Source organism: Manihot esculenta, chromosome 11 (genome assembly GCF_001659605.2).
Source record: "Manihot esculenta cultivar AM560-2 chromosome 11, M.esculenta_v8, whole genome shotgun sequence".
Classification (NCBI taxonomy): domain Eukaryota; kingdom Viridiplantae; phylum Streptophyta; class Magnoliopsida; order Malpighiales; family Euphorbiaceae; genus Manihot; species Manihot esculenta.
In genome coordinates, this window is record NC_035171.2 from 8271671 (window position 1) to 8343582 (window position 71912).

The window sequence follows — 71912 nt, forward strand, 5'->3', positions numbered from 1 at the left end:
GAGCACTTGGAGACTTTGATTGAGTTTTACACCCATCTCCAAGCTTGGATCATCAATCCTCTAGTTCTTCAAGAGGTAAGCATGGATCCTCACCTCCCCTTATGTTTAAAGCAAGTTTTAAGAGGTTTTAGAGAGTTTTATGGCATGGTTTGGGGTGTAACCATTAGTTTGAGCATATGATGATCATATGAGCTTCTATGAGTTTTGATGTTGTTTTTTTTGGGGTTTGAGCTAGTTTATAGGCCCCTATATGCATGAGATATGTTATGTGTTAGTTGAGAAGTGTTGGTATGCATGTTAAGGGTGTTTTATAGGTTTTTGGAGGCGGAGAGCATGAGTTGTGCTCGGGTTCTGCCTTTCTGGAGGACCCAGGTTCGGCCGCCGAAGCAAGGTTCGGCCGCCGAACCCCTTGAGGAGGCAGTTAAGCTTGCCGCCGAAAGCTAGGCTTTCGGTTGAGAAAGGGACTTTCGGTCGCCGAAAGAGGGAGTTCGGCAGCCGAAAGTGTGTGAGTTTCGTCTCTGGATGAGACCTTCGGCCGCCGAACATGCCGCCGAAAGTGCCTGAGTTTCGTCTCTGGAGCCGACTTTCGGCCACCGAAAGTGCCGCCGAAGGTGCCCTGTCCAGCCTTCTTTTGCCCATTTTTCCATGAATGCTTATGATGTTTTAAGGGGGGTTTAGGGGAGATATTAAGAGTTATGTTTAAGTAAGTTTGGTCCTCATTTGAGTCCACCTGTGTAGGTGCGGACCCGAGGAACCCAGAAGGCCCACAGAGTTAGAGTTTCAGAGACTGCCAGCAGTTGGCAGAGGTGAGTGGAACAGAACTTATTTTGAAAGATTAATGAATGTTTTAGCATGATTCATGCATCATTAATACCATGATATGTAGGATGCTTTGCATTGCACTAGTATACACGAAGTTGATGCATTGCATTATTACTTGTCTATGTGGATTGGACCGAGGCGACTTCAATAGCCCATAAGTCTGTCATTATTGTAAGTCCTGTGAGAGCTCCTTTGGGGCCGGGCATATAACTTGGATAAGTCCTGTGAGAGCCCATTTAGGTCGGGCACCATGAGTAGTTAGTGAAAGTCCTGTGTGAGCTCCTTTGGGGGCCGGGCACCGACAGAGGGAGTTTTGGGGTCATGTCCAATCCGAGATGTGAAATGTTTGTGCAGTGATGCATCATATGATAGCATGTTTTAAATGTTTTGTTTTATGGTTTCCGCTCACTGGGCTTTAGCAGCTCATCCCTCTCCCTAACCCCATTTTTCAGGGCCTCAGAGAAGAGAAAGAGAAAGAGAAAGCAAGGGTAAAAGCATATGTAATAGTATAGAGTAGTGGACATGATGTACAGTACAGAGTTTATGTAATGTATAGAAATGATGTAATAGCAAGTTATGTATTGAGTTATAGAATTGTGCTTGGCCCTAGTGTATGTTTATCCCTTTGCACATGATCATTTTATGTTTATGTTTTATGATTGAGATAATGTTGTTATGATGAGAGCTAGGCTTGGTGCATGGTAGTATACCCATCTAGAGCATTATTGAGGACTCTAGTGAGAGGTGTAATACCCGGCTAGACTCCGGTATCGGAATCCCTACCGTCCGGTGGGACCTCGGATGTCGGAAACCTCTAGAAGGGTAAAACTATGATTTTATGAAATGTTTTCATGTATTTTAATGATTCTAAGTATGAAATTTAACGAGTTTTTTTCATGAAAAGTCTTTGGAGGAAAACCCAGGTTCGGCCGCCGAAAGTCAAGTTCGGCCGCCGAACATGCATGCGTTTTGGAGGCACGTTAGGCCCCCGAAAGCATGAGTGAGGGAAGACCAGGTTCGGCCGCCGAACCTCATGTTCGGCCGCCGAACATGGATGCATGCGGAGGCACATTCGGCCCCCGAACGTGGCCTGGCCAGCCACTATAAAAGGGTCTCTTTGGTCCGCACGGGCGAGCTTTTCTTCCCCGTTGTCGGCCAAGGTGAACCTTCGCCGCCCCTCACCAATCTTGAGCATTTTCCTTCAATCTTTCACGTTTTTAACAAGTTTATAACTTTGTTTTGAAGATTTACAAGTTTTAAGCACGTTTGAGTACTTTGAGGTTCAAAGAGCTCAATCCTCCCATCTTTGAGTCAAGGTCGTTTTCCTCTCGATCTTCAAGAGGTAAGGGTCGATCTTGAGCTCTTATTATGTTTTAAATAAGTTTTATGCAAGATCTATGGGTTAGAAAGCATGTTTAGGTTATGTGTATGTTTATGGGTATAATGTATGTTTTTGAACAATGTATGTTGGAAATGTGTTGTTTGAAGTGTTGTAGTTGGGGTATATTATAGTTTGAGACCCCTAGGTGTGATGTATGATGTATATGCATGTGTAGAAACAAGTTTATGCATGTTTTGAGGCGTTTTGGAGGCTTTGGACACAAGGGAGCCAAGTTTCTGCCCTTCGGCAGAAACTCAGGTTCGGCCGCCGAAGTGACTTTCGGCCGCCGAACCCCCTTGTGGAGGCAGTTTCCGCTGCCGAAGCCTGCCCCCGAAACTCAAGTTTCGTCTCTGTCTGGGAGGTTCGGCCGCCGAAAGTGCCGCCGAACCTGCATGACTTTCGGCTGCAGAGGGACTTTCGGCCGCCGAACCTGCCGCCGAAAGTGCCCTGTTCAGCCATTTCTTGCATGTTTTCATGTGACGTTTTCAGGATGTTTTAGGGGGTCTATGGGGAGTATTTTGGAGTCATGTTCACGTATGTTTGGTGCCTCATTTGAGTCCACCTGTGTAGGTTCGGACCCGAGGAACCGAGACCCCCGGTTGTGAGATAGTCGTTCAGAGTTCGCTGTTAAAGCTTCAGTTACCAGGTGAGTGGAACAACCCCTTAAGCTTTAAAGTAAAGGAATAAATGAACGAATCATAAAGCATTGCCCATGCATCATTATGCTATGCAATATTAGGTTGTATGCATTAGAATTCACGAATATGTTGCATTGCATACTTTGTTGTTGATGTGGATGAATGTTGAATGATCCATTAGCCCTTGTATGTCATGATAGCCTATGTGAGTCCAGGTGTGCCTGCTATGGCTCTACGCCCCTGGCACTATGACTGATTATGAAAGTTCGGGTGTGCCTGCTACGGCTCTACGCCCCCGGCATGTATGAGCAAGAAAGATTGGGGCTATATGGTGACAAGTTCATCCTTGTTGTGAAATGTTTGTGTTATGGCGCATACATGAAAGCATGAATAAGAAGAAGAAAGAAAAAGTTAAATGATAATAATAATAATAAAATGAATAATAATATACCTAAAAATGGAGGAATTAAAACAAATGTTTTTTTTTAGTTTCTGCTCACTGGGCTCTAGTAGCTCACCCCACTCCCTTTATCCCCAGAGTTGCAGGTACAGGATAGGTCAAGAAGTCGGCTAGAGTGAAGTCAAGCCTTGTATGTTGTAATAGATAATAGTGGACATGAACATGATGTAATGAGTATTTATGACCATGTAATTTAATGAATGAGTAATGTATACTTATGATATGTAATGATGATGATGATTGAGGATTAGTATGTGCTTGACCCTATGTTTATGGTTATCCCCTTGGCACATGATCTATAGAAATGTTTTTATGATGTATTTGATAGTCCAAGCTTATCGAATGATGAAATACCCCATTGGAGCATTTGATGAGGACTCCAGTGGTGGTTATGTTATTAGATGTGCACATGTTCAGGTTAAGCTTGGAAAAAAAGAAAGAAAAAGTTTACAGTTTTATGTATGTTGATCATGTATGGGATATTACAGGTTACAGGAGGTATGCTTGGCTTGCTACGGGTCCCGGCGGCCTTAAGCCGATCTGGATCCTAGCGCCGGTAACGGGTCGGATTTCCGGGTCGTTACAGAGTGGTATCAGAGCCCTAGGTTCATATGGTCGGACCTAGAGTGTCGGGCTCATAGATGTTCTAGAAGGTCAAGCACACTAGGAAAATCATGTCCACTAGGATAGGATGTAGAGTCCTGTCTATATGATGATATGGTATGCCATGATGATATGCATATGCATAAATGCTATGATATGATGCTATGTATGTGATGAGGGTTCATGTGTTTCCACATGAACCATATGATGCTAATGATTGTTTATGCTATGTGCTGTTTTTCAGAAGATAGAATGAGAGGAACTCGTCGATCTGCACGATTGACTGGAGTGCCACCTCAGGACGAGGGCGCTGATGCCCGTCCTTCAGCTTTGCCTAGGGCAATGTCCAGTAGGTCCAACAGAGACAGAGTAGCTAGAGACCCTAGAAGGTCTTTGGATCTGGGTAGAAGCAGATCAGTAAGGGGAACAGTGCAGGGAGGAATGTCTGAGGATATGGAAGTAGATCAGAGGAGGGATGGCAGTCTCGGTGTGAGCATGCCGGAAGAGGGCATGGGAGAATCAGAAGGAGGCACTCAGGCCTCGAGTTATGTCCAGCCACATCACTACCCTCCCTATTCACACCACCCAGGGTATTCGATGGGAGGTACATCGGATAACCCCAGTTTTAGCCCTTATCCTCCACATATACCATACCCACCTCACTACCCACCATACTCTCAGTACCCCATGTACCCACCTCCCTATACCAATACAGCAAACCCTACTCCAGGGGATGTTGCACCTCCACCACCACCAGTACCTACTGTCCCGGAAACACAAGTACCCAAACCTACCTCATCTGGAGGGAGCAAGGTCAAGATGACCGATTACATGAAGTTGGGTGCTCCTCAGTACAGAGCAGGTGATGACCCATTTGAGTATCTGAACAGGGTCAAGACTATTACAGATGAGATAGGGGCTGATGACAGTAGAGCCATTCAGATGGCTGGGTTCACACTGGAGTGCAAGAAGGCACGTAATTGGTTTAAGAACTATGTGAACCCGAGAGCGGACAGTATGTCCTGGGAGGAATTCGCAAATGAGTTTGCAGGATGGGCTTTCCCTGAGAGCTCTAGAGAGCAGAAGATGATAGAATTCGAGCAGTTGAGGCAGACTGATCAGATGAGTGTGGAGGAGTACACAGACAGGTTCCTGGAGTTGCTGCCATATGCTGGGCTGAATTTGGACACAGATCAAAAGAAGTCAAGTAGATATATTATGAGGCTGCACTCCAGGTATTCCTCTTTGGTACAGTCAGCAGAGAGGGAGAGTTTCCATGCCATAGTGGATATGGCTAGGAGAATGGAGGCTAGTGCTATCGTTGAGGGGAAGGTAAAACAGTCAGTGGCACAGTCTTCTGGTTCCAAGACCCCAGGTGGGGAAAGGTTAGACCCTTCTTCTCTGAGTACAGCAGTTGCAGGAAATAAGAAGTGGGACAGAGGTCACAGAAAATCTAAGAAGAATAAGTTCTGGAACAAGATCAAGTCAGGTCTGGGTTTAGGCAGTGGCTCAAGCTCTGGCGCAGAGGTTACAGCATGTATGAGATGTGGGAGACCACACAAAGGAGTATGTTTGGCAGGGACAAACACATGTTTCAGATGCGGACAGGCGGGTCATTTGGCTCGAGACTGTCCTAGAGCAGCCTTTGCAGCACCGTCTCAGCAGACAGCCTCCGACAGTGTGGTGCAGCCAGTAGCTCCAGCCGCAACACAGGCCAGTGGCAGAGGCAGGGGGAGAGGGTCAGCCTCTTCATCAGCAGGATACAGAGGTGAAGGTCCATCAGCTCCGGCACGGATCTTCACTATGACTCAGCAGGAGGCCAGCACATCCAACACCGTGGTGGCAGGTAATCTCATCGTTGGTTGTTCTGATGTGTATGCCTTAATGGACCCGGGTGCATCTCATTCTTTTATTGCTCCGAGAGTCGTGGAGAGGGTAGGATTGATGGTCTCTGGGTTAGAGTGTCCCCTATGGGTCAGTGGACCCAAGTGTGACCCGTCAGTGGCAGAGGCAGTCTGCCAATGTAGTCCAGTTTTCATAGAGGGAAGATGCCTTTCCGCCGACCTCGTGGTTCTAGATTTGACAGATTTTGACGTCATTCTAGGGATGGATTGGTTATCGACCCATGGTGCTACCTTGGACTGTAGAGACAAGGTAGTCAGATTCAAAGATCAGGATGGGTCAGAGGTCGTCTTCAGAGGAGACAAGAGGGGTACACCTAGAGGTCTGATCTCAGCTCTTCAGGCTCGTAGGTTGCTCAGGAGGGGATGTCAGGGGTTTCTAGCTCATGTGAGGGAGTTAGATAGTCATGTCAGAGAGCCCACCTCAGTGCCTGTGGTGAGTGAGTTCTTAGATGTTTTCCCAGACGAGCTGCCAGGGTTACCACCTGCTAGGGAGATAGAGTTCGAGATTGAGTTAATGCCTGGTACCAGACCGATCTCTATCCCTCCCTACAGGATGGCACCAGCTGAATTGAAAGAACTGAAGGAACAGTTGCAAGAGCTGGTAGATAAGGGTTTCATCCGACCGAGTACTTCACCTTGGGGTGCTCCGGTTTTGTTTGTGAGGAAGAAGGATGGATCCCTCAGACTTTGTATCGACTACAGACAGTTGAACAAGGTCACTACCAAGAACAAGTACCCTTTGCCGAGGATCGACGATCTATTCGACCAGCTAGCAGGAGCAAGTTGTTTCTCCAAAATAGATCTGAGATCAGGGTACCATCAGTTGAGGATAAGGAATGAAGATATACCGAAGACAGCTTTCAGGACCAGGTATGGGCACTATGAGTTCCTTGTGATGCCGTTTGGGCTGACCAACGCCCCTGCAGCATTCATGGACCTCATGAACAGAGTATTCAGTCAGTATCTGGATCACTTCGTTATTGTCTTCATAGATGATATCTTAGTGTATTCCCGAAATGCAGAGGAGCATGCCCATCACCTGAGGACAGTTTTGCAGACCTTGAGAGAGCATGGCTTGTATGCCAAGTTCTCCAAGTGTGAGTTTTGGCTTAGGAGCATTTCATTCTTGGGGCACATTGTGTCAGAACAGGGTATTGAAGTAGACCCCAAGAAGGTAGAGGCTGTAGCTAACTGGCCTAGACCCACCACAGTGACCGAGATCAAGAGTTTTCTGGGTTTAGCAGGTTACTACAGGAGGTTCGTTCAGGACTTCTCAAAGATTGCTGCTCCTATGACCAAATTGACAAAGAAGAATCAGAAGTTCATATGGACCGATCAGTGTGAGGAAAGCTTTGAGGAGCTTAAGAGGAGGTTGACTTCAGCACCGGTGTTAGCTCTGCCAAAAAGTGATGATGACTTCTCCGTATATTGTGATGCATCCCGTGTGGGACTGGGTTGTGTGCTAATGCAAAATGAGAGGGTGATCGCTTATGCTTCTAGGCAGCTGAAGAAGCATGAGCTGAATTACCCCACACATGACCTAGAGATGGCAGCAGTGATCTTTGCACTCAAGATGTGGAGGCATTACCTTTATGGGGTAAAGTGTGAGATCTTCACAGATCATAAGAGCCTGCAGTACATCCTGAGTCAGAGAGAACTGAATATGAGGCAGAGGAGATGGGTAGAGCTGTTGAGTGACTATGATTGCAAGATTCAGTACCATCCGGGTAAGGCGAATGTTGTGGCAGACGCCCTAAGCCGGAAATCACTCGGCAGTCTATCCCACATTTCAGCAGAGAGGAGGCCGGTGGTGAAGGAGTTCCACAGACTTATGAGTGAGGGATTACAGTTGGAGTTGTCTGGCACAGGTGCCTTAGTGGCTCAGATGAGAGTGACACCCGTGTTTCTGGAGCAGGTAGCTCAGAAACAGCATGAGGACCCAGAGTTGGTCAAGATAGCCAGAACGGTTCAGTCAGGCCAGAGTAATGAGTTCAAGTTTGATGATAAGGGGATCCTCCGCTACGGGAGCAGATTATGTGTGCCAGATGACATTGGTCTGAAGGGAGATATTATGGGGGAAGCCCATAATACCAGGTATAGTGTTCACCCTGGAGCCACCAAGATGTATCAGGATCTGAAGAGAGTGTATTGGTGGCCAGCTATGAAGAAGGACGTGGCACTGTTCGTGTCAGCCTGCGATGTGTGTCAGAGGGTGAAACTGGAGCATCAGAAGCCGGCTGGAATGTTGAATCCACTACCGATTCCAGAGTGGAAATGGGAGAATATAGCTATGGACTTCGTAGTGGGGTTACCGGCGACGTCCAACAGATTGGACTCCATATGGGTGATTGTGGACAGACTCACCAAATCTGCTCACTTCATCCCTGTCAGGAGTGGTTACTCTGTGGACAAGTTGGCGCAGGTGTACGTAGATGAGATTGTCAGACTGCATGGGGTCCCGGTATCTATAGTGTCAGATAGAGGGCCCCAGTTCACCTCCAGGTTTTGGCGGAGTCTGCAGAACGCTATGGGTACCAGATTAGACTTCAGTACTGCCTTCCACCCACAGATAGAAGGACAGTCAGAGAGGACCATCCAGACAATAGAGGATATGCTCAGAATGTGTGTGCTAGATTTTGGCGGTTCTTGGAGGCAGCATCTACCTTTGGTGGAGTTTGCCTACAATAACAGCTATCATGCTAGCATAGGGATGGCTCCATATGAAGCTTTGTATGGGAGGAAGTGCAGATCACCTATCTGCTGGGAGGAAGTAGGAGAGAGGACTCTTGCGGGTCCGGAGTTAGTAGAGCTTACCAGCAGGGTAGTACCCATAATCAGAGAGAGGATCAAGACTGCTGCTAGTCGGCAGAAGAGTTATGCAGATATCCGCAGAAGACAGCTAGAGTTTCAGGAGGGGGATTTGGTTTTGCTTAAGGTGTCTCCTATGAAAGGAGTGGTTCGGTTCGGGAAGAAGGGTAAGTTAGCTCCACGGTACATCGGTCCTTTCGAGGTGCTTCAGAGGGTCGGTAATGTGTCGTACAAGCTAGACTTGCCTGCTTCGATGGAGAGAATCCATCCGGTTTTCCATGTTTCTCTGTTAAGGAAATACGTGTCAGATCCGAGCAAGGTTCTTAGTGAGCCTGATGTGGAGATCCATGAGGATCTCACCTATGTAGAACAGCCAGTGCGGATCCTAGACACTCAGATCAGAAAGCTGAGGAACAAGGAAATCCCGATGGTGAAAGTCCTTTGGAACCACCACAATATTGAAGAATGCACCTGGGAGACACGGGAGTCCATGCTCCAGCAATACCCCCATCTGTTTTGAGGTGAGTGTTAGTTGTTCTATGTGTTGCATGTATGATATATTGTATGCTATGTTGTATGTTATGATTGATGCCATGCTTTGTATGTTAGTTGAGGAACATTCGGGGACGAATGTTCTTAAGGGGGGGAGAATGTAATACCCGGCTAGACTCCGGTATCGGAATCCCTACCGTCCGGTGGGACCTCGGATGTCGGAAACCTCTAGAAGGGTAAAACTATGATTTTATGAAATGTTTTCATGTATTTTAATGATTCTAAGTATGAAATTTAACGAGTTTTTTTCATGAAAAGTCTTTGGAGGAAAACCCAGGTTCGGCCGCCGAAAGTCAAGTTCGGCCGCCGAACATGCATGCGTTTTGGAGGCACGTTAGGCCCCCGAAAGCATGAGTGAGGGAAGACCAGGTTCGGCCGCCGAACCTCATGTTCGGCCGCCGAACATGGATGCATGCGGAGGCACATTCGGCCCCCGAACGTGGCCTGGCCAGCCACTATAAAAGGGTCTCTTTGGTCCGCACGGGCGAGCTTTTCTTCCCCGTTGTCGGCCAAGGTGAACCTTCGCCGCCCCTCACCAATCTTGAGCATTTTCCTTCAATCTTTCACGTTTTTAACAAGTTTATAACTTTGTTTTGAAGATTTACAAGTTTTAAGCACGTTTGAGTACTTTGAGGTTCAAAGAGCTCAATCCTCCCATCTTTGAGTCAAGGTCGTTTTCCTCTCGATCTTCAAGAGGTAAGGGTCGATCTTGAGCTCTTATTATGTTTTAAATAAGTTTTATGCAAGATCTATGGGTTAGAAAGCATGTTTAGGTTATGTGTATGTTTATGGGTATAATGTATGTTTTTGAACAATGTATGTTGGAAATGTGTTGTTTGAAGTGTTGTAGTTGGGGTATATTATAGTTTGAGACCCCTAGGTGTGATGTATGATGTATATGCATGTGTAGAAACAAGTTTATGCATGTTTTGAGGCGTTTTGGAGGCTTTGGACACAAGGGAGCCAAGTTTCTGCCCTTCGGCAGAAACTCAGGTTCGGCCGCCGAAGTGACTTTCGGCCGCCGAACCCCCTTGTGGAGGCAGTTTCGGCTGCCGAAGCCTGCCCCCGAAACTCAAGTTTCGTCTCTGTCTGGGAGGTTCGGCCGCCGAAAGTGCCGCCGAACCTGCATGACTTTCGGCTGCAGAGGGACTTTCGGCCGCCGAACCTGCCGCCGAAAGTGCCCTGTTCAGCCATTTCTTGCATGTTTTCATGTGACGTTTTCAGGATGTTTTAGGGGGTCTATGGGGAGTATTTTGGAGTCATGTTCACGTATGTTTGGTGCCTCATTTGAGTCCACCTGTGTAGGTTCGGACCCGAGGAACCGAGACCCCCGGTTGTGAGATAGTCGTTCAGAGTTCGCTGTTAAAGCTTCAGTTACCAGGTGAGTGGAACAACCCCTTAAGCTTTAAAGTAAAGGAATAAATGAACGAATCATAAAGCATTGCCCATGCATCATTATGCTATGCAATATTAGGTTGTATGCATTAGAATTCACGAATATGTTGCATTGCATACTTTGTTGTTGATGTGGATGAATGTTGAATGATCCATTAGCCCTTGTATGTCATGATAGCCTATGTGAGTCCAGGTGTGCCTGCTATGGCTCTACGCCCCTGGCACTATGACTGATTATGAAAGTCCGGGTGTGCCTGCTACGGCTCTACGCCCCCGGCATGTATGAGTAAGAAAGATTGGGGCTATATGGTGACAAGTTCATCCTTGTTGTGAAATGTTTGTGTTATGGCGCATACATGAAAGCATGAATAAGAAGAAGAAAGAAAAAGTTAAATGATAATAATAATAATAAAATGAATAATAATATACCTAAAAATGGAGGAATTAAAACAAATGTTTTTTTTTAGTTTCTGCTCACTGGGCTCTAGTAGCTCACCCCACTCCCTTTATCCCCAGAGTTGCAGGTACAGGATAGGTCAAGAAGTCGGCTAGAGTGAAGTCAAGCCTTGTATGTTGTAATAGATAATAGTGGACATGAACATGATGTAATGAGTATTTATGACCATGTAATTTAATGAATGAGTAATGTATAGTTATGATATGTAATGATGATGATGATTGAGGATTAGTATGTGCTTGACCCTATGTTTATGGTTATCCCCTTGGCACATGATCTATAGAAATGTTTTTATGATGTATTTGATAGTCCAAGCTTATCGAATGATGAAATACCCCATTGGAGCATTTGATGAGGACTCCAGTGGTGGTTATGTTATTAGATGTGCACATGTTCAGGTTAAGCTTGGAAAAAAAGAAAGAAAAAGTTTACAGTTTTATGTATGTTGATCATGTATGGGATATTACAGGTTACAGGAGGTATGCTTGGCTTGCTACGGGTCCCGGCGGCCTTAAGCCGATCTGGATCCTAGCGCCGGTAACGGGTCGGATTTCCGGGTCGTTACAAGAGGTTTCTATCTCTGTAGTTTCTGTATGGTACCACAGCAGGTATCACTCTTCGAGTGCATACAGACAGAGCATGCATAGTCCAGGCTTAGTTGATGAGAAAAGTTTCAAAGTTTAAGAAAAAAAAATAATAATAAGTAACAGTTTTATGTTTAAGTATGATCATGTATGGGATTTATCAGGTACACAGAGTTTACAGTAGGCTTACTACGGGTCCCGGCGGCCTTAAGCCGATCAGGATCCTAGTGCCAGTGGCGGTCCAATTTCCGGGCTGTTACAAGGGTCATGACCTCGGTTTTTTGCTCTTTGGTGAGGCCGGCGTTGAGACTGAAGACTTTATCTGTTTCTTCTTCTGATAAGGGAAAAATCTCCAGTTCTCCTACCGGTTCTGTCCTGGCCTCTGTCTTCTCGTCCCTGACCTCTAAGACCTCCGCATCCAGCCCTTCTTCTGCTGGGTTCGGCTCTACTACCGTGGCTAAGTACACCGCCCTTGCTTCCTCCTGGCTCCCCCGAGCTATTTCCATTCCTGTTTCTGTTGGGAACTTCATCGCCAGATATCTGATACTGGTGACCGCCTCAAAGTCGAACAGCACAGGTCTTCCTAGGATCGCATTGTAGCTCAGGGGGAGTTTAACCACCAGGAACACCGCATAATGGGTGCGAGTCCTTGGGGCTTCTCCCAAAGTAAGGGCCAGCTTTACTTTTCCTTCCACCGTTACTGGTGTCCCTCCAATCCCTTTAATCGGGGCTTGATCTCTAACCAGTTGTTCTTCAGGAATTCCCATCTGCTGGAAGACTCGGTAGGGCAACAGATTCACCTTGCTCCCGTCATCCACCAAGATCTTCTTCACCCGGTAGTTGTGAATGACAGCTTCGATGACAAGAGCGTCATCATGAGGCATCTAAACACCCTGAGCGTCTTCCGAGGAGAAAGTGATAGTCATTGAAGAGTGTTCAACCACCTGCATGACTTCAGCATTGCTGTTTTCTCCCTCTCTACTCCTCTTTTTCCCTCTTCGGCTCATCCGACCCCCTGTGCCTCCTACAATCATATTGATGGTCCCACTGGTCCCATCATTTACAAGGTTAGCCCCCGTCCTTCTCGGCGTTTGGACTGCCGGACTAGGCTGAGGTCTCTGCTCTGCCTGTTTCTTTATGAAGTTCTTCAGGTGTCCTCTTTTTATCAGCCTTTCAATTTCTGCGATCAACTGGAAACAGTTATTAGTATCGTGGCCATGAGTACGATGGAACTGACAATACTTATCAGGATATCGTTGATCAGCTTCCGTTTTCAGGGGTTTGGGCCACTGTAAGAATTCCTTGTCTTGGATAGCCATGAGCACTTCGGCTCTTGAGGCGTTGAGTGGGGTCGGCTTCTCCGGAACCCACGAAGGGAGTAGTTTTTGCTTTGAGACTCGAGGGGGAAAAGGTCCTTGATCCCTTCGCTCCCAGGACTGTCTATAGGGCTCAGGCCTTTTGTTTGGTTTCCTCTCGTGTTTCTCCGGCCTCATTTCCTCCTAGGATTTCTCCTTGCCTGCCACTCCCTTGGCGAATCGGCTTGTTACCAGGGCGTCATCCTGCCTTATATATTTCTCAGCTCTCTTCATTAGCTCGGCCAGTGAGGTCGGAGGCTTCCTGCTTAATGAGCCAAAAAACTTGGCCGAGGTCGTCCCCTTTTGCATGGCCTCCACTGCCCTTCCTTCATCGAGCTCAAGAATCTGTAGGGCCTCCGTATTAAAACGAGCAACATACTCCCTAAGTGATTCCTCCCTTCTTTGCCTCACTGTTTCTAGATAGCTCGTCTTCCTATCCGCGGGCACCCCGGCAATGAACCGGCTGATGAAGCGAGTAGCCAGATCTCCAAAACTTCCAATGCTTCCGGTCTCCAGGCTGTTGAACCACGCCTGTGCCTGCCCCGAGAGCGTCGTTGGGAATACCTTGCACATCAGGGCGTCCGATAAGGTCTGCAGTTCCATGAAGGTCTTGTAGTTCATGACATGCTCCCTCGGGTTACCAGCTCCGTCATAAGCTGCCATTGATGGCATCATAAACTTCTTAGGGATAGTCTCCTGCTGCACCCACTTCGAGAAAGGCGAAGAAGTGGGCAGGAAGGTTTGGCTTTGATCCTTCTTTCCCAGCTCGGCCAAGAGCTGTTCTCTCAACTTCTGCAACTTTTGATCCACATTCTCATTTTCAAGCCTGGGTTTCTTCTCCAAGCGGTATTCCTCCTCCTCTGCTTCACTTTTCGTCCACCGGGTTGTCCCGGCGGAATAGCTGTCAGCCTCATCGTTCTCTATCATCTCCCTTATCCTCCTTCCGTGGACTCGGGCCTCCGGTTCTTCCTCTTCCCCGTCTCTTCTTCCCCTTTCTCCGGTATCGTGACTGCTGGTTAGGAGGCGGTCAGGGGCGGGTTGGGGCTCATTAGTTTGGGGTTCTTCTACCACAGGGAGTGTGTTCATCGGGGTGCTGAGGCCCCTTTGTTGCATTATCTGCCCCAACCAGTGGGCGGTGTTCTGCAGTTGAAGGGCCATGGTTTGTGTAATACCCGGCTAGAGTCCGACATCGGAATTCCTATAGTCTGGTGGAATCTCGGGTGTCGGAACCATCTAGAAGGGTAATATATACGTTTTCTAAAATGTTTCCAAGTGTTTTTAATGTTTTAAGTGTTAAAAGGATTAAGAATTTGATAGAAAAGCAACAAGGGAGAAATGCAAAGGTTCGGCCGCCGAAGGTCACTTTCGGCCGCCGAACATTGCATGGTTTCGAGTTCTCCTTCGGCTGCCGAAGGTGGTCTGGCCAGCCACCTATAAAAGGGCCAAAGGTCGGTGGAGGGAGGATATTTCTTCTCCACTTGCAGCCAGAGGTGAGTCCAAGCCTTCTCACGTTGACTTTGATGGTTTCCATGTTCTTCATCAAATCTTTCAAGGTTTTTAAGGATTTTGGTGTGTTTTGAAGGTTTTAAGCAAAAACAGCAAGTTTGGTAGCTTGGAGCTTTGGAAGAGGTTTTCTCCATATCTCCACGATAGGATCACTCATCCTCAAGTTCTTTAGGAGGTAAGGGTTGATCCTGAGTTTCTTTGATGATTTTTGGAGGTTTTATGGAAGTTTTATGGGTAGTATGCATGATTAGGTTTAGATAAGGTTTTGTGGTGATTTTTGTGTACAAGCATGTTTAAGTGTTGTTTGATGTGTTTGTTGAGGTTATAAGTTAGTTTTAGACCTCTTTATGCATGATATATGATACGTGCTAGTTGGGAGTAGTTGATATGCATGTTGGGTAAGTTTTGGGGGAATTTTGCATGAAGCAGAGCAGGTCTCTGCCCTTTGGGAAAAGTCAGGTTCGGCCGCTGAACCCCTTGTGGAGGCAGTTTCGGCTGCCAAAGCTTGCTTCCGAAAATTTGGACTTTCGTCTCTGGAGGCAAGGTTCGGCCGCCGAAAGTGCCGCCGAAGGTTGACTTTCGTCCCTGGACAAGACTTTCGGCTGCCAAAGGTGCCCCCGAAGGTTAGTAAGAGACTTTCGGCCGCCGAAAGAAGAGGTTCGGCCGCCGAAAGTGCATGAGTTTCGTCTCTGGACAGGACTTTCGGCCCCCGAACCTGCCGCCGAAGGTGCCCTGTCCAGCCTTCTTTTGCATGTTTTACGTGATCTTTTGAGGATGTCTTAGGGGGGTTCTTGGGGAGTTTTCAGAGTTACTTTGAGTAAGTTTGGTCCCTCATTTTGAGTCCACCTGTGTAGGTTCGGACCAGAGGAACCCAGGAGATCAGCAGAGATAGCTGTTCAGTGTTTGTTCAGAGTCTTTCTGAGGTGAGTAGAAATGGATTTAAACTTTTATTAATTCCTAAAGCACGTTCATGCATCATGATCATATATAGTAGGTTGATTGCACTAGTTCACGGATATGCTGCATTGCATTATTCTATGTTGATGAGATCAAGAGCAATCCGTGAGAGGAAGGACGCTTGCGTGAACTCTCTGGGGAAGGACGCTTGCGTGAACACAAAACGGATAGTATCCAGTAACGTGAAATGATTGTGCTATGATGCATTCCATGAGAGCATGTTTTATTATTCTACTCACTGGGCTAGTATAGCTCACCCCCTCCCCTCATCCCAGTTTTGCAGGTTTAGTTCTCAGAGTCCAGAGAGAGAAGTCAATAGGGTATAGAGAAGCAAAGACATATGTAATAGCTAGCGTGGACATGTAATTATAAAGAGATAGTTAATGTTATACAGTGTATAGAATTGTGCTTGACTATTATAAGAGTTGTAATCTTTTTGTATACATGATCAATTTATGCAAACGTTTTCCTTTATATGTTTGAAAACCAGGCTTGCCATATATGAGTTTGGCCCTCCTAGAGCAAAGATGAGAGCTCTAGCAAGGGTTTATAATACAGAGTTTAGTGCATGCACAGGGTGAGCCTTGGTATGGAGAAAAGTTTTAAATTTTTACAGAAAATGTATGATCATGTATGGATTTTCACAGGTACACAGAGTTCACAGCAGGCTTACTACGGGTCCCGGCGGCCTTAAGCCGATCTGGATCCTAGTGCCGGTAACAGTTCGATTTTCGGGCTGTTATAGAGTGGTATCAGAGCCCTAGGTTCATATGGTCGGACCTAAGTAGAGAGAGAGTCGGGCTCATAGAGGTTTTAGTTGGTCATGCACAATAGGAAAACATGTCCACTAGGATAGGATGTCAGTCTTGTCCATATGATGATGTGAAATGCCATGATTTATGCATGTGCGTTATTATATGTGATGTATGCTTATGTGTTTTGTATGCTGTTTTTCAGAGAGTTAAGATGCGAGGATCTCGTCGATCCGCGAGATTGACTGGAGTCCCACCTGAAAGTGAGGGTACAGCTGCTCGTCCTCCTGCATTGCCAAGGGCAAGGATTCACAGGTCAAGCAGGGAGGGAACGTCACAAGACCCTAGAAGGTCTTCTGACGAGAGCAGGAGAGGAGTGAACAGAGGAAGAAGAACAGAGGAAGTAAGAGAGGCTGTGGATGCTGATCAGAGTAGGGATGAAAGTATGGGTGCAGGAAGGTCTGAAGAAGGTATGGGGGAGTCCCAAGGAGGCGCACAGGCCTCGGGGTTTGGCTATCCACCCTTTCCACAGGGTCCCGGGTATCCGATGGGAGGTACGTCGGATTTCTCTAGCTTTGCCCCATATCCACCCTACATGCCTTACATGCCTTATCCACCCTTTTATCCACCATATCCTATGTATCCACCTCCACCCTCTCATCCCAGTCCAGCACACCCTGAACCCAGAGTAACAGTACCTCCACCACCACCAGAACCAGTAGCCCCTGTTGTTGAAGCACAGCAACCCAGTTCTTTAGGGGGAAGTAAGGTGAAGATGACGGAGTACTTGAAGTTGGATGCTCCTAAATTCAACACAAGAGATGATCCTTTTGAGTATCTCAGTGCAGTCAGAATGATAGCTAGTGAGTTGGGTGCAGATGATAACAGGGCCATTGAGATGGCAGGGTTCACATTAAAGTGCAAGAAAGCTAGAGAGTGGTTCAAGAACTATGTGGACCCTAGGATAGACAGTATGACATGGGAAGAGTTCGCCAATGAATTTGCTGGGTGGGCTTTTCCAGACAGTTCCAGAGAAATGAAGATGGTGGAATTTGAACAGTTGAGACAGACGGAGGGAATGAGTGTAGATGAGTATACTGACAAGTTTCTGGATTTGTTCCAATATGTGGGGCAAGCATATGACACTGACAAGAAGAAAGTGAGGAGATATGCCATGAGATTACACCCTAGGTATTCTTCTTTGATCCTGGCAGCTGATAAAGAGAGTTTTCACTCAATTGTAGATGCAGCGAGAATGATGGAGGCTAGTTCCAGTTTCCAAGAGACAGCTAAGCGGCAGGTGGCACAGTCCTCAGGTTCTAAAGTTCCTGGTGCAACTACTTCAGGGGATAGGAGAGGAGAGAAGGGTAAAGGAAAAAAGAGTAGATTCTGGGGCAGAATGAAATCCAGTTTAGGAATGGGTAGAGGCTCAGGTTTTGGCGCTGATAGACCAGTATGTCCAAACTGTGGAAGGCAGCATGGAGGAGTTTGTCTGAAGGGATCTACAGCCTGCTACAGATATGGGCAGGAAGGGCATATGGCAAAGCAGTGTCCTAACATGACCTCTATGGCATCATCTCAGCAGATGACTTCTGGAAGTGTGGCACAGCCAGCCACTCCAGCTATACCCCAGAGCAGTGGTAGAGGTAGAGGGAGAGGGTCAGCCTCTTCTTCAGCAGGTTCCCGAGGTACAGGTCCGTCAGCCCCAGCACGGATTTTTACCATGACACAGCAGGAGGCAGACACATCGAACACAGTAGTGTCAAGTAATCTCATCATTGGGTGTTCTGAGGTGTATGCTTTGATGGACCCCGGTGCTTCTCACTCTTTCATTACTTCTAGAGCCGCAGAGAGATTGGGTTTGATAGTCTCCGAGTTAGAGTGTCCTCTTTGGGTTAGTGGACCCAGATGTGACCCATCGTTGGCAGAGTCAGTCTGTCGGTTTAGTCCAGTATGCATATAGAGTAGATACCTTCCAGCTGACCTAGTGGTTCTAGAGTTGACAGATTTTGATGTCATTCTAGGGATGGATTGGTTATCTATATATAATGCTACCTTGAACTGCAGAGACAAGGTAGTCAGTTTCAGAGACCAGGATGGGTCAGAGTGTGTCTTCAGAGGTGATAAGAGGGGGGCACCGGGTTTGATATCAGCCCTTCAGGCTCGTAGGTTGTTGAGGAGGGGTTGTCAGGGGTTCATAGCTCATGTGAGGGAGCTAGACAGTCAGGCTAGGGAACCGTCCTCAGTACCAGTGGTTAGAGAATTCCCAGATGTGTTTCCTGAAGAGCTTCCAGGACTACCACCTGATAGGGAAATAGAGTTCGAGATAGAGTTAATGCCTGGTACCAGACCGATCTCTATTCCTCCCTACAGGATGGCACCAGCAGAGCTGAGAGAGTTAAAAGAATAGTTACAGGAATTGGTAGATAAGGGTTTCATCCGCCTGAGTACCTCACCTTGGGGTGTTCTAGTACTGTTCGTCAGGAAGAAGGATGGATCACTTAGACTTTGTATCGACTACAGGCAGTTAAACAAAATCACTACCAAGAACAAGTATCCTCTACCCAGGATTGATGATCTATTCGACCAGCTGGCAGGAGCAGGTTGTTTTTCGAAGATAGATCTGAGATCCGGATACCACCAGCTAAGAATCAGGGAAGAGGATGTACCTAAGACCGCTTTCAGGACCAGATATGGGCATTATGAGTTCCTGGTAATGCCGTTCGGGTTGACTAACGCCCCTGCAGCATTTATGGATCTCATGAACAGAGTTTTCAGAGAGTACCTGGATCGCTTTGTGATCGTCTTTATAGATGATATCTTGGTGTACTCTAGGAATGCAGAGGAGCATGCCCAGCATCTGAGGATAGTCTTGCAGACTTTGAGAGAGCATGGTTTGTATGCCAAGTTCTCCAAGTGTGAGTTCTGGCTGAGGAGCATTTCCTTTTTGGGGCATGTAGTATCAGATGAAGGTATAGCAGTAGACCCCAAAAAGGTAGAGCTAGTAGCCAACTGGCCTACACCCACTACAGTGACAGAGATTAAGAGTTTTCTGGGTTTGGCAGGCTACTATCGGAGGTTCGTTCAGGACTTCTCGAAGATTGCTGCTCCTATGACCAGACTGACTAGGAAGAATCAGAAGTTTGTATGGTCAGAGGAATATGAAGAGAGTTTTGAGGAGTTAAAGAGACGGTTGACTTCAGCACCGGTGCTAGCTCTGCCGACTAGTGATGAAGACTTCACAGTGTTCTGTGATGCATCCCGAGTGGGATTAGGTTGTGTGTTGATGCAGAAAGATAGAGTGATAGCTTATGCTTCTAGACAGCTGAAGAAGCACGAGCTGAACTACCCGACACACGATCTGGAGATGGCGGCGGTTATTTTTTGCACTTAAGATGTGGAGGCATTACCTCTATGGGGTAAAGTGTGAGATCTTCACGGATCATAAGAGCCTGCAGTACATCTTGAGCCAGAGAGAATTAAACTTGAGGCAGAGACGGTGGATGGAATTGCTCAGTGATTATGATTGCAAGATCCAGTATCATCCGGGTAAGGCTAATGTCGTAGCTGATGCTTTAAGCCGAAAGTCACTAGGCAGTTTATCCCACATTTCCGTAGAGAGGAGATCGGTGGTGAAGGACTTCTACAAGCTTATAGATGAAGGGCTACGGTTGGAGTTATCTGGTACAGGTGCTTTGATAGCACAGATGAGAGTTACACCCGTGTTTCTAGAGCAAGTGGCTCTGAAACAGCACGAGGACCCTGAGTTAGTGAAGATTGCCAGGACTGTTCAGTCTGGCAACAGTACAGAGTTCAGATTTGACAATGAGGGGATTCTTCGGCACGGGAAGAGGTTATGTGTACCAGATGACAGCAGTTTGAAAGAAGACATTATGAGGGAAGCTCATAATGCCAGGTATAGCATTCACCCTGGAGCCACCAAGATGTATCAAGATCTGAAGAGAGTGTATTGGTGGCCAGCTATGAAAAGAGAAGTGACACAATTTGTGTCCACCTGCGAGGTTTGTCAAAGGGTGAAGCTAGAGCACCAGAAGCCCGCTGGAATGCTTAACCCACTGCCGATTCCAGAATGGAAATGGGAGAACATAGCTATGGATTTTGTAGTGGGGTTACCAGCGACGTCCAGCAGACTAGACTCCATATGGGTGATTGTGGATAGACTGACTAAATCTGCTCACTTCATTCCAGTTAGGAGCAACTACTCTGTGGACAAGTTAGCGCAGGTGTATGTAGAAGAGATAGTCAAGTTGCACAGAGTTCCAGTGTCGATAGTATCAGACAGAGGACCACAGTTTACCTCCAAGTTTTGCCGGAGTCTGCAAGCCGCTATGGGCACAAGGTTGGACTTCAGCACTGCTTTCCATCCATAGACAGACGGTCAGTCAGAGAGGACCATCCAGACCATAGAAGATATGTTAAGAATGTGTGTGTTAGACTTTGGCGGTTCTTGGAGGCAACATCTACCTTTGGTAGAGTTTGCCTACAATAACAGCCATCATGCTAGCATAGGGATGGCTCCTTATGAAGCTCTGTATGGAAGGAAGTGCCGGACACCTGTTTGCTGGGAAGAGGTAGGAGAGAAGGCTCTTGCAGGGCCAGAGTTAGTGGAAGTTACCAGCAGGTTAGTGCCGCTCATCAGAGAAAGGATCAGGACAGCGGTAAGTAGACAGAAGAGCTATGCAGACATTCGTAGGAAGCAGATAGAGTTCCAGGAGGGAGATATGGTATTGCTGAAGGTGTCTCCGATGAAAGGAGTGGTTCGCTTTGGAAAGAAGGGTAAATTAGCTCCACGGTACATTGGTCCCTTTGAGATCTTATAGAAGATCGGGAATGTGTCGTATAAGCTGGATTTACTCGTATCCATGGAAAGAATTCACCCGGTGTTCCATGTTTCTATGTTGAGGAAATTTGTGTCAGATCCGAGTAAGGTTCTCAGTGAACCTGATGTAGAGATCCTAGAAGATCTCACGTATGTAGAGCAGCCAGTACGGATTCTGGACACACAGATCAGGAAGCTGAGGAACAAGGAGATACCGATGGTGAAAGTCCTTTCGAACCACCATAACCTAAAAGAGTGCACCTGGGAGACACGGGAGTCTATGCTCCAGCAATACCCATATCTGTTTTGAGGTTAGTTTTTCCCCTTTTCTATGTGTTTATGTGTTATATGTTTGAGGAACATTCGGGGACGAATGTTCTTAAGGGGGGGAGAATGTAATACCGGCTAGAGTCCGGCATCGGAATTCCTGTAGTCTGGTGGAATCTCGGGTGTCGGAACCATCTAGAAGGGTAATACATATGTTTTCTAAAATGTTTCCAAGTGTTTTTAATGTTTTAAGTGTTAAAAGGATTAAGAATTTGATAGAAAAGCAACAAGGGAGAAATACAAAGGTTCGGCCACCGAAGGTCACTTTCAGCCGCCGAACATTGCATGGTTTCGGGTTCTCCTTCGGCTGCCGAAGGTGGTCTGGCCAGCCACCTATAAAAGGGCCAAAGGTCAATGGAGGGAGGATATTTCTTCTCCACTTGCAGCCAGAGGTGAGTCCAAGCCTTCTCACGTTGACTTTGATGGTTTCCATGTTCTTCATCAAATCTTTCAAGGTTTTTAAGGATTTTGGTGTGTTTTGAAGGTTTTAAGCAAAAACAGCAAGTTTGGTAGCTTGGAGCTTTGGAAGAGGTTTTCTCCATATCTCCACGATAGGATCACTCATCCTCAAGTTCTTTAGGAGGTAAGGGTTGATCCTGAGTTTCTTTGATGATTTTTGGAGGTTTTATGGAAGTTTTATGGGTAGTATGCATGATTAGGTTTAGATAAGGTTTTGTGGTGATTTTTGTGTACAAGCATGTTTAAGTGTTGTTTGATGTGTTTGTTGAGGTTATAAGTTAGTTTTAGACCTCTTTATGCATGATATATGATACGTGCTAGTTGGGAGTAGTTGATATGCATGTTGGGTAAGTTTTGGGGGAATTTTGCATGAAGCAGAGCAGGTCTCTGCCCTTTGGGAAAAGTCAGGTTTGGCCGCCGAAGGAAGGTTCGGCCGCCGAACCCCTTGTGGAGGCAGTTTCGACTGCCAAAGCTTGCTTCCGAAAATTTGGACTTTCGTCTCTGGAGGCAAGGTTCGGCCGCCGAAAGTGCCGCCGAAGGTTGAGTTTCGTCCCTGGACAAGACTTTCGGCTGCCAAAGGTGCCCCCGAAGGTTAGTAAGAGACTTTCGGCCGCCGAAAGAAGAGGTTCGGCCGCCGAAAGAAGAGGTTCGGCCGCCGAAAGTGCATGAGTTTCGTCTCTGGACAGGACTTTCGGCCGCCAAACCTGCCGCCGAAGGTGCCCTGTCCAGCCTTCTTTTGCATGTTTTACGTGATCTTTTGAGGATGTCTTAGGGGGGTTCTTGGGGAGTTTTCAGAGTTACTTTGAGTAAGTTTGGTCCCTCATTTTGAGTCCACCTGTGTAGGTTCGGACCAGAGGAACCCAGGAGATCAGCAGAGATAGCTGTTCAGTGTTTGTTCAGAGTCTTTCTGAGGTGAGTAGAAATGGATTTAAACTTTTATTAATTCCTAAAGCACGTTCATGCATCATGATCATATATAGTAGGTTGATTGCACTAGTTCACGGATATGCTGCATTGCATTATTCTATGTTGATGAGATCAAGAGCAATCCGTGAGAGGAAGGACGCTTGCGTGAACTCTCTGGGGAAGGACGCTTGCGTGAACCCAAAACGGATAGTATCCAGTAACGTGAAATGATTGTGCTATGATGCATTCCATGAGAGCATGTTTTATTATTCTACTCACTGGGCTAGTATAGCTCACCCCCCTCCCCTCATCCCAGTTTTGCAGGTTTAGTTCTCAGAGTCCAGAGAGAGAAGTCAACAGGGTATAGAGAAGCAAAGACATATGTAATAGCTAGCGTGGACATGTAATTATAAAGAGATAGTTAATGTTATACAGTGTATAGAATTGTGCTTGACTATTATAAGAGTTGTAATCTTTTTGTATACATGATCAATTTATGCAAACGTTTTCCTTTATATGTTTGAAAACCAGGCTTGCCATAGATGAGTTTAGCCCTCCTAGAGCAAAGATGAGAGCTCTAGCAAGGGTTTACAGTACAGAGTTAGTGCATGCACAGGGTGAGCCTTGGTATGGAGAAAAGTTTTAAATTTTTACAGAAAATGTATGATCATGTATGGATTTTCACAAGTACACAGAGTTCACAGCAGGCTTACTACGGGTCCCGGCGGCCTTAAGCCGATCTGGATCCTAGTGCCGATAACAGTTCGGTTTCCGGGCTGTTATAGTTTGGAGGTCCTGGTTGGATAGGGTAGCAGTGGGGGCATTCCCTGCCAAGCTTGGCAAGGGATTTAGAGGAATGGGTGTTTGGTTATTTAGTGTTGTAGGACTAGAAAAGGAGAACTGTTGCCCCTCTTGGGCAGAGTTCAGGTCATTTGGGAGGTTAAGGTTGCTTTCATTGTGATTAGCCATTGTGGATCTCAGTGGGTTTTGTTAATAGTGAAACTCCGGTGATGGAAAGATCTCCTTCGTTTCCCCACAGACGGCGCCAATTGATGATCTGAGATCCAGAGAATAGAGTTTTACAAGGGTTCTGTAAAACTGGAAAAAGTTTAAACCTAGAGGAAGGTATTTCTCCTTTTATATGTTTCCTTTTGTCGGGTAGCGACGTGCCAACAGAACGAGTATTACTGGACCACCTGTCCCTGCTACTCTGATTTGGACGTACGAGGGGCTGAATATAACTTATATATGATTATTTAAATCACCCCACTGCAGTAATTAAAAATTTTTTATTGTTATTATAATTTTTTTTTACCATTTAACCAATAAAACAAAAACATGTTTTTTAAAAAAAAACTTTTGACTTTAAGCAATTTTTTTTAAGATTTATTAGTTTGATAGTGTATATTATTACTATCATAAAAATACGCGACCGAAATTATTATTTTATATATTTAAATTATAATTATAATTTAATAATAATAATATAAAATTTATTGTATTTATCTCTACTATTATAATATAAAATAAAAATTTATTTATTTTTTCACAATAAAAGAATTTGATGTATGCACATAACTGGGGATAAAATTTATTGAAGGAACTCTATACATATACATAAACGACTGAAATTTATAATTTTATTATTAAAAGACTCTTAGTTATTTTTCTTTTATGATTTGTTGTTTGAAGAGAAGTAGCGGAAATCTATTGAAATTATTATATTTTTTTCTTAATTTTATCACTCAGTTTAGATATTTAGTTTTAATTCTAAATATTTAATTTCAGTATTTAAGCATCTATTCTCTTTTTTTTAATTTTTAATGATGGTGAATATTTGGTTGTAACTATGAAGAAGATCCAGAATTAACAATAAAATTTTCAAAGAGTGTTGGCAACTGAGATATTTTATTGCAATAAATTTATTTAATTAGATGTATTTGGTGAAAATTTAGACAAAAAAATTTTTTGTGTGTAAGATACAAAATATAGTTATACCTAAGTATGGGTTGTTAAACTTTATAAGGTTTCTCCATTGTAAAAATGTAAGAGATAGAAGTATATTTTCTGTAAAAATATGCCGGAAAGATAAAAAAGAAAAATTTTTTTTTGTATTATTCTGTTTTTTTATTAAAATTTAATGTTTATTTTCTTAATATCTTTCTCTTTAGTTATGGTATTTTGAATATTTTATTATGCATTTGCTAAAATTGAAGTTGGGGCTTTTGATATTCAGTTTTATCGCTGAATATTTAGTATTTCTGAATTTATTTATTTAAAATATCTATTTTATAGTTTTAAATATTTAATTTTAATTTTAAATATCTATTTTCTATTTTGGTATTAGAGTTCCCTTTTTTATTTTCCAACAAAATTTAAAGAGTTTGGAAGTCTAGACCTTAGCAACAACAATTTAAGCAACTTAAATAACTATTATATTAAAATAGAATTCACGTTGTGAAACTTTGAAGATCTAAGTTTTCATTTCATTCGTAATCATTTCTTGATTTTGTATTGGGACTTTATGGATCGGATATTCTTGAATCCTTTATTTAAATTTAAATATTTCATACGAATTCAGTTCAATTTATTTCTTTTTTGTCAAATTTTTTATTTGAAATGGAAAATTTTATTTTACTTAACTTACAAAATTAAAAAATAAAATTATGAATAATTTTTTTAAAATTAATTTTTTTTTTATAAAATGAAACATGCCAAATGAAAGAATAGAAATTAATTTTAGAAATAATAGCTTTGAAGGTTCTTGTACTAAAAAATTGTAAACTGAATAAGCTTACTCATAGAATTTCCGAGTTTCTGATTCACCGATGGCAACTAAAATTGTTGATCTCTCTCAAAATAATTTGGAAGGAAGATTTCCTGCATGGCTATCTGCAAACAATAGCCTATTAGAATTTGTCAGTGAAGAAAAAGTCCTTGATGGGTTAGTTTTACTTGCTGCAAACAATAGCATAAAATAACAATGTTTTTTTTTTTTTTTTTTTTTTTTTGTTCTGATCCTTTCCTTTCCTAAATCTATTTTCGTTTGATCCAGCATTGTTTTTTGTTATGCTACCTATCCTCCTTCAATTCCTGTGGTTCATTTTTCCTATGATTTGAGAATGCATGTATAGTATTTTCACTACCTTTTTTTGTTGCTATTTTTAGTTTTTTTATAGTTTTTTACCGTTATCAAATTAGACTATAATTTGAATTTTGTGGATATATAATTATCATTTATATTATATTATGTTAAGATTATAAGTCATATTAATTACACTTTTAATTAATTTAAGTGTAGTTATAAAATATTCTCAAAATTTAAAGTTTTACAATATTTTTTAATTAAATTTAAAAATATAAATATTATTTAACTAAAAAATTAGGATATTACGCTCATAAAAACTTAAAAATCATTTCTCCGTAACCATAATTTTAAAAGAATCACGCTAAAAATAATAAAAAAAAACTTGTGAAGACTTAATAAAATTTCAAGTCCACTATTGTAATTTTTCTTTTTAATATTTTTGACTTATTTTTTGTACCTGCAATATAAATTACATTACATGACTACTATAATCAGTAAAATATAACTACAATAAGATAATTAGATCGTTTAATTAATACAACTGCTAATTTAACATAAATAAATCTCAAAAACAAAATTTAGTTATTTTATGTTTAAAAATATTAAACTGATATGAGATACAAAAATGTGAACACCGTTCAAGCCTTAAAAGTTAGAATTTAAGAGATAAAGACAATAAATAATCCGTCTAAAGACGAGTAAAAAGAAGTATTTAAATCAAGTTAAGTTTTTATGTATGAGTGATGTGAATAAGGTTAGCAATGTGAATAAATGGTTATTAATTTTATTAATATTTATTTTATAAGTTTTTCTTTTACTTTTAAATAAATATCTTTATAATTTCAATATTTTATTAAATTTTTTTTTCATTCACTCTTTAATAAGTGAAATATTAATTATATTCATACTATCTATATACTCATTTTAATTGAAAAGTAATATAATCTATTTTATTTATATTTTTATTAAAATTTAATATATTTATTATTATTCTTAATTTGTATGCAACAATTTTAAAATAATAAATTACGTAGAAATGATAACTAGACCAAGCATAAATTTGGGACTTTTCTCAACTTCTTGAAAAATGGTAGGCACCTTTCTACTGATCTTGACATGAAACGATTAAGCGTTACTACTCTTCCAGTGAGTCTTTGGACATCCCTCACACAGGTCGGCATTTTTAATATGGCTTCCACCTTCTCAGGGTTGGGCTCAATACTCTTTCCACTCACCATGTATCCTAGGAATTTTCTGCCCCTAATGAAAAAAGCGCATTTCGCTGGTTTCAGCCTCATTCTATACTGCTCCAGTACTTCAAATACTTCCTTCAGGTCTATTAAGTGTTGTTGAAAGGTCTGACTCTTCACCACCATATCGTCCACATATACTTTGACATTGCTACCAATATGGTCTTTGAAAGTTTTATTCATCAGTCTTTGGTATGTTGCCCCAGTATTCTTCAGCCCAAAAGGCATGGCCTTGTAACAGTAAGTCCCATCTTCTGTTATGAATGAAGTCTTCTCCTCATCCGACCTGTCTATCGAGATTTGGTGGTAACCAGACATTGCATCTAGAGATGTCATGTAATCAAAATCGGCCGTAGAGTCGACCATTTTATTAATATCAGGGAGGGGGTAACAATCTTTAGGGCATGCCTGGTTCAGGTCAGTAAAATCTATACACATCCTATACTTGCCATTAGCTTTTTTCACTAGTACAGGATTTGCTAGCCATTGCAGGTACATTACTTCCCTAATGAACCCTGCTTCTTTCAGCTTTCGTACCTCCTTCCTGGTGGCCTGTTGCTTCTCTCTTCCCACTACTCTCTTCTTCTGCTTTATCGGTCTAGCTTCGGAAGGACGTTCAGTTTGTTAGTCATCACCTCTGGGTCTATCCCAGGCATGTCTGATGGCTTCCAAGCGAAGCTTGAGGCGTGACCTCGGATCAGGGCCATCGCTTCAGTTTTCTGCTCTTTAGTCAGGCCAGCATTGAGACTGAAAACCTTGTCTGTTTCTATTTCTGACAAGGGGAAGGTTTCCAATTCTGCGACTGGTTCCATTCTGACTTCTTTCTTCTCATCTCGGACTTCCAGGACTTCTGAGTCAAAATTTTCTCCTGCCGAGCTCGGTTCGGACACTGTGGCCAGATATACTGCTCTCGCCTCTTCTTGACACCCCCTGACTACTCCCACTCCTGCTTCAGTTGGAAACTTCATAGCCAGGTACCTGATGCTGGTTACTACCTCAAAATCATACAGCACAGGCCTTCCCAGTATTGCGTTATAGTTTAGAGGAAGCTTCACCACCAAGAATACCGCATAGTGAGTCCGAGCTAAGGGTGTCTCTCCGAGGGTCAGGGCCAACTTCACTTTTCCTTCCACAGGAACCGGTGCTCCTCCGATCCCCTTTACTAGGGCCTGATCCCGAACTAGCTGCTCTTTGAGGATTCTCATCTGCTGGAAGACCCTGTACGGCAATAAGTTCACCTTGCTTCCGTCATCGACCAGGATCCTGACTCGGTAGTTGTGAATGACGGCTTCAATAACGAGGGCATCATCGCGAGGCATCTGAATGCTGCGGGCATCTTCTGGGGAGAAAGAGATGACCGTTGGAGAATGTTCTGCCACTTGCATGACTTCAATACCGCTGCCTTCCCCATCTCGGCCCCTTTTTCTTCCTCTCCTACTCATCCGACCTCCAGTTCCCCCGACGATCATATTGATGGTTCCATTGGAACTGTCATTCACTGGTCCTGTTCCCGACCTCCGAGGTCTTCTGTTGTAGGATTTTGCTGGGGCCTTTCTCCTTCTGCTTTTTTCACAAAGTTTCGGAGGTGCCCCCTTTTAATCAACCTTTCAATTTCGCTGATCAGCTGGTAACAGTTGTTGGTGTCATGGCCGTGCGTGTGATGGTATTGACAATATTTGTCAGGATCTCTCTGACTTGCTTCGGCCTTCATGGGCTTCGGCCATTGGAGAAACGCCTTGTTTTGGACTACCATGAGCACTTCGGCTCGGGAGGCATTAAGAGGAGTCAGGGTTTCAGGAACTCGGAGTGGAAATGGTCTTTGGTCGCTCCGTTCCTAGGGTTGTCTGTATGTCTCAGGCTTTTTGTTTTGCCTCTTGTCGTGTCTTTCCGGCCTTCTTTCTTCTGGGGCTTTTCCTCTGTCCGCTGCCTCTTTGGCGAATCTGCTCGTCATCAAGGCATCATCTTGCCTTATGTATTTTTTAGCCCTCTTCATCAGCTCTGCTAGCGAGGAGGGTGCTTTCTGCTCAGCGAGCCGAAGAACTCGGGAGAGGTTGTCCCTTTCTGCATGGCTTCCACCGCCCTGTCTTCATCTAGTTCAGGGATCTGCAGGGCCTTCATGTTGAAACGGGCTACATATTCCCTCAAGGGTTCATTCCTCCTCTACCTGACCATCTCTATATAACTGATTTTTCTGTCAGTTGGCAATCCTGCTATGAACCGGCTGATGAAAACATTGGCAAGGTCTCCGAAACTTCTAATACTTCCTGCTTTCAAGCTATTGAACCACGCCCGTGCTGGTCTCATGAGCATCGTAAGGAATACCTTGCACATCAAGGTATCTGATAAGGTCTGCAACTCCATGAAAGTTTTATAGTTAAGGACGTGCTCCCTCAGATTTCCCGCTCCGTCGTATGCTGACATAGGCGGCATCATGAATTTTTTGGGGATGGTCTCCTGCTGTACCCATCCCGAGAAAGGCAAGGATGCGGGTAAGAGGGTCTGACTGTGATCCTTCGCCCCCAACTCGACCAGGAGTTGTTCTCTCATCTTCCGCAGTTTTTGATCTATATCTTCTTCTTCTTGTCTGGGCCTCTTCTCCCTGCGATACTCCTCTTTCCATTCTTCGTTCTCTGTTCTTCTGGTTGTTCTAGCAGAGTAACTTTCTGCCTCATCATTCTCTATCAGCTCTCTTACTCTTCTTCCGTGGGCTCTAGCCTCCGGCTCTTCCTCTTCATTAGCCCTTCTGCCTCTTTCTCTGGTTTCTCTACTGTTTTGCTGGGGGGTTGGGTGATTGGAGGTAGGCTGGGGCTCGTTGGTTTGGATTCCTTCTACCATAGGCGACGCATTCGATGGGGTGTTGAGGCCCCTCTGTTGCATCATTTGCCCTAACCAGTGGGCGGTATTTTACAACTGGAGAGCCATGGTCTGAAGGTCTTGGTTAGATAAGATGGCTCCGCCCTGCCGAGCTCGGCGAGGGATTAAAAGGGATTGGTGGTTAATTATTGGGAGTTGTGGGCTGGAAAAAGAGAACTGTTGCCTCTCTTGGGCAGAGCTCAGATCATTGAGGATATTGGTAATGTTGTTTTCGTTATGGTTGGCCATTGTGGATCTTAGTGGGTTTTGTAAGAGCGAAACTCTGGTGATGGAAAGATCTCCTTCGTTTCCCACAGACAGCGCCAATTGATGTTCTAAGATCCAGAAAAATAAGGGTTTACAGTAGTTGAGTCAGTTTGGTCTGAGAGGAGGGTGCTCCTCTCCTTTTATTATTTTTCTTTTGTCTGCTAGTGACGTCTAACGGCCTTACTGCTATTGGGCCACCTATCTCTATCGTATGAATATGTATGTACAAAAGCGTTAGACGTCTGCTCCATGCTAAATGACCATTTAATTTCCCCCTGGCACGCATATAAACAGAACTGTTAGGTGGTCGGGCCGGTTGTCCCCTCTCCTGCTGAGTCTCATGACCGAGCTGGAGGTGAAGAGACTGAGGCTCAAGGGAGGCCCGATCTCAAGGCCGAATAGTCTGGGCCGGCCCATTTGAGAGGTTTCGTGAACCTTGGGCTAGCGCTGTCATCGTGGGCTCGGCCTCATATTAGGGTGGTGAAACCCAGCGGTCATAAAAAAATAATATATTCTATTTTATCATTAGTTTTATTAAAAATTTAATATATTTACTGCAAAAATTTTAAATAATAATAAATAATAATAAATTACGTAGAAATGATAACTAGACCAAGCATAAATTTTTGTCCTATGACCTATGCTAATTTTCATTGAGTAATCATGACTTAATTATTATTTATAATATTAATTAGAAAAAGGTCTTGAATTTTATTTAATATGTTTGGTGTGACTTTTAAAAAGTAAGGTAAATTAGGATTATTTTTTCTCATATTAATTAATTAAAAGTGAATTCCAAAGTGGATGTGTGATTATTAATAAATTTGAAAAATTGGCAACTGAAATTAATAAATTATTGAAATGGTTATCTGTAAAAGAAGACCACCATTCCAATGTATTAGTTGACTTCAAGTCAACATCAAGGCCCACATTGTAAAATTAATGTAGTAAAATAGAAAACGTGCTGCAGAGTTTATAGAAAAATTTTAAAATATTAGATTAGAAAATAATACGAAAAACTACAATCTTAATATAATTAACTGAGGTTTTTTAAAAACAAAAATTCTTAAATAATTTAAGAATAATAAAAATTTTCTCCAAATCGTATTATTTCAATATTTGTGTTAATATATATATATAAATTGTATGTTATGATTGAAATTTGAGGCTATATTATATTTTTAGTATATCCTTCACTTATATTACTTTATTAATAATTAAATAACTCATATTATTAAATTATTCTTATAACTAATGTATTTTAATTTTTTAAATGCTTATTAAATAAGATTATATTGGTAAATTGATAAATAAATAAATAATTATTGTCAAGAAAGAACAGATTTATTTGTTAAAAAGAATTCCAGAGTGGATGTGTGATTATGATCATTCCTTTTTGTTTCACACTCTTTTGTATTGTCCTTTTACAAGTCCATTATAAGGTTTGGCCATTGCCCATTAAATGGTTAGGAAATTTTGAATAAATTAATTAATAATATTTGAATGGTTAATTATCAGAAAAATTAAAGAAGACTTGACTATCCCAACATCAAGGCCCACATTGCCTTCTAAGGATTCACCAAATTGAGCGTCTTTTTTAAGTTTTCATAAACATAATATACACTGACTTGGATGACCTATTAATTATATATGGAGTTGTGAATAAAATTTTTAAAAGATAAAAGTTATTTTTTAAAAAATACTTTTTTTTTAATTTAAAAATATTTTTTTATTATTTTTTAATATTTTAAAAATTAAAAAATATGAAAAATATTTTCTATGAAACATATGTAATTTTAGTATCATTTTAATATGTTTAAGATAAAAAGATCAATTTGTTAATGATAATATTATTATTTGCCCTATAAAATTAATGTTGTAAAATAAAAAAATGTGTTGCATAGTTTATAGAAAATTTAAGAAATATTAGATAATCCCACTATAAAAGTAGAAAACGATGGAGAATCACGACTTGAATCTTTTTACATCTTTTATTGCAATTTCAAATAATTCAACAAAAACTTCTTAAAATCACATGATAAATTTTGCTTTAATCAACATAAAAACTATTTAAGCTTTATTGCTCCTTAAATATTTTAAGTTGAAAATTATATATCAAAAAATTTTTCATTTAGTAATTGATGAGTTGTGAAACTTACTAATTTTTTTTATATTAATTTTTATAATTTTATTATATTTTTATGGTAAAAATAATTTTTTATTTAAATTTCAATTTGAATAAATGTAGAGGTAAAAGTGTGAGAAAGAATAAGCAGAAACTATCTTAGAATTATTTTGGACTATTAGATTCTGTTTTATTCAAGGTTGTGCCCAAATTTAATAGACAGACAGTAGAATTTTAATTTTGATCATCGTTCAAAATTTAAATTATTCGAGATAATTGTAAATATGATCAGATTAGGGTTAAAATAACAGCAGTAAAAAGATTTATTGATTTATTTTTTAAAATTTAATATTTTCTTTATTTTTTTGTTAGGAAAAGTCTATATAAAAAATTGTTTTAAAAGTAGAAAAGCATCTCTTAATTCATCTCTTAATTAAGCACATATCTTTTCATTTTTCTTTTACCTTCATCTCTCAATCTCTTCACTGTTTTAAGTTGAACAAAATTTTCTCTTTTTTTTTTCTACATTTTTGTAATGGTTCTTAGTAGCTAACTTCTCTTTTTCCCTTGAACGTTAATCTAGTTGAATTTCTTTTTTTAAGTTGTGAGATCTAATGTTATTTTCCGTTCATCTTAGTTTATGTTTTTATTCTTTTTTGTTTTTGAGGAACACCAGTTTTATTGTTGTCTTTTTACATATTCAAGAGGTATATTGGATATTCTAATCAGACAACATATTGTTAATTAACTCAATTAAATACGTAATTATTTAATTGAGTTAATACAAATAGCAATTAGCATATTTATTTATGTTAAGAGATTAAATTATTTGGTTTAAATAATTTGCTTGTAATTATTAATCAGGTTCTTCTTTTCTTACTGCGATTAATTAATTAAATCTACATACTTATTGGGATTATTAATGAATTATGAATTAATTTAGCACTTTATAAATTAATCAAGCATGCAATTATTAATTAATTATAAATTAATTTAATACTTTATAAATTAATTTAATTTTAAGGAATGATTAGTGAAATCTGCTTGTTTGACACATATTGAAAAATTAAGTGAATTACCTTTTAAATCAATGATCAACCAATAAACCCTTTTAACTTGGATTATCTTCGACTAAGCTTTTACTTGTTTGTTTCATCATTCTATCACATATATTTCCTTTTTCTTAAGTTTCTTGAAATCAAATTTTCAATTGAAATTCCCTTTTTCTCTCTTTTTGTTTTAACTATTCGTTTTTTTTTTCTTACTTGACATTTAAATTAAATAAATTTAAGATTTCTGTGAGGACGATACTCATTTACCCTGTCTACAAGAATTAATGAATTAAAAAAGAAAATAAGTTATACTTGACAGAATTGACCCCGTCAAATTTTAGTGTCGTTATCTAGAATTTTACTAATTTATTTTTATTTTTTATGATTAAGTCTAAAAATAGCATAATTCAGTTTGATCCAGAAATAGAGAAGACTGCAAAACATTTGATGAAAGCAACAAAATTATAAAAAAAAAAAAATAAATTTAGGTATCTCTCAGCCAACTACCCAAGTATCTGCAAGTGAGAATATCGAAAATTCTATATCTGCAAAACTGCCCGAACGTACAAAAATTTCAACAGAGAAAAAGTAATGGCTGAAGAAGAGCAATCACTTTTGAACGCACCCTTGGAACACAAACATATATGAATTAGTTTTGGCAAGATTTACTTTTAATTTAAAATCAATTCTCACAAGAATTTAAGGAAATTGAATTTTTATACTATTGGGTTTGTCAAATACAAATATTTGGAAAAAAAAAATTATTTCTTTTGAATTTTTTCAAAATTTAGCATTCCAAATAAGAGCGATATATTAAAAAGTATCAAGGAAATGATGTAATTTATTTGGTTAATGGCATTAGAGTACCTTAAGTCTTAAGATCTTTTCCTAGTGATGGCAAACTAGTATATTTTTTTTTTAATTAGGAGAGAATGATTAGATTAGAAAATCAAATTTTAATTATGTGGATTAGAAAATCAAGTGTAGTTATAAGATGCTACCGTTGTAATATCCTCAAACTCATAATTAGAAGGGAGCCACCTTTGGGAGTATAACTAGTTAGGGAAGGTATGTAATACCCGGCTAGAGTCCGGCATCGGAATTCCTGTAGTCTGGTGGAATCTCGGGTGTCGGAACCCTCTAGAAGGGTAATACATAGGTTTTAAGATGTTTTTAAGATTGATTTTAATGTTTTAAGTGTTAAAAGAGAAGAGTTTTTGAATGAAAAGCAACAAGGGAGAAAATAGCAAGTTCGGCCGCCGAACCTTGCATGGTTTAGGGAGCACGTTCGGCTGCCCAAGGTGGTCTGGCCAGCCACCTATTAAAGGGCCAAAGGTCGGTGAGAGGAGGTTATTTCTCCTTCACCCGCAGCCAAAGGTGAGTCCCAACCCTCTCCAAGTTAACTTTCATGTTTTTGATGTTTTTCACCAAATCTTTCAAGGTTTTAAGAGTTTTGGGATGTTTTGAAGGTTTTTAGCAAAAAGAGCAAAGTTTGGAAGCTTGGAGCTTTGGGAGAGATTTTCCTCATAACTCCACGTTAGGATTCTTCAACCTTGAGTTCTTCAAGAGGTAAGTGAAGATCCTAAGCTTCTAGTATGATTTTTAAAGGTTTTATGAAGTTTGTATGGGTAGTATGCATGTTTAGGTTTATAGGAGGGTTTTGGTGATTTTGGTTTGAGAAGCATGTTTAAGTGTTATTTGTGGTGTTTGTTGAGGTTATAGGTTAGTTTTAGACCTTTTTATGCATGATATATGGTATGTGCTAGTTGGGAGTAGTTGTTATGCATGTTTTGTAGGTTTGGGGGAAAGTTTGCATGAAGCAGAGCAAGTCTCTGCCCTTCGGGTGAAAGCCAGGTTCGGCCGCCGAAGGAAGGTTCGGCCGCCGAACCCCTTGAGGAGGCAGTTTCGGCTGCCAAAGCTTGCTTCCGAAAGTTTGGACTTTCGTCTCTGGAGGCAAGGTTCGGCCGCCGAAGGTGCCGCCGAAGGTTGAGTTTCGTCTCTGGACGAGACTTTCGGCTGCCAAAGGGTGCCCCCGAAGGTTAGTAAGAGGACTTTCGGCCGCCGAAGGTAGAGGATTCGGCCGCCGAAAGTATGTGAGTTTCGTCTCTGGACAAGACTTTCGGCCGCCGAACCTGTCGCCGAAAGTGCCCTGTCCAGCCTTTTTATGCATGCTATATGTGATTGTTTTAGGAGTTTTTAGAGGGCTTTTGGGGGAGTTTATAGAGATGTTTTAGAGTTGGTTTGGTCCCTCATATGTGTCCATCTGTGTAGGAACAGACCAGAGGAACCAGAGTGATCAGCAGTGAGCACTGCTACAGAACCTGCAGAGTTTTTACAGAGTCAGCCAGAGGTGAGTGGAACTAAACTTAACTATTTTAATATGGAAAATTAAATGATTTCAGCATGTTGCACGCATCATGAGATATTTAGGTTGTATGCATTAGATTTCACGAAGGTGACGCATTGCATTATTCTATGTTGATGATCAATCCGTGAGAGGAAGGACGTTTACGTGAACTCTCTGGGGAAGGACGTTTACGTGAACCCATACGGATAAAAGTAACAGACGATGAATTAAATGTGTTATGATGCATTCCATGAGAACATATTTTATCACCCGTTTTATAGTTCTGCTCACTGGGCTAGTATAGCTCATCCCTCTCCCTTAACCCCAGTTTTGCAGGTTCAGAGTCCAGAGAAGGGAGTCAGCAGGGTACAGAGAAAAAGAAGAGTTATGTAATAGTTTAGTTGGACATGTAATTGTAAAGAGATAGATTATGATGTATAGTGTATAGAACTGTGCTTGACTAATATAAGAGTTGTTGCAGTCCTTTGAGTACATGATCTTTTTATGATGTAAATGATTTTATGTTCATATGTATGAAAAACCAGGCTTAACATAGAATGAGTTTGACCCGCCTTGAGTAATGATGAGAACTCTGGCTGGGGTTTTATGGCATAGAAATAGTGCATGCACAGGTTAAGCCTTGGAGAAGAAAAGTTTTAAATTTTTATAGAAAATGTATGATCATGTACAGGATTTCACAGGTACACAGAGGTCACCACAGGCTTACTACGGGTCTAGGCGGCCTTAAGCCGATCTGGATCCTAGTGCCGGTAGCAGTTCGGTTTCCGGGCTGTTACAGAGTGGTATCAGAGCAGTTGGGTTCACATGGTTGGACCTATATAGATAGAGATGGGCTCATAGAGTTTGAGTAGGTCAAGCACAATAGGGAAAACATGTCCACTAGGATAGGATGTCAGTCCTGTCTATATGATAATGTGAAATGCCATGATTCATGCATGAGCATTATATATTATGTGATGTATGCTTGAGGTTCATGTGTTTCACATGGACTATATGTGCTGATGTGATGTGTTATATGTTGTTTTCCAGATAGTTAAGATGAGAGGAACTCGTCGATCCACAAGATTGACTAGAGTCCCACCAGAAGGAGAAGGTACATCTGCTCGTCCTTCTACAATGCCAAGAGAAAGGGCACACAGGTCAAGCAGGGAAGGAACGTCAAGAGACCCTAGAAGGTCTTCTGACGAGAGCAGAATGGGAGTGAACAGAGGAGGAAGGTTAGAGGAAGTGAGAGAGGCTATGGAGGTGGATCCGAGAGGAGATGAAAGTAGGAGTGTGGAAGAGGCGGAAGAAGGTATGGGGGAATCCCAGGGAGGAGCTCAGGGCTACGAGTATCCGATGGAGGGTACGTCGGATTACTCCAACTATGCCCCATATCCACCATATATGCCCTACATGCCTTATCCTACCTTTTATCCACCCTATCACATGTATCCACCCCCACCTTTCCATACAAGTCCAGCACACCCTGAACCTCAAGAAACAGCACCTCCACCACCACCACCTGAACCAGCAGCCCCTGTTGTGGAAGCACAACCATCTAGTTCTTCAGGGGGGCGTAAGGTAAAGATGACAGAGTACTTGAAGCTGGATGCTCCTAAGTTTAACACAGGAGATGATCCATTTGAGTATCTCAGTGCGGTCAGAATGATCACAAGTGAGCTGGGAGCAGATGATTGTAGAGCCATTGAGATGGCAGGGTTTACCCTAAAGTGTAAGAAAGCGAGAGAATGGTTCAAAAGATATGTAGAGCCCAGGATAGACAGTATGTCTTGGGAAGTGTTTGCTAATGAGTTCGCCGGTTGGGCGTTTCCTGACAGTTCCAGGGAAATGAAAGTGGTTGAGTTTGAGCAGCTCCGGCAAACAGAGGAGATGACTGAGGATGAGTATACGGATAAATTCCTGGATCTGTTGCGGTATGTGGGTCAGGCATATGATACTGACCAGAAGAAGGCGAGGAGATATGCCACAAGGCTTCATCCCAGGTATTTCTCCTTGATCCTTCCAGCGGAGAAGGAGAGTTTCCACTCTATAGTGGATGCTGCTAGAAAGATGGAGGCGAGTGCCATTATTCAAGGAATAGTTAAACAGCCTAAGGCACAGTCTTCAGGTTCCAAGATGGAAACTTCTTCTCAGAGCACAGCAGCCACAGGCAAGAAGAGATGGGATAAAAGAGGAAAGAGGGGAAAGTTCTGGAGCAGGGTTAAATCAGGTCTGGGAATGGGGAGTAGTTCAAGTTCAGATGCAAGTAGTGCAGCATGCAAGAGATGTGGGAAGATGCATAGAGGAGCTTGTTTGTTGGGATCTATAGCTTGCTATAAGTGTGGGCAAGAAGGGCATTATGCACGAGAATGTCCTCATGCGACTTTGGTTGCACCATCCCAGCAGATGACATCTGGCAGTGTTGCACAGCCAGCAGCTCCAACTGTACCCCAGAGTAGTGGCAGAGGAAGAGGAAGAGGATCAGCCTCTTCATCAGGGATGGGTTCCCGAGGTGCAGGTCCGTCAGCCCCAGCACGGATTTTCACCATGACTCAACAGGAGGCAGACACTTCGAACACAGTGGTGTCAGGTAAACTCATCATTGGGTGTTCAGAGGTGTATGCTTTGATGGACCCCGGTGCTTCTCACTCTTTTATTTCTTTGAGAGCCGCAGAGAGATTGGGTCTGATAATCTCCGAGCTAGAGTGTCCTCTTTGGGTTAGTGGACCCAGATGTAACCCATCATTGGCAGTGTCAGTCTGTCAGTTCAGTCCAGTATGTATAGAGGGTAGATACCTTCCAGCTGACCTGGTGGTTCTAGAGTTGACAGATTTTGATGTCATTCTAGGGATGGATTGGTTATCTACGTGTGATGCTACCTTGAACTGCAGAGACAAGGTAGTTAGTTTCAGAGACCAGGATGGGTTCGAGTGTGTCTTCAGAGGAGATAGGAGGGGGACACCTAAAGGGATAATATCAGCCCTTCAGGCTCGTAGGTTGTTGAGGAGAGGATGTCAGGGGTTCCTAGCTCATGTGAGAGAGCTAGACAGTCAGGTTAGGGAACCGTCCTCAGTACCAGTGGTTAGAGAGTTCCCAGACGTGTTTCTAGAAGATCTTCCAGGTCTACCACCTGATAGGGAAATAGAGTTCGAGATAGAGTTGATGCCTGGTACCAGACCGATCTCTATTCCTCCCTACAGGATGGCACCAGCAGAGCTGAGAGAGCTGAAAGAGCAGTTACAGGAGTTGGTAGATAAGGGTTTCATCCGCCCGAGTACCTCACCTTAGGGTGCTCCAGTACTGTTTGTCAGGAAGAAGGATGGATCTCTTAGACTTTGTATCGACTACAGGCAGTTGAACAAAGTCACTACCAAGAATAAGTATCCTTTACCCAGGATCGATGATCTATTCGACCAGCTGTCAGGAGCAGGTTGTTTCTCTAAGATAGATCTGAGGTCCGGGTATCATCAGTTAAAGATCAGGGAAGAAGATGTACCTAAGACTGCTTTCAGGACTAGATATGGGCACTATGAGTTCCTAGTAATGCCGTTCGGGTTGACTAACGCCCCTGCAGCATTTATGGATCTCATGAACAGGGTTTTTAGAGAGTACCTGGATCACTTTGTGATTGTCTTCATAGATGATATTTTAGTGTACTCCAGGAATGCAGAGGAGCATGCCCAACATCTGAGAATAGTCCTGCAGACTTTGAGAGAGCATGGCTTGTATGCCAAGTTCTCTAAGTGCGAGTTCTGGCTGAGGAGCATTTCCTTTTTGGGGCATGTAGTATCAGATGAAGGTATAGCAGTGGACCCCAAGAAGGTAGAGGCAGTAGCCAACTGGCCTACACCCACTACAGTGACCGAGATCAAGAGTTTTCTGGGTTTGGCAGGCTACTATCGGAGGTTCGTCCAGGACTTCTCGAAGATAGCTGCTCCTATGACCAGACTGACCAGAAAGAATCAGAAGTTCTTATGGTCTGAAGAATGTGATGAGAGTTTTGAGGAGTTGAAGAGGCGTTTAACTTCAGCACCGGTGTTAACTCTGCCGATCAGTGATGAGGACTTCACAGTGTTCTGTGATGCGTCCCGAATAGGTTTAGGTTGTGTGTTGATGCAGAGAGACAGAGTGATAGCTTATGCTTCTAGACAGCTGAAGAAGCACGAGTTAAACTATCCGACACACGATCTGGAGATGGCAGCTGTTATCTTTGCACTCAAGATGTGGAGGCATTACCTCTATGGGGTGAAATGTGAGATCTTCACGGATCATAAGAGTCTCCAGCACATTTTGAGTCAGAGGGAGCTGAATTTAAGGCAGAGACGGTGGGTAGAGTTGCTTAGTGATTATGATTGTAAGATACAGTATCATCCGGGTAAGGCTAATGTTGTAGCTGATGCCTTAAGTCGGAAGTCACTTGGCAGTCTATCCCACATTACAGCAGAGAGAAGGCCGGTGGTGAAGGAATTCTACAGGCTCATGGATGAAGGGTTACAGCTAGAGTTATCTGGTACGGGTGCTTTGATTGCACAGATGAGAGTTACACCCATGTTTCTAGAGCAAGTGGCTCTGAAACAGCACGAGGACCCTGAGTTAGTGAAGATTGCCAGGACTGTTCAGTCTGGCAATAATGCGGAGTTCAGATTTGACAGTGAGGGGATTCTTCGGCACGGGAAGAGGTTATGTGTACCAGATGACAGCAGTTTGAAGGAAGACATTATGAGGGAAGCTCATAATGCGAGATATAGTATTCACCCTAGAGCCACCAAGATGTATCAAGATCTAAGAAGAGTGTATTGGTGGCCAGCGATGAAGAGAGAAGTGGCACAGTATGTGTCAGCCTGCGAGATATGTCAGAGGGTGAAGCTAGAGCACCAGAAGCCGGCTGGAATGCTTAACCCACTGCCGATTCCAGAATGGAAATGGGAGAACATAGCTATGGATTTTGTAGTGGGTTTACCGGCGACGTCTAACAGACTACACTCCATTTGGGTGATTGTGGATAGACTGACGAAATCTGCTCACTTCATTCTAGTCAGGAGTAACTACTCTGTGGACAAGTTAGCGCAGGTGTATGTGGAAGAGATAGTGAGGCTACATGGAGTCCCTGTGTCAATAGTATCAGATAGAGGACCCCTGTAATACCCGGCTAGATTCAGACATCGGAATTCCTACCGTCCGGGGGAGTTCGAGGATGTCAGAGGTCTCTGGAAGGGTAAGAGAAAGTTTTCTAAAATATTTTCAAGTGTTTTAAAGGTTTAGCGTAGAAAAGGATTGAGTTTTGAAGAGATATGGCCAAGAAGGCATTTTGCCATGTTCGGCCCCCTAAGGTTAAGTTCGGCCGCCTAAAGTTCCCTAGTTTCGGCCCCCGAAGGTTAAGTTCGGCCGCCGAAGGTTGCATAGTTTTGCATGCGATTCGGCAGCCGAACCTGAGGCGGTTGCTCATCTATAAGGGCACCGAGTGGCAGAAAAAGGAGGAGGTTTCTTCTCTCCTTCTGACCTAGGTGAGGTCTTGATCTCCTTAAAGTATTTTCATGGTTTTTCTTCAAATCTTTCACGGTTGTAATGAGTTTTACCCTTGTTTTGAAGAGTTGTGAGCTTTAAACAAGGTTTTGGAGTTTGAAGCTTTTGAAGCTTGGTTTCTCCATATCTTTGAGTTTGGATCATCTCAGCCTTTGTTCTTCAAGAGGTAAGTGTTGATCCATGGTTCTTATGATGTGTGTATGAGTTTTGTAAAGGGAAAAGGGAGCTAGGCATGAGTTTGCATGAGATGTGCATCATAGGGTTTATGAATCCTTTATGTTTGATGTGTGTCTTGTGAGCTTGTTTGTTGGAGTTTAAAGTTATTTGAAGCTCCCTTAGGCTTGTTGAAGTGTTTATGCATGTTTTAGAAGGGTTAAATGCATGTGTTGAGGTCTGAACAGGTGATGGAGGGACTGACAGGCGTCCTTGTGCACGAAACTGAGTTCTGGCTAAACTCAGGTTCGGCCCCCGAAAGTCCAAGTTAGGCCGCCGAACATGCCTGACTTTCGTCTCTGGAGGAGACATTCGGCCGCCGAAGGTGCTGCCGAAGGTGCCCTGTCCAGCCTTCCTTTGCTTGTTTTGCATGCATGTTTTGTGATGTTTTAGAGGGTGTTTGGAGAGATGTTCATAGTTATGTTAGAGTATGTTTGGTACCTCATTTACGTCCATCTGTGTAGGATTGGACCGAGGAACCGAGGAGGCTCCAGAGTTAGAGTTGGCCCAGAGTTAGCCAGCATTGGCTAGAGGTGAGTGGAACTAAACTACATATTTTCTCTTGAGAAATGACACGATTCTAGCATGATCCATGCATCATAAACTGCCATGTTATGTATTAGGTTGTATTGCATTAGACTTCACGACGATGATGCATTGCATATACATTGTTGTTTATGTGGATGAATGTTGGATGATCCTTAGCCCTTGACAGAGAGCAGATACAGATTTATGGCATGAGATAGCCATACCAGGTCGCCCCTGGATAGTCCAGGTCGCTCCTGGTACTATGAGTGAGACAGCTGGGCTGTCAAATCAGAGTTAAGTGTAGACCAGGTGAGACCTAGTCTCCTTGGCACAGTTGGTCATGTTATGATATCAGAGCGATAAGTGTAGACCAGGTGATGACATAGTCTCCTTGGCACAGTTGGCATTATTATAACATGTAGTTAAGGGTTATTGGTGACAAATTCATCCTTGAGATGATATGTTTGTGATGTGATGCATTTCATGAGAGCATGTAATGAATGAACTGTTTTTATTGTTCCTCCTCACTGGGCTGTAGTAGCTCATCCCACTCCCTTAACCCCAGTTTTGCAGGGTCTGAGATAACTATGGGAAGTCAAAGTCAGCAAGAGTACAGAGGAAAGTTATGCATGAATGTATGTTTGTAATAGCATAGTGGACATGATGTAATTAAAAGATTAGTTGTAATGTAATGTATAGATATGTACTATCGTATACTGGATAGACTTGTGCTTTTCCTAGTATTATTGCTATAGTGTGATGTATGATTAATCCCTTGTACATGAATCCTGTTTTACGTTTCTTGTTGAGAAATGTGTGAGTTAGGCTTAATGCATGGCTTTGATGTGATACCAGTGGATTGTGTTACAGAGTAAAAGGGTTTCACTCCCTTGATCCACAGCAGATAGTCCCACATCGGAAAGAGGTGTTGTCTTGTATAGGAAGGAAAGCACAATAAGTTAAAATCATGTCCACTAGGATAGGATGTGGAGTCCTGTCTTGCATGCTGATGTGAAATGCCATGATGAGTTGCATGTGCATTATTGATATGTTTGATATGTGTTAAGGATTCATGTGTTTTCACATGGATCATTTGATGATATTGTGTGTGATGTTGTGCTTTTCAGAGGCAGGATGAGAGGAACTCGTCGATCTGCTAGATTGACAGGAGCTCCGCCGGAGGATGAGGACATGGATGCTCATCTCCCCGTTCTGCAAAGGGCAACATCAGATAGTATAAGCAGAGAAGGTACATCAAGGGACCCTAGACGGTCTGTTGATGCGAGTAGAAGGGGAGTTGTCCAGAGTGGTATGTCAGGGTTTATGAGAGAAATAGAGGAGAATGAGCAGAGTAGAGATGGTAGCTTTGGCAGGAGTAGGTTGGGGGGAGATATGGATGAGTCCCAAGGAGGCACTCAGGCCTCGAGATTTGTTCCACCTCAGTATCCACCCTACCAGTGGGGGGCAGAGTACCCGATGCGAAGTACATCAGAGTTTCCTAGGTATATCCCATATCCCACCTTTATGCCCTATCCTTCCTTTTATCCGCCAAATCCACCGTCATATCCACAGTATACCATATGTCCACCCTTCTTTTGTTACCCAGGGTCAGTAAACCCTAACCTAGGGCATGTTGCATCTCCTCCACCACCAGGAGAACCAGTAGCCCCAATTGTCCAAACACCCAAGCCTAGTTCACCTGGGGAAAGTATGGTACAGATGACAGCTTATTTGAGGTTGGATGTTCCCAAATTTGAGACTGGTGATGACCCTGTTGAGTATCTTAGAATGGTTAAGCTGATAACCGATGAGTTGGGAGCTAATGAGAGTAGAGCCATACAGATGGCAGGGGTTACATTGAAATGTGAGAAGGCAAGGGAATGGTTCAACCAGTATGTGGACCCGAGGGTAGAAAGCTTATCCTGGGAGCAGTTTGCTACAGAGTTTACAGGATGGGTTTGTCCAGATAGCCCAAGGGAGCGTAAGGAGAGTGAATTTGCGCAGCCTGAGCAGACAGAAAACATGAGTGTAGAAACTTACCCAGAGACTAGTGATCGTTTTCCTTTGGGTGAGGCTGCTGCAAAGAATAAAAAGAAAGTGAGAGGCCTGAAAGGGTCAAAGAAAAGAGAGTTTTGGAATAGGGTAAAGTTTGGCATAGGTTGTCGCGAGGGTTCGAGTTCTGGTTGGGATAGTTCTAGATGTGTGAAGTGCGGTAGGAGGCACAAAGGCATATGTCGGGCTGGGACAACAGCATGTTTCAGGTGCGGACAGGAGGGGCACATGGCACGAGAGTGTCCCATAACGGGCATGTCAGCACAGTTCCCACAGACATCCGCAGACAATATAATTCCACCAGAAGCTCCAGCCTCGGTACAGGGCAGAGGTAGAGAAAGAGGGGTAGTCCCTTCTTCAGGAGGTTCCTTCAGTGGACGTCTGTTAGTTCCGGCTCAGATTTTCACCCAGGGTCAGCCAGAGACAGACACACCGAACACAGTGGTGCCAGGTAAGCTCACTTTTGCGTGTTCTGATGTGTGTGGTTTTCTGGACTGGACAGTAATAGAATATCAGTTGATGTGAGAATAATAAGGTATAGTAGAGTTAGATGTTCAGAGATAAAGGTTCAGAGACGAGTGTTTTGTTAAAGGTTACCAGGAAAGAACTCGAGAGCAATAGCCGTGGATTATAGAAATCCAAGTAGAGAGAGAGTGATCTCTCATCTCTGAGGGTAGACCTTAAGTACAGAAATAAGGCAGAGCATAGGTGAAAAGTAAGAAAAAGAAGAAAAGGAAGTAAGAGAAAAGTAAGCAAAGAGACAAGTATATGAGGGAGAAGAGAGCAGAGAATAAATAGAGATTTCAGGTTAGTCTGGGATTAGGTGGCGATTGAGCTCTAATTCAGATTGGTCTGGATACGTGCGGCATAGAGTGTACACAAAAGTAGTCTGTTGGTATGGGACTACGGCATGTATAGATGCGAGCAGGAAGGACTCATGTTATGTGAGTGTCCTACTGCGGCCCTGATTGGCACAGTCCCAGCAGATGACTTCTAGTAGTGTAACTCAGCCTGTAGCTCTAGCCATGTTTTAGGATAGGGGTTGAGGCAAGAGAAGAGAGTTCTCCTTTTCTTTGGTCGGTTCTCGAGGGAAGATTCGTTAGCTTTAGCTTGGATCTTCATCCTGACTTAGTAGGCGGTTAACACATTGAACACGGTGACGTCAAATACGTTCACTTGCGGGTGTTCAGATGTGTAGGTTATAGTGGACCCTGATGTTTCTTTCCCTGTTGTTGTGAGAGCCATAAATAGAAGAGGGGTTGATAACTTCTGGCTTAGAGTGTTCTCTTTGGGTCAGAGGGCCCAAGAGTGTGATCCATCTATGGCAGAGTCAGTCTGTCGGTTCAGTTCAGAGTCTGTTACGTATGGTGAGAGTAGTGGATGCAATCCAGCTGACCTTATGGTTCTAGGGGTGACTGGTGATGTCAACCTAGGGCGGATTGGCTAGCTACTTGAGGTACTACCTAAGTCTGCAAAGACAAGGTAGGACAGTTCAGAGTTCAGAGGCTCGGATGGGTCAGAGTTAGTCCTTAGAAGGGGACAGTTTAGCATACCCAGAAGTTTGATATCAACCCTACAGGCTCGTGCATTCGTTAGGGAAGTTAGTTAGGCGTTTTCTTGCTCTTGTTTGAGCGCATAGCCAGGTCAGGGAACCAGCCTCAGTATTCATAGACAGGAAAAGAGAAAGAGTGTTATATGTTATCCCAGACGAGTTAGCAGGTTTACCATTAGTAAACCCAGTAGAGTTTGAAAGTTAAGTGAGAATGGAGACTAGATGCATCTTCACCTTTTCCTTTGGAATGATACCTGTAGCATGTAAGAGCTGAAACCTATAAGAGCTAGAAAAGCAGTTACAGACTGAAGAGCGATAGTAGAACAATGTGCACTTGGTAGTAAAGGATTCTATCCGACTTAGTACCACACACCCTAGAATGTTCCAGTATCGTTGTGAGAAACGAAGGATGAAACCTTGAGATTTTGTCACAACTGTGACTAGTTGCACAAAATCACTACCAAGGACAGGTGTTCCCATGCAGAATGGATGATCTATAGGACCAGCTAGTAGAAGCTGGTTGTTTTCCATAATAGATCTAAGAGTTGGGAACTATATGGCCAAAGTCAGTTAGAGAAAAGTCAATTTAGCAGTTGCGTAGAGGTGAGATCTTTATGATAGTGAAGAGTCTAAACCAGAGGTAAGGGGTAAAACTGCTCAGCGACTCTGAGTATACAAGACAGTATGTCCTAGGTGAGGCAGATGAGATGTTAGCTGCCCTCAGTCAGAAGTTGCTTCTCAAGTTATCTTACAGAAACAGATAGCTAGAGAGCTAGAGAGCTAGAGCGCTAGAGATAGTCCAGTGTAGTTACAAAAGGGATCAAAAGAGAAGAAGCCAGTATAGTAAAGAAGAAGAAAAGCGGGCAAGGATCAGAGTGCGCAGCAAAAGCGTAGGATAGTTCAGAAAAAAAAAAAAAAAAAAAAAAAAAAAAAAAAAAACAAATACAAAAAAAATCAAGAATAGAGAAGCATGCCCATTATCTACTAAGCATTGTGGATTGTAAGAGAACACGGCATAGAGGCCAAGTTCTGTAATCTGAGTTCAATTTCGGAGCATATATGTGTGATTTGTGATGTAGCACACTACGAGTTTTCTAGTAAGAAAAGAGTTAAAGCTATAGGCAAGGCATCTAGCTTTTCCTGAGGATTATTGTTCCTTTGTCAGAGTGCAGTAAAGAGAAGCAAAGGTTCGTATAACCAGAGTAGTGTAAATAAGCTGAGAAAAGTCAAAGAAAAGGAAAGTTAGTAGTCATATGAAAGAGTCAGGTCGATTGTGTACAAGCAAGAGTGGTAAACAATTAGTGTAGACACAGCTTAAGCAGTGAAGGGTCAGCAAAGTCAGACAGTATAGCCAACCCGGGAGTTTTACTCCAGGGGTATCTGTGTCTCTTCGTAGAGACCGATGGTAGGCTTTCTTCTTGTTTCCCTGTATGTTTATTGTTGTTGTTTTAACATTCGAGGACGAATGTTTTTAAAGGAGGGAAGAATGTAATACCCGGCTAGATTCAGACATCGGAATTCCTACCGTCCGGGGGAGTTCGAGGATGTCAGAGGTCTCTGGAAGGGTAAGAGAAAGTTTTCTAAAATATTTTCAAGTGTTTTAAAGGTTTAGCGTAGAAAAGGATTGAGTTTTGAAGAGATATGGCCAAGGAGGCATTTTGCCATGTTCGGCCCCCTAAGGTTAAGTTCGGCCGCCTAAAGTTCCCTAGTTTCGGCCCCCGAAGGTTAAGTTCGGCCGCCGAAGGTTGCATAGTTTTGCATGCGATTCGGCAGCCGAACCTGAGGCGGTTGCTCATCTATAAGGGCACCGAGTGGCAGAAAAAGGAGGAGGTTTCTTCTCTCCTTCTGACCTAGGTGAGGTCTTGATCTCCTTAAAGTATTTTCATGGTTTTTCTTCAAATCTTTCACGGTTGTAATGAGTTTTACCCTTGTTGTGAAGAGTTGTGAGTTTTGAAGAGTTGTGAGCTTTAAACAAGGTTTTGGAGTTTGAAGCTTTTGAAGCTTGGTTTCTCCATATCTTTGAGTTTGGATCATCTCAGCCTTTGTTCTTCAAGAGGTAAGTGTTGATCCATGGTTCTTATGATGTGTGTATGAGTTTTGTAAAGGGAAAAGGGAGCTAGGCATGAGTTTGCATGAGATGTGCATCATAGGGTTTATGAATCCTTTATGTTTGATGTGTGTCTTGTGAGCTTGTTTGTTGGAGTTTAAAGTTATTTGAAGCTCCCTTAGGCTTGTTGAAGTGTTTATGCATGTTTTAGACGGGTTAAATGCATGTGTTGAGGTCTGAACAGGTGATGGAGGGACTGACAGGCGTCCTTGTGCACGAAACTGAGTTCTGGCTAAACTCAGGTTCGGCCCCCGAAAGTCCAAGTTAGGCCGCCGAACATGCCTGACTTTCGTCTCTGGAGGAGACATTCGGCCGCCGAAGGTGCTGCCGAAGGTGCCCTGTCCAGCCTTCCTTTGCTTGTTTTGCATGCATGTTTTGTGATGTTTTAGAGGGTGTTTGGAGAGATGTTCATAGTTATGTTAGAGTATGTTTGGTACCTCATTTACGTCCATCTGTGTAGGATTGGACCGAGGAACCGAGGAGGCTCCAGAGTTAGAGTTGGCCCAGAGTTAGCCAGCATTGGCTAGAGGTGAGTGGAACTAAACTACATATTTTCTCTTGAGAAATGACACGATTCTATCATGATCCATGCATCATAAACTGCCATGTTATGTATTAGGTTGTATTGCATTAGACTTCACGACGATGATGCATTGCATATACATTGTTGTTTATGTGGATGAATGTTGGATGATCCTTAGCCCTTGACAGAGAGCAGATACAGATTTATGGCATGAGATAGCCATACCAGGTCGCCCCTGGATAGTCCAGGTCGCTCCTGGTACTATGAGTGAGACAGCTGGGCTGTCAAATCAGAGTTAAGTGTAGACCAGGTGAGACCTAGTCTCCTTGGCACAGTTGGTCATGTTATGATATCAGAGCGATAAGTGTAGACCAGGTGATGACATAGTCTCCTTGGCACAGTTGGCATTATTATAACATGTAGTTAAGGGTTATTGGTGACAAATTCATCCTTGAGATGATATGTTTGTGATGTGATGCATTTCATGAGAGCATGTAATGAATGAACTGTTTTTATTGTTCCTCCTCACTGGGCTGTAGTAGCTCATCCCACTCCCTTAACCCCAGTTTTGCAGGGTCTGAGATAACTATGGGAAGTCAAAGTCAGCAAGAGTACAGAGGAAAGTTATGCATGAATGTATGTTTGTAATAGCATAGTGGACATGATGTAATTAAAAGATTAGTTGTAATGTAATGTATAGATATGTACTATCGTATACTGGATAGACTTGTGCTTTTCCTAGTATTATTGCTATAGTGTGATGTATGATTAATCCCTTGTACATGAATCCTGTTTTACGTTTCTTGTTGAGAAATGTGTGAGTTAGGCTTAATGCATGGCTTTGATGTGATACCAGTGGATTGTGTTACAGAGTAAAAGGGTTTCACTCCCTTGATCCACAGCAGATAGTAGTCACTGGTATAGGCCCTGAGGGCCATTTCAGATTGATATATCTGAGTAGCAGTAGTTAAGCCTACAAAGTTTTACAGGATTGTTGAGTATCGTTGTATCATGTATGGGATTTATCAGGTACACAGAGAGTATAGTCGGCTTGCTACGGGTCCCGGCGGCCTTAAGCCGATCTGGATCCTAGTGCCAGTAATGGTTCGGGCCGTTACAGAGGGGTACCGGTTTCCGGGTCGTTACAACCCCAGTTCACCTCTAGGTTTTGGCGAAGTCTGCAAGCTGAGATGGGTACAAGATTGGATTTTAGCACTGCTTTCCATCCACAGACGGACGGTCAGTCAGAGAGGACCATCCAGACCATAGACGATATGTTGAGAATGTGTGTGTTAGACTTTGGCGGTTCTTGGAGGCAGCATCTACCTCTGGTGGAGTTTGCTTACAATAACAGCCATCATGCTAGCATAGGGATGGCTCCTTATGAAGCTCTGTATGGAAGGAAGTGTAGAACACCTGTTTGCTGGGAAGAGGTAGGAGAGAAGGCTCTTGCAGGGCCAGAGATTGTAGAAATTACCAGCAGACTAGTGCCTATCATCAGAGAGAGGATCAGAACAGCTGTTAGCAGACAAAAGAGCTATGCAGATATCCGTAGGAAACAGATAGAGTTCCAGGAGGGGGATATGGTATTGCTGAAGGTGTCTCCAATGAAGGGAGTGGTTCGCTTTGGAAGGAAGGGTAAGCTAGCTCCACGATACATTGGTCCCTTTGAGATCTTGCAGAGGATTGGGAGTGTGTCGTATAAGCTGGATTTACCTGCTTCTATGGAAAGGATCCATCCGGTGTTTCATGTTTCTATGCTACGAAAATTCATGTCAGATTCGGGTAAGGTTCTCAGTGAACCTGATGTAGAGATTCTAGGAGATCTCACTTATGTAGAGCAACCAGTACGGATCATCGACACCCAGATCAGAAGGTTAAGGAACAAGGAGATACCGATGGTAAAAGTTTTGTGGAACCACCACAATCTAGAAGAGTGTACCTGGGAGACACGAGAATCTATGCTCCAGCAGTACCCATATCTGTTTTGAGGTTAGTTAGTTAGTTTTTCCTCTTTTCTATGTGCTTATATGTTTTTATGTTGTGTTAGGAACATTCGGGGACGAATGTTCTTAAGGAGGGGAGAATGTAATACCCGGCTAGAGTCCGGCATCGGAATTCCTGTAGTCCGGTGGAATCTCGGGTGTCGAAACCCTCTAGAAGGGTAATACATAGGTTTTAAGATGTTTTTAAGATTGATTTTAATGTTTTAAGTGTTAAAAGAGAAGAGTTTTTGAATGAAAAGCAACAAGGGAGAAAATAGCAAGTTCGGCCGCCGAAGGTTACTTTCGGCCGCCGAACCTTGCATGGTTTAGGGAGCACGTTCGGCTGCCGAAGGTGGTCTGGCCAGCCACCTATTAAAGGGCCAAAGGTCGGTGAGAGGAGGTTATTTCTCCTTCACCCGCAGCCAAAGGTGAGTCCCAACCCTCTCCAAGTTGACTTTCATGTTTTTGATGTTTTTCACCAAATCTTTCAAGGTTTTAAGAGTTTTGGGATGTTTTGAAGGTTTTTAGCAAAAAGAGCAAAGTTTGGAAGCTTGGAGCTTTGGGAGAGATTTTCCTCATAACTCCACATTAGGATTCTTCAACCTTGAGTTCTTCAAGAGGTAAGTGAAGATCCTAAGCTTCTAGTATGATTTTTAAAGGTTTTATGAAGTTTGTATGGGTAGTATGCATGTTTAGGTTTATAGGAGGGTTTTGGTGATTTTGGTTTGAGAAGCATGTTTAACTGTTATTTGTGGTGTTTGTTGAGGTTATAGGTTAGTTTTAGACCTCTTTATGCATGATATATGGTATGTGCTAGTTGGGAGTAGTTGTTATGCATGTTTTGTAGGTTTGGGGGAAAGTTTGCATGAAGCAGAGCAAGTCTCTGCCCTTCGGGTGAAAGCCAGGTTCGGCCGCCGAAGGAAGGTTCGGCCGCCGAACCCCTTGAGGAGGCAGTTTCGGCTGCCAAAGCTTGCTTCCGAAAGTTTGGACTTTCGTCTCTGGAGGCAAGGTTCGGCCGCCGAAGGTGCCGCCGAAGGTTGAGTTTCGTCTCTGGACGAGACTTTCGGCTGCCAAAGGGTGCCCCCGAAGGTTTGTAAGAGGACTTTCGGCCGCCGAAGGTAGAGGATTCGGCAGCCGAAAGTATGTGAGTTTCGTCTCTGGACAGGACTTTCGGCCGCCGAACCTGTCGCCGAAAGTGCTCTGTCCAGCCTTTTTATGCATGCTATATGTGATTGTTTTAGGAGTTTTTAGAGGGATTTTGGGGGAGTTTATAGAGATGTTTTAGAGTTGGTTTGGTCCCTCATATGTGTCCATCTGTGTAGGAACAGACCAGAGGAACCAGAGTGGTCAGTAGTGAGCACTGCTACAGAACCTGCAGAGTTTTTACAGAGTCAGCCAGATGTGAGTGGAACTAAACTTAACTATTTTAATATGGAAAATTAAATGATTTCAGCATGTTGCACGCATCATGAGATATTTAGGTTGTATGCATTAGATTTCACGAAGGTGACGCATTGCATTATTCTATGTTGATGATCAATCCGTGAGAGGAAGGACGTTTACGTGAACTCTCTAGGGAAGGACGTTTACGTGAACCCATACGGATAAAAGTAACAGACGATGAATTAAATGTGTTATGATGCATTCCATGAGAACATATTTTATCACCCGTTTTATAGTTTTGCTCACTGGGCTAGTATAGCTCATCCCTCTCCCTTAACCCCACTTTTGCAGGTTCAGAGTCCAGAGAAGGGAGTCAGCAGGGTACAGAGAAAAAGAAGAGTTATGTAATAGTTTAGTTGGACATGTAATTGTAAAGAGATAGATTATGATGTATAGTGTATAGAACTGTGCTTGACTAATATAAGAGTTGTTGCAGTCCTTTGAGTACATGATCTTTTTATGATGTAAATGATTTTATGTTCATATGTATGAAAAACCAGGCTTAACATAGAATGAGTTTGACCCGCCTTGAGTAATAATGAGAACTATGGCTGGGGTTTTATGGCATAGAAATAGTGCATGCACAGGTTAAGCCTTGGAGAAGAAAAGTTTTAAATTTTTATAGAAAATGTATGATCATGTACAGGATTTCACAGGTACACAGAGGTCACCACAGGCTTACTACGGGTCTAGGTGGCCTTAACCGATCTGGATCCTAGTGCCGGTAGCAGTTCGGTTTCCGGGCTGTTACAAGGTATTAGTATAACTCTAAGTTGTTAATAACTGAATCATAGAAAATTTAAATAAAAAAATAGATATATCCAGAAATAAAGTAGACGATGTGATTAGGGATTTAGAAGGGGGCCACCTTTGGGAGGCGCTTAACTAATCTAGTGGAAGTAAGCCTCTAAAATAAAGTTTAGCGATTATATCTACAAAAATATTAAACTAACATAAGATATAGTTGAAAAATATGTGAACACCATTTAAGCCGTGAAGTTAGAATTTAAGAGATAAGACAATAAATGACACGTCCAAAGACCAGTAAAAAAAAAATATTTACATCAAATTTTTATGTATGAGTGATGTGAATAAGGTTAGCAATGTGAATAAATGGTACTCCCTCTGGTTATCAATTTTATTAATACTCGTTTTAAAAGTTTTTCTTTTACTTTTAAATAAATATCTTTATAATTTCAATATTTTCTTGAATATTTTATTTTTTCATTCACTCTTTAATAAGTGAAATATTAATTATATTCATACTATCTATATACTCATTTTAATTGAAAAGTGATGTTCTGATATCCAGAAAAATAAGAGTTTACGGTAGTTGAGGAGGTGCTCCTCTCCTTTTATTCTTTTTCTTTTGTTTGTTAGTGACGTCTAATGGCCTTGATGTTACTGGGCCACCTGTCTCTATCATACGGATATGTACGTACAAAAGCGTCAACGTCTGCTCCATGCTAGACGCACCACAAAAAAAACAGGCTATCAGTGACGGATTTAGCGACGGAAATTACTTCCGTCGGAAAAAAAAAATTTAGCGACGGATCAGCGACGAACACTAAAGCTTTATATTTCTGACGGATTTGCGACGGATTAGCGACGGATTTTTAAAATATTAGCGACGGAATTTATTCCGTCGCTAATCCGTCAGAAAATGCAAAAAAATATTTAAAAACCTAATCCATCTCTTTCGGGACTCTTTTTGATTTCAGCCACCATTTTCCTCTCCTCTCTTCTCCTCTCTTCTCCTTATCGCTCCATCCTTCTTCTTGCCGCCGTCGCCGTCGCCGCCTCCGTCGCCGCCGCCACTGTCGTTCTCGGGCTATCGCGCGTTGCTGCGCCTCTCTGTAGCTGTTGCTGTTGCCGCGGCTGTACCGCCATTGCTGGAGCTGCCACCGCTGCCACCACCACCGTTGCCACTCACCGCCGTTGCAACTGCCGATCGTCGCCACTCCATGTAAGTTATTGAAGGAATGATTGGTTGATCCTAATGTATGCTTGTTATACTAATTTTTAATTTTATATTAATTATTAAAATAATAATTTTGAAAAATATTAGGTGATTACTTAGCCATTGAGTTTGATGGGTTTATTGCTTAATTGTTTGTTTTTATATTTTTTATTTATTTATTTGGGGTTTTGAGATTACATGATTATTATGTTACTAATTTTTATAAATTATGAAATATATATTATAATATGTTAAAAATAATGTGAAAATAAATTCATTAGTTATAAAAAAAATAATAATAATGTGGAATTATGAAATATAGCTTGTGCAGCAGCAAGCTTGCTGCTGCCTTGCTTGTGCAGCAGCAAGCATGCTGCTGCCTTGCTTGTGCAGCAGCAAGCTAGCTGCTGCACAAGCAAGGCAAGCTGCTGTGCTGCAGCAGCTGCTGTGCAGCACAGCAGGTAGCAGCAGCAGCTGCTGTGCTGCAGCAGCTGCTGTGCAGCAGCTGCTGCTGTGCTGCAGCAACTGCTGTGCAGCAGCTGCTGCTGCACAGCAGCTTGCTGCCTTTTAAAAAATGATCTTTTAAAAAATATATATATATTTTTAATTTTAAGAGAATAAGTCATTTTATAAATTTCAAAATAATAATAATAATAATATATAATTTTATTAATATATATATGTATTGTTAAATTGATTACTTTATGTGCCTTTATTCAACTTTTCTTTGATATGTATTGTTAAATTGATTAGTGTGTTTGATTTGTTAAATTAGTATATAATTAAAGTTGAATTTGTTTATATTTCAGAATATATTTATCATGTCGGTAGATCGTAGATGGATGTATGAGCGACTAGATGAAAATGGCTTTCTTAATTCTGAATTTGAGATTGGGGTGGAGACATTTCTAAACTTTGCCTATGCACAAGTACAGTTTATATGCCAAGATAAAATTCGTTGTCCATGTTCTAAGTGTCAGAATAGGAAATTTCAGAATAGGCAAGATGTTACTTATCACCTTTGCAAAAGTGGATTTGTTGGAGGATATACTAAGTGGATTGCGCATGGTGAATCTATCACTCATGAAATAAATTCTGAACAACTTGAGGAACAATCTACTGATTATCTTGCTACAACCAACAATGTCAATGATTATAGAAGCATGGTCATGGAAGCAATGGATATAAATTATGGTACAGTTGGAGTTGGTAGTTCTGAAATGGGCAATCGAACCATGGAGCCGAACTTAGAAGTTTCAAAATTCTATGAATTATTACATGGTGCGGATGTGCCATTATGGGAAGGCTGCAATAATCATACCAAGTTATCTGCTGTATCTCAATTGCTGAACTTAATGTCAGAATTTCACATTAGTCATAGTTGTTTTAATAAGTTTATGGGAACGGTAAAAAGTATGCTACCAGAAGGAAACCTCTTACCAGATAATTTTTATAATACGAAGAAGATGATGTCCACTCTAGGCCTTGGTTATACAAAAATCGATGTTTGTGTAAACAATTGTATGTTGTACTTTCAAGAAAATATCGACAGAACATCATGTACAATATGTGGTCACCCTCGATATAAACCAATACAATCATTTATGGGGCGACGAAAAAAGAGACCATTTAAAATGTTGCGATATCTACCTTTGATTCCTAGACTCCAAAGACTTTTTATGTCATCCAAAACTGCTCTGCATATGGTTTGGCATGCTTCTAACCAACATGTAGATGGTAGTATGGTGCATCCTGTTGATAGTGAGGCATGGAAACATTTTGATCGCACCCACTCTTGGTTTGCATCTGATCCAAGAAATGTTCGGCTTGGATTATGTACTGATGGATTCAATCCTTTTGGGCAACGGTCTAAACCGTATTCTTGTTGGCCCGTAATTGTTGTAGTTTACAATTTACCTCCATGGATGGCAATGAAAAAACCTTACATGTTTCTGAATATGGTAATTCCAGGTCCTAAAAGCCCTGGAAAAAGCTTGGATGTTTTTTTGAGGCCTTTGATTGATGAGCTGAAATTGTTGTGGCATGAAGGAGTTTGGACTCATGATGCTAATTCTAACCAAAACTTTCAAATGAAAGCAGCATTGTTATGGACAATAAGTGATTTTCCTGCATATGGTATGTTATCTGGATGGAGCACACATGGTAGAATGTCATGTCCATATTGTATGGAAAATAGTAAGGCCTTTATACTTCAGCATGGTGGGAAGCCATCTTTTTTTGATTGCCATCGTCAATTCCTTCCTATTAACCATCCATATCGAAGACAGAAAGATAAATTTAGAAAAGGTTTCATAGAAAAAACTCCTCCACCTTCTCGTATGGCAGGTGATGTTATACAACATCGGGTTAATTTGTTGAGTGATGTTGTGTTTGGAACAACTGCTGGCAAGCAAACAATACCGGGGTTTGGAGTACAGCATAACTGGGTGAAAAAGAGTATATTTTGGGAGCTTCCATATTGGCAATCAAATTTACTTCGACATAATTTGGACGTTATGCATATAGAGAAGAATGTATTTGATAACATATTCTACACAGTTATGGATGTGAATGGCAAATCAAAGGACAATATCAAGGCAAGACAAGATTTGAAAGTCTATTGCAATCGTCCCGAGTTAGAATTGTTGTATAATAATGGTAAAGTGTACAAACCTAAAGCCACTTATTCTTTGAATAAAGAACAGAAACGGTCAATTTGTCAATGGCTTAAGGATTTGAGGTTGCCTGACGGTTATGCTTCGAACATTGCTCAGTCTGTTAGTGTGAATGATTGTAAATTTTATGGATTAAAAAGCCATGATTGCCACATATTGATGCAAAGACTGATACCAATTGCATTTCGTGACATATTGCCTAAAGCAGTTTGGGATGCTTTGACTGAGTTGAGTCATTTTTTTAGAGACATAACTGCAACCACACTCACAGAAGAAAATTTGAATATCTTAGAAAAAAATATTGTTGAGAGCATTTGCAAGATGGAGAAGATATTCCCACCCGGTTTCTTTGACTCAATGGAGCATTTACCTATTCACTTGGCATACGAGGCAAAAGTAGGTGGACCTGTGCAATATCGTTGGATGTATCCCTTTGAACGGTAAATGCAATACTAAATATTTACATATGGTGTATTGTAAATAAATGTCAAATAACCAACTAACAGTCTAATTTTTCTTTTACTAGATACCTCTTTGACTTGAAGAAAAAAGTCAAAAATAAAGCTTCTGTTGAGGGTTCAATTGTTGAGGCATATCTTATTGAGGAAATTTCATCTTTTTGCTCACATTACTTTGAGCCATCTATCTCGACAAGACTAAATAGAGTCCCAAGAAATGATGATGGTGGACATGTAGAACCTATGGGACGCCTTTCGATTTTCACTCATGCAGGTCGACCTTTTGGGCAGTTGGAACATGGCAGAATGTTGTCAAATGAAGAGTACTGTGCAGCACATTTATATGTGTTATTGAATTGTCCTGAAATTGATCCGTTTATTGAGTAAGTGATTTAAATTAAGTATTAACATTTTAATCATATAAAATAAAATATGTTACAAAAAAATTAATTTTTTTGTGTAGGATTTTTTATTCTCATTTTTGAGAAACAATACCAAATATCAGCGATCAACAAATTGAGCAAATGCGAGAGCGAGAACTGGCTAATTGGTTAAAAGACTATGTAAGTATTGCAAGTGATGATTTGAGCTTTAGCATTATTGTTGACTTCTAACTTAATATTTCAACATTAGGTGGGAAGGAACGAAGTTGATAACTACATTTATCAAATAGCTCAAGGGCCCAGCCGAAAAGTACAATCATATAAAGGATATTTTGTGAATGGATTTAAATTTCATCGACATGATTATGGCAGAGAGCGAAAAACATTAAATAGTGGTGTATGGGTCAAAGGAAGTTGTTATAATGAATATGAAAGTGATTACTATGGCTTGCTGAATGATGTATTAGAATTAGAGTACTTTGGAGAGAAAAACAAGATAATCCTTTTCAAGTGTGAATGGTTTGACACTAATAGAGGGGTAAGGGTCCATCCTCAACATGGTCTTGTGGAAATCAATGTCAAATTAAGGCTAGCATCATCTGATCCATTTATTTTAGCTCAACAAGCTCATCAAGTTTGCTATATTAAATATCCTAAAATCAATAAAGTCAGAGTTGACTGGTGTGCGGTTTTCAAAACCAAAGTTAGGAGCACTTACAATATTGGACCTTCCATGGTTAACAACAATTCAAATGAGCAAAACTCCAATGATGTTGCTTATCAAGAGGATGATGTCTCAAGACCTCAAGAAATTGTACCAACAACCGAACTTGATGATCCCACAATGTTACTTGATTCAAGTAGTATGGTTGAGGTGGATGTTAATGAATTGCAACAAGTGCAACAACCACTTGAAGTGGTGGAAGATGAAGATGAGGATGTAGAGGAAGAGGAAGAGGGAGAGGATGAAGAAGAGGAAGAAGACACTGAAAAGTCAGATGACGATTTAGAAGTTGATGGTATTGATAGTGATGATGATGTCAACTTAGAAGATGATTCTGAATGATACATTGTAAAGTATATCATATTTTTATATATATTCATAGACTTAATATTTGATTATTATTTTTTCTATTGTTTGTCTTTATTGTTAATTAAAACTAATGGACAATTATTTTTTCAGATGCCTCGAAGAGCAGTATCATCTAGAGGTAGAGGACATAGCCAGCAGCTCTCTATGAATGAAACAAATAATCCAACTGCAGATTGTACTTCTCTATCAGATGATTCAACAAATTCATAGATTAGTTTTTAGTTTTATGAACATTGTTAAGTATTATTCATTTATTTTAAATTTTATGACGATTGTTAAGTATTATTATGAACATTGTTAAATATTATGGATTTATTTTATATATTCTGAATATTGTTAATTATTATGAACATTACTTATAATTATTATGAATGATATTTGATTTATATTCAATATGATTTTTAATTATAAATTATTTGATTATACAGGGAATATCTAAATAAAAACAGGGAACTATTTTTTGTGATTGAATTTTAGCATATTAGCGACGGATTAGCGACGGATTTGTGAGAATTTTTTTTTAAATTGTGTTAATATTTCCGACGGATTTCCAACGGAAAATTTCCGTCGCTAATTATTTCCGACGGATTAGCGACGGAATGTTCATCGGATGAATTAGAATTTCTGACGGATTTAGCGACAAAAGTTTTTCGTCGCTAAATTTTTCCGACTGAATTTTCCGTCGGAAAACCGTCGGAAAAATTTCCGACGGAGTTAAAATCCGTCGGAAATCCGTCGCTAATATTTCCGACGGAATTGCAATCCGTCGGAAAAAATTAGCGACATGACTTTAAGCGACGGACTTGAGTCCGTCGCAAATCCGTCGCTGAAAGTTTCAGCGACGGATTTTTTACTTTCAGCGACGGAAAAATCCGTCACTGATACCCTGTTTTTTGTAGTGACGGCCATTTAATTTCCTCCTGGCACGCGTGCAAACAGAACTGCTAGGTGGTCGGGCCGGTTGTCCCCTCTCCTGAGTCTTATGACCGAGCTGGGATGAAGAGACTGAAACTCAAGGGAGGCCGATCTCAAGGCCGAATAGTCTGGGCCGGCTCATTTGAGAGGCTTCATGAACCTTGGGCTAGCACTGTCATCCTAGGTTCGGCCTCATATTGGGGTGGTGAAACCCAGCGATTATCAAAAAATAATATATTTTATTTTATCATTAGTTTTATTAAAAATTTAATATATTTACTGCAAAAATTGTAAAATAATAATAAATAATAATAAATTACGTAAAAATGATAACTAGACCAAGCATAAATTTTTGTCCTATGACCTATTCTAATTTTCATTGAATAATCATGACTTAATTATTATTTATAATATTAATTAGAAAAAGGTCTTGAATTTTATTTAATATGTTTGGTGTGACTTTTAAAAAGTAAGATAAATTAGGATTATTTTTTCTCATATTAATTAATTAAAAGTGAATTTCAAAATGAATTTGTGATTATTAATAAATTAATAAATTTGAAAAATTGGCAATAAAAATTAATAAATTATTGGAATGATTATCTGCAAAAGAAGACCACCATTCCAATGTATTAGTTGACTTCAAGTCAACATCAAGGCCCACATTGTAAAATTAATGTAGTAAAATAGAAAACGTGCTGCAGAGTTTATAGAAAAATTTAAAAATATTAGATTAGAAAATCCACCGTAAAAGTAGAAAACAATACGAAAAACAATTTTAATATAATTAACTGAGGTTTTTTAAAAACAAAAATTTTTAAATAATTTAAGAATAATAAAAATTTTCTCCGAATTGTATTATTTCAATATTTTTTTAATATATATATAAATTGTATGTCATGATTGAAATTTGAGATTATATTATATTTCTAGTATATCCTTCACTTATATTACTGTATAAACAGTTAAATAATTCATATTATTAAATTATTATTGTAATTAATTGATACAAAACTATTTAGACTCCGTCAAGAGTTTTAATCAATATCGTTTGGTTAAGACGAAATAGGAGAAAATATAAACTGAAAGACTAACAGTCTTATTGAAATTCCTCAAAGATTGAAAAGTGAGTTTCTAATAGTTAAGGAAAACTATTTATAATAGAAACAAAACTCTAATATGCAAAATTATAAAAATACCCAAAATATCTAAAATAATAATTAAAATACAAAAATTAGGTCCGGTCCAAGTCTGCCGTAAAGTCCAAGGCTAACTGCTCCATATCATTCCCTTCCACTTGTAAAGAACTCGACCTCGAGTTGTCTTCATCAGGATAGTACTGAAATAGATCCGCCACGTTAAACGTCTTGGAAATTTTCATCTCTTGTGGGAGATCAAGAACATAGACATTGTCATTAATTTTCTGAATGATCCGAAATGGACCAATCTTCTTGGTGTCAAGCTTTTTCTGTCCTCCACCACGCTCCTTGCGTAAATACACCATAACTTGATCATCGACATTGAAGGATTTGAAACGCCTATGTTTATCAGCTGTAGCTTTATATTTATCATTGGCTTCCGTAAGGCATTGTTGTACTTGCTTGAAAATATCCACGTGCTGCTTTGCTAGGTTGCTTGTTGCAAGACTATTGTGATAACATTTGGGAAGTGCGAAAAGATCAATTATATGCGCTGAGACTTTCCTGTACACAACAGCAAACGGTGACATTTGTGGAGCTGTGAATCGCACTGTTGTAAACAAATTCTGCTTGAGCAAGAGCAAGATCCCAAGCAGTTTTCTTGTTACTGCAGATGCAGCGTAGAAGATTGCCAAGCGTTCGGTTCACGACTTCAGTTTGTCCATCAGTTTGGGGATGGGCAGCACTGCTGTATTGAAGTTCAGTCCCAAAACATTTCCATAAAGTCACCCAGAAGTGAGCTAGAAACTTCACATCTCTGTCAGAAGTAATGGTCTTGGGGACACCATGTAAGCGAACAATCTCCTGGAAAAACAGTTTTGCTACATGAGAAGCATCATTATTTTTCTTACAGGGAATGAAATGCGCCATTTTAGAGAACCTGTCAACAACAACAAAAATGGAATCAGATCCACGTTGGGTATGTGGAAGACCAAGAACAAAATCCATAGACAAGTCCTCCCAAGGATGGGTTGGAATAGGCAGTAGAGTGTATAAGCCGGTATTCTGCGAATGTCCCTTCTGAGTTTGACACACTGAGCACTTCTGAACCATCCGACCTCTATCCTTTTTTAATTGAGGCCAGTAAAAATGCTCCTCCAACCCAGCAATAGTCTTGTCACGCCCCAAATGACCACTCAAACCTCCTTTATGGATCTCGCGAATCAACTTTTCCTGCAAGGAAAATCGAGGGATGCATAACCTGTTCTCCTTAAAAAGAAAGTCATCATATATCAAAAACCCATCAGTAGGCTGGTGAGTCTGGACTCTAGCCCATATATCAGCAAAATCATCAACTGTAGCATATAAATCTTTCAGGAATTCAAAACCTACAACCTCCTGATTAACTGTAATCAATAGAGCAGCCCTCCTACTCAAAGCATCTGCCACCTTATTACTATGGCCAGCCTTATGTTTAATGACATAATGAAAGGCTCCAAAGTAAGCTGCCCATCGGGCATGCATCTTATTCACATGTTTTTGAGTTTTAAAATGGATCAGAGACTGATGATCTGTGTGAATAATAAATTCTCGTCCCATCAAATACTGTTTCCAAGTTTTAAAAGCCTGGAATACTGCATATAGTTCTTGCTCATAAGTAGACCACTTCTTTCTAGCTTCATTCAATTTCTCACTAAAGAAGGCAATAGGCCTTTTAGACTGTGACAATACTCCTCCAATCCCAACTCCACAAGCATCACATTCAATCTCAAACAGTTTATCAAAATCAGGTAGAGCAAGAATAGGGGCAAAAGTAAGTTTATCTTTAATCTATTCAAAGCTCTTGTTGGCAACTTCAGTCCATGCAAATTTCTGCACTCTCTCTTTCTTCAAGCAATCTGTGATAGGGGCAACGATGCTGCTGAAATTTCTGATAAACCATCGGTAGAAAGTGGCAAGGCCATGAAAGCTGTGAACTTCAGAAATAGTTTTGGGGATGGGCCAATTCTGTATTGCTTCTACCTTCGTCTCATCAACATGTATCCCTTCTGCACTAACAACGAATCCCAGGAACAGAACGCGCTCCGTCATATAGATACACTTCTTAAGATTAATAATCAACTCACTTTCTTGTAGGGCCGTCATAACTTGACGGAGATGCTGTAGATGTTCTTCCTCACTGCGACTAAATATCAAAATGTCATCAAAATAAACAACCACAAATTTGCGCAAGAAAGGACGCAAAACCTGGTTCATGAGTCGCATAAAAGTGCTAGGTGCATTTGTTAAACCAAAGGGCATAACCAGCCACTCATACAAGCCTTCCTTAGTCTTGAAGGCAGTCTTCCATTCATCTCCCTCCTTGATCCGAACTCAGTGATAACCACTTTTGAGGTCGATTTTAGAAAAGACTTTAGCCTCGGATGGCTGATCTAGCATGTCATCCAATCGTGGGATAGGAAATCGATATTGAACTGTAATTTTGTTGATGGCCCTGCTATCCACACACATCCTCCAAGTCCAATCTTTCTTTGAAACTAATAGGGTAGGTACTCCACAGGGGCTAATGCTCTCCCGAATATGCCCCTTCTTCAGTAATTCTTCCACCTGTTCTTGGAGGATTTCACTCTCCTTTGGACTCATCTTGTAATGAGGCAGATTCGGTAATTTTGATCCAGGAATGAGATCAATCTGATGTTGAATATCCCACAGAGGTGGGAGCTTGGATGATTCCTCCACTATCTTAGGAAACTCCTTTAACAGCTCTTTGACGGGTGGCGGTAAAGATGGTGCATCCTCCGTTGTACCTTTTGCTCTCACCAACAAAGCCAGGGTACCTCCAGATTTCTCAACTGCACCTGATAGCCTCTGCACTCCCGTGGAAATAGCAACAACATTCCTCCCTTCCACTTTAGAATGTTTCGCAGAACCGGAAGGCAAGATAATAATCTTCTTTTGATTCCACGTGAACATGTATGAATTCTCCTTCCCCTTATGCAAAGCATCAACATCGAATTGCCAAGGGCGACCTAGCAAAATGCCACAGCAATCCATATCCACAACATCACAATTAACAGGTTCAGTGTAAGACTTACCGATTGAGATAGGTACGCTGCAGATTCTGTTGACCTCAATTGTCGGCCCTTCCTTAATCCATCCGACTTTGTATGGGGAAAGGTGCGGCTGTGTAGACAACTGCAATTTCTCTACCAATTGCTTAGCTATCAAATTCTCACAACTACAGCTATTGATAATTAGCCTGCAAATTGCCTCTCCTAATCGACACTTGGCCTGGAAAATCTTCCTCTTTTGCGTCTCATCCTCCTGTTTTGTTGAGCATAAGATTTTCTTCACCACATAGGTGACCTCTCCATCTTCAGAACCAGCAATAGATTCGTCATCTTTATCCACTTCCTCATCAGTTTCAGCCACCTGCTCAACTATATTAACCTGTCGGCGATCAGTATTAACTCCTCTATGTTCTAGACAATTATTTGATCGATGACGAGGTTGCCTGCCGCGGTAACATATGTCTCCTGTTGGCTTTTGATAGGGATTGGTTCTGCCCCCTTTGTCTGCTGTAGTGGTGATTGCCTTTCCCTTATTGTCTCTCCTTTCTTCCATGGTATTCTGAAGATTGCCAGAATTTACAACTTTAGAAGACTGTCCGCTGTAATTGCCCCTAAACTGCTGCGTCCCTGTTGAACCAGAATTTTTGGAATTGAAATTCTGGTTGTACTGCTGTCGTCATGGCTGCCAATCAACACGCTCTTCAGCCCTTTTTGCCATCTCAATAGCGTCTGCCAAGGTGAAAATCGCTGCTACTCCCATCATACAATGAATTTCGTGATTCAGCCCCCTCTGATAATGAGCAACCTGTTGGGCCTCGTTCTCACAGTTTTCACATCTCGCCTACAACCTCAAAAACTCCTTGGTATACTCATCCACCTTTCGATTCCCATGTACATAGTCATGATACCGGTTATACAAAACCAGAGCGTGATCGCTAGGCAAAAATCGTTGTTCAAACATCTGCTTTATCAACACCCAGTTTCGTATGGGCTCCAGCCTCCTCCGATAGCGTTCGTTTTGAATCGAATTCCACCAGGCTGCTGCACCCCTTTTAACTTATAGGCCACAATTGGAACCTTGCGCTCCTCTTCCACGTTCATAACTTCAAAGAAACGTTCAACCTCTGCTAGCCAATCAAGAACAGATTCCACATCTAACGAACCAGAAAAGTTTTGAAGGTCTACCTTGATCTTATAACCTTCTTGATAATTCCTGTTGGGGATTTGCAGGCATAGGATTGGCAACCACAGGATTGGCGACTGGTTGGGGGTGTGCGGCGGCGGCGGGTTGGTGGACTCTCCGCTGCTGCAGGGTCAGTTGTCCGATCATCTCCCTCAATTCTGCCAAAGATGCCTCAATCGCAGCAAGTCGCGCCTCTTGGTTATCTGCCATGGTCGAACTTTGCTCTGATACCAATCTGATAAAGGACTATTTAGACTCCGTCAGGAGTTTTAATCAATATCGTTTGGCTAAGACGAAATAGGAGAAAAGATAAACTGAAAGACTAAAAGTCTTATTGAAATTCCTCAAAGATTGAAAAGTGAGTTTCTAATAGTTAAGGGAGACTATTTATAATAGAAACCAAACCCTAATATGCAAAATTATAAAAATACCCAAAATATTCAAAAATAAGAATTAAAATATAAAAATTAGATCCGGTCTAAGTCTGCCGTAAAGTTCAAGGCTAACTGCTCCATATCATTAATGTATTTTAATTTTTTAAATGCTTATTAAATAAGATTATATTGGTAAATTGATAGATAAATAAATAATTATTGTCAAGAAAGAACAGATTTATTTGTTAAAAAGAATTCCAGAGTGGATGTGTGATTATGATCATTCCTTTTTGTTTCACACTCTTTTCTATTGTCCTTTTAGAAGTCCATTGTAAGGTTTGGCCATTGCCCATTAAATGGTTAGGAAATTTTGAATAAATAAATTAATAATATTTAAATGGTTAATTATCAGCAAATTAAAGAAGACTTGACTATCCCAATCAATTAGTTGATTTCAAGTCAACAACAAGGCCACGTTGTCTTCTAAGGATTCGCCAAATTGAGCGTCTTTTTCAAGTTTGAAATATTATATACACCGACTTTCTTGGATGATCGGCCCACGTTGTCTTCTAAGAATTCACCAAATTGAGCGTCTTTTTTAAGTTTTAAACATTATATACACTGACTTACTTGGATGATCTATTAATTATATATAGAGATTTGAATAAAATTAAAAAAAAAGGTTATTTTTTTAAAAATTGGTTTTATTTTTTTTAATTAAAAAAATATTTTTTTTATTGATTTTTGAGTATTTTAAAGATTAAAAAATATAAAAAATATTTTCTGTGAAACAGATTTAATTTTAATATTGTTTTAATGTGTTTGAAGATAAAAGGATCAATTTGTTAATAATAATATTATTTAGGGATATTTTTATAATTTAATCTATAAAATTAATGTTGTAAAATAAGAAAATGTGTTGCAGAGTTTATAAAAAATTCAAAAATTATTAGATTACACAATGCACTATAAAAAGTAGAAGACGATGGAGAATGAGGACTTGAATTTTTTAGATGTTTTATTGCAATTTCAAATAATTCAACAACATAAAAACTATTTAAGTTTTATGGTGTCTTAAACATTTTAACTTGAAAATTAGGTAAAAAAAAAATTCATTTATGGGTTGTCAAACTCACTACTTTTTCATATTAATTTTCATAATTTTGTTATATTTTTACGGTAAAAATAAAATTTTATTTGAATTTGAATTTTAAATAAATTTATAGCTAATTGTAAAAAAAAATCAGCAGATTATTTTAGAACTGTATGGGACTACTAAGTTTTGTCTTATCTAAAACTGTGATCCAAATTTAACGAGCAGACAACATAATTTTATCGAACTCAATTCTGATAACTAATGATAATTTGCACAACGTCAAAATAAAAAAAAAAGAAAAGAAAAAATAAATAAAAAGAAATTAATTAATCAAGTCATAAAAAAAATAACTATAAATCTAACAAAACAACAAAATATAAAAAATCATTGATCATAAAGTAATTCGCAAACTGTAGGCGAAGTCGAAGATCCTATTGAACTCAATTCTGACGACTAATGATAATTTGTACAACGTCAAAATAAAAAAAGAAAAAAAAATAAATATAAAGAAGTTAATTAAGTCATTTGATGACAAAATCTAAATCATTCCAAATCCTTAATTTTAAAGTGAAAGTGATTGTGGTTCCATAATTCACACCAAATTGCACTCCTTTTCATATTTCATTCTCTTCAAAGTCCATGGAGGTATTAAGTTTGAAATTAAACCATCATTCCAAATCTTCAATTTCAAAATGGAAGTGATTGTGTTCCCACAATTTACACCAAATTGCACTCCTTTTCATATTTCATTCTCTTCAAAGTCCATGGAGGTATTAAGTTTGAAATTAAACCATCATTCCAAATCTTCAATTTCAAAATGGAAGTGATTGTGTTCCCACAATTTACACCAAATTGCACTCCTTTCCATTTCGTTCTCTTCAAAGTCCATCTAAGTACAGTTAAATTTAAAATTAGACCATTAGCTCAATTAAACTTGAGATAGAAATCGATTAATGATTTTTAACTCAATTTAAAATTGAAACTATCTAAAATGGTAATCCTAAACCCTTTCTCTCAAATTTTTATTAAAAATATTGAAATTCGCAATATAATCTCTACAGTTTGATTTGCTTCCAACTATGAATTTAAAAAAATTAAAATTATATAAATTTTAAACTGAATCAAAATTAAGCAGAAATCATTAAAAATTAATCTACAGTTAGTTTAAAATATGAATTATTCATCAAAAAATGTTAATCCCAAAAATAAAAAAAAAAGAAGAAAAGAATAGAGAGTAAGAACTCATTGATCAACTTTAAAAATGAATATGTTATTTTGCTTAAAAGGCTTATTTGATTTATATTTTATATTTTATTTAATATTTTAAAAAAATTGATAATTTTAATTATTACACATTAAAAAATTAAAATGGCTTATTAATTTATTTATTGATCTAGACTTTAAAAGTTACCTTTTGTTAAAGAAAAAAATCCAATATTTGTGATTAGGGATGTGATGGGAGACTAATAGTTATGAATGAATATAAATAAGGGGAAGGAGTGGTGGATGGGAGCATTGCATTTCCAAATGGAGTTGGCTAACATAGCAAAGTGCTTATTGTTGGGTGTTGTGATTCTGTGGATTCAAATCCATGGAAACAAAGGTTGCTTTGAAGAAGAGAGATTGGCTCTCTTAGATTTCAAGGCATTTGTTGGATCAAATGGGTTTGACGCAGACCATCTTCTTCCTTCATGGATTGATGATCCAACCAGCAATTGTTGTAAATGGGAGCGTGTCATGTGCAACTCAACTACAGGTCACGTGATTGAACTTTCGCTCAACAATACACGATAATATAATATAGAGAGTCATTCGTTTTATAGAGATAAAAATAGTTGGTATGTAAACTTGTCAATGTTCCAGCAACTAAAAGAGCTCAAAACTCTTAATTTATCCTACAATCATTTCGATTGTTCCATTGATGACCAAGGTAATATACTATGCTCTTCTATTTCTATTTTTATTTTCACATTTCTATTTATTAATAACATGATATGAAAATGTTTAGGAATTGATGAACTTGAAATTCAATTATTATGGTTTATATATATATATTAATTTTCAAACATATGCAGGTTGTGAAAGATTATCAAAACTGAAGAAACTGGAAGTTTTAGACCTTGCTCGGAATAGATTCAATAATAACATTTTATCATTATTGAGTGCTCTTATGTCACTTAAGACTTTGATTCTTCGCGACAATAGAATGGAAGGTTCTTTTCCTATGCAAGGTATGTTTGATCTTTAAAAACCATTCAATTTTAAAATCCAATTAATAACACTCAACCATGCTCTTTGTTTTCAAGTTTTATTTCCCATTATTTTTTTTTCCTGCTCCTATTGTAAGTGCTGTTTTTAATTGTATAAATTATAAGTAAACTTTAAATTCCTATAGATGAATTGTCTTTACATTTATAAAGTAATTATTTTTTTATAAAAAATTAACTGGAAGATGAATTGTCTTTACATTTATAAAATAATTATTTTTTTATAAAAAATTAACTGGAATTGTCAAATGATAGTTCTGCAAAATCAAATTGTCAAATGTTTTTTAGGCAACTTAGAATTATGGATTTCAAATTCAATGAATTGCCTTCTTGCAAGTGATTAATTAATTAATTGTATTCAAGTGTTAACAAATTCCTTAATTAATTTTTTATACTCAATTACATGAAATAACATATAAATAAATCGTATATTCATCTCATAACTTTAATTCACTTTGCATTTTTACATATATAAAAAAATAAAAATTTTTTTTATTAATTTTCTAATACCATCTTAAAAATATTAAGTTTTATTAAATATTAAAAAGTATTTCGAAAAATTTTTTAAAAATAAAATTAAATATGGCTATTAATAGTCAATTATATGTTATTATAATGAAAAAAATGGCAATAATTTTAGAACAACTAAAAGAAATATAAATAAAAATTATAAAATGGAAGGAATATATATTACATTTATATTAAAAAATATTGACATAATTAAAAAATATATATAATTAAAAATACTCTAAAATTTTTTAAATATATTTTCTATGTGTTATCATAAAAATAAAAGTAATTTTGGAATATATATATATATATATATATATATATATAGTGATTTTTTTGTTAGATTAGAATTAAATAATAAAAAATAAATTATTATGTGAAAAATATTTTTTTAAAAAAATATAAATTATTTTCCAGAAGCTCTAATTTGATATTTTTTATTTATTTTATATAATTTAATATTTTTTTATTTATTTACATAAATAAATAATGTAAAACATGCTAATTTCTTTATTTAAAATATAAAAATTTAAAATAAATTATATTTAACGAAACATGCTAATTTCTTTATTTATTACATGCTAATTTCTTTATTTATTTTATATAAATTATATTCATTTTATTATAATGAAAATAGTTGGTAGGTAAACTTGTCAATGTTCCAGCAATTGAAAGAGTTCAAAACTCTTAATTTATCCTACAATCATTTCGATTGTTCCATTGGTGACCAGGGTAATATATTATGCTCTTCTAATTCTATTTTTATTTTCATTTTTCTATTTATTTTCTAAATATAAAAATATTTAAATATAATTTTTATGATATGTTTAGATAAAATTTTCTACTATTAATAACATGATATGAAAATGTATGATAAAATTATGGTTTATATATATGTATATATATTAATTTCCAAATATATGAATGTTGTGAAAGATTATCAAAACTGAAGAAACTTGAAGTTTTAGACCTTAATGGAAATAGATTCAATAATAATATTTTACTATCATCGGATGCTTTTACATCAGTTAAGACTTTGATTCTTGGCTACCATGATTCACTTAAGACTTCTATCTTAAAATCCAATTAAACTCACTCAATCATGCTCTCTGTTTTTAAATTTTATTTTCTATTATTTTTTAAAAAATATTTTTTGTTCTGCTCCTATTATAAGTGTTGTTTTTAATTATATAAACTATGGGTAAACTTAAAGTAAAATTGTCAAATGTTTTTGATAGTTCTGCAATATATATATATATATATATATATATATATATATATATATATATATATATATATATAATTAAGTTATTTTCATATACTTTCTATTCTTTTTGTTTTATTTTTTTTTTGTTATTTATCCTGAATTTGTTGATTGATAAAAAAGTCTAACATTTGCATTTCAAATTAAATAAAAGATTTAATTAAAATGTCATTTTATTAATAAAATAAAATTTGATAAATAATTAAAATTATTTTTTATCATTTAAATGTCAATTAATAATAAATTTAAATAAAGTTGTGATCACATAACTTTAATCTTAATATTTTTTTAATGAAAGAAGTTTCAATAAAATTAAATGTCACTGAAAATAATATAAAAAATTATTATATATAATATTTATTAGGATTGAATATATAAATAAGAAATATATATATATATATATATATATGGCAATTAAAACTATTAAATTAAATTGTAATTTTAATAAAAAATTGACTTTTTTTTATTATTCTCACTTAAACACCGAATATTTTATAGATTTTGAAAGATTGGAGACATTTAGATATTAATTGGAATAGATTTAATAATAGCATCTTATCATTTTATCCATTATCGCTATTTTAAAAAGACAAGTTAAATTAAGAATATTAAAATCGATAAATATTTAATTATATAAATTATGGATAAACTTTAAATCCCTATAGATGAATTGGTTTTTCATTTGTAAAGTAATTATTTTTTTATGAAAAATAAGTGGAATCATCAAATGTTTTTAATATTTCTGTAAAATCATAATAACTAAAAAAATAAAAATTAAAAATAACTGAAAGATAATTATAAACATGTCAAAATAATACAATATATAAGTATAATATTTATTATAATTGAATATATATAATTAAGAAACATAAGAATATATAAAGTAGATACTTAATTATAATTTGCTTAATACATAACGTATAATATTTATTATAAAATTTTATTTTTTTTATTTATTTACATAAATAAGCACAAATTAAATTTGTAACTCATATTAAAAAATAATAAAAATATTATATTTAGTATATTTTAGATTAATATATATTATATTTTTAAATTAATTAAAAATTTTAATTAAAAGACCCTTTATTAACAAAATAAAATTTGAGAGATAATTAAGATTATTTTTTATTATTTAAATCACAGTAATAATAAATTTAAATAAAATGTTAATTACATTAACTTTAATCATAATATTTTAAGGCATTTATTTTTTAACAATTTAATTAGGTAAAAATGATTAATTAATTAATTGTGTTATGAAATAATATATAAATTGTATGGTATATAGGCTTTCAAATATTAGAGATGTTGGACGTTAGTTGGAATGGTTTCAATAATAGCATCTTATCATCATTGGCTGCTCTTCCATCACTCAACACTTTGATTCTCATGGGCAATAGCATGGAAGGTTCATTTCCTAATCAAGGTATATTTGATTATTGGAATTGTTTTCTTCACACTCAAATTTAATATATGACCTAATTAATGACTATTATTAGTTCCTTTTGTTTAAAGTGAAACAAATTAGTTATTAAAGTTCATCAAAATATTACTCTCTTTTTATTTTAATTTTTTTATTAAAATCATGAGAAATTTCAAATACTATTAACTCCTTTTATTAAAATCATAATAATCTAGACATAATAAATATTGTATTTTTAAATTAAATAAAATTATAATTGAAAGGCTCTTTTATTGAGAAAATAAAATTTGAAAAATAATTAAGATTATTTTTTATTATTTAAATCACAATTAATAATAAATTTGAATAAAATGTTCATCACATTAACTTTAATCATAATATTTTATTAAATATTTTTTTAATAAAAAAAGTTACAATAAAATTAAATATCACTGAAAATAATATAAAAAGTTACTAAATATATAATATTTATTAGAATTAA

General features: G+C 39.6%; 4 protein-coding genes across 4 annotated transcripts in view; all 4 read left to right on the forward strand.

Annotated features, from left to right (window-relative positions):
- Nucleotides 1-37761: 37761 nt before the first annotated feature.
- LOC122725009 lies at nt 37762-56119 on the forward strand. The gene is made up of 4 exons (XM_043961413.1): nt 37762-38002; nt 53339-53583; nt 54387-56002; nt 56104-56119. The coding sequence occupies exons 1-4, from the start codon at nt 37762-37764 to the stop codon at nt 56117-56119; spliced, it is 2118 nt and encodes a 705-aa protein (XP_043817348.1).
- LOC122725089 lies at nt 56115-57169 on the forward strand. The gene is made up of 2 exons (XM_043961683.1): nt 56115-56692; nt 56779-57169. The coding sequence occupies exons 1-2, from the start codon at nt 56139-56141 to the stop codon at nt 57095-57097; spliced, it is 873 nt and encodes a 290-aa protein (XP_043817618.1). The 5' UTR covers nt 56115-56138; the 3' UTR covers nt 57098-57169.
- A 65-nt stretch (nt 57170-57234) lies between these two features.
- LOC122725010 lies at nt 57235-58461 on the forward strand. Its single transcript, XM_043961414.1, has 3 exons — nt 57235-57273; nt 57344-58165; nt 58277-58461. Exons 1-2 carry the CDS (start codon nt 57235-57237, stop codon nt 58157-58159), a joined length of 855 nt encoding a protein of 284 aa, XP_043817349.1. The 3' UTR covers nt 58160-58165; nt 58277-58461.
- Nucleotides 58462-67353: 8892 nt separating this feature from the next.
- The window catches only part of LOC110607648 (receptor-like protein 56), a 10228-nt gene continuing 5669 nt past the window's right edge, over nt 67354-71912 (forward strand). The window contains exons 1-2 of the mRNA XM_043961415.1: nt 67354-67756; nt 68040-68195. Of these exons, the coding sequence (XP_043817350.1) occupies nt 67441-67756; nt 68040-68195 (472 nt within the window). The 5' untranslated portion in view covers nt 67354-67440. The remainder of the gene's footprint in view (nt 67757-68039; nt 68196-71912) is intronic.

Coding starts and splice junctions, on each gene's coding strand:
- LOC122725089 (XM_043961683.1), top strand. CDS start 56,139: ATGGATGTGAATGGCAAATCAAAGGACAATATCAAGGCAAGACAAGAT. Junction 56,693..56,778: donor TGGATGTATCCCTTTGAACG/GTAAATGCAATA, acceptor TTCTTTTACTAG/ATACCTCTTTGACTTGAAGA.
- LOC122725009 (XM_043961413.1), top strand. CDS start 37,762: ATGGAGGCGAGTGCCATTATTCAAGGAATAGTTAAACAGCCTAAGGCA. Junction 38,003..53,338: donor GAAGATGCATAGAGGAGCTT/GTTTGTTGGGAT, acceptor TTTTGATTTCAG/CCACCATTTTCCTCTCCTCT. Junction 53,584..54,386: donor GCCGATCGTCGCCACTCCAT/GTAAGTTATTGA, acceptor TTTATATTTCAG/AATATATTTATCATGTCGGT.
- LOC122725010 (XM_043961414.1), top strand. CDS start 57,235: ATGCGAGAGCGAGAACTGGCTAATTGGTTAAAAGACTAT. Junction 57,274..57,343: donor CTAATTGGTTAAAAGACTAT/GTAAGTATTGCA, acceptor TTTCAACATTAG/GTGGGAAGGAACGAAGTTGA.